This window comes from Caenorhabditis remanei, chromosome IV (genome assembly GCF_010183535.1).
Source record: "Caenorhabditis remanei strain PX506 chromosome IV, whole genome shotgun sequence".
Classification (NCBI taxonomy): Eukaryota; Metazoa; Nematoda; class Chromadorea; order Rhabditida; family Rhabditidae; genus Caenorhabditis; species Caenorhabditis remanei.
In genome coordinates this window covers 1,121,315-1,193,403 of record NC_071331.1, presented here as the reverse complement: position 1 = coordinate 1,193,403, position 72,089 = coordinate 1,121,315, and the positions used below count along the sequence as shown (strand labels likewise).

Sequence of the window (72,089 nt, the reverse complement as noted above, 5' to 3'; positions counted from 1 at the left end):
ATTGTATTGATCATGGATTGCAGTTAGCGCCGTCTCTCTCTCTTGTTGGACATCTTACCACGCAATTAGCACGCGATACAGTCCCCATACGTAATACGGCTTAACAAAAGGCACACAAAATATTGTTGAAGTGAAACTGATAAAATATGACCGACGCTTTCATCTCATGAGATTCTCAAAAATATGAATGTAGTTCTGCTATTAATCGTCAGGAATTGAATATTTTTCGAATCGTTCCACATGTAACACAATGAAACGTTCAGGATCAGAAAACTGTCATTCTACAAGAAATTACAAACATTAGAGAAACAGAGAATTATTTATTTTTTATTCCAATTTATGAATCGTGAAAGAGTGAGAAATACACAAATAGATTATTGTGTCAAATTTACTTATCTTAGTTCTTAGCTTTCCTGTGTTTCAGATGATCAAATTGAGACCTAAACCGTCTTTGGAGTGGGAAATTTGGAAGATGAAATTTTAAAACTGGAGTGGAAGTGCTTGAAAAGATACAATCGGAAACTGCGTTCTGTTAATTGCTGTTATTCAATTTTGATAAAAATCTGAGATAAAATGAGTTTTTGTTGAGCTATACTCCCGCTTTTCCTCAGCTGAAATTAAAACTGAAAAATCTGAGAAGGAAGAATCATTCAATTTAAACGAATAAAGCTTCAAAGAATCTCAAACAGCGAATATATAGATCACAGAATTCAAAATAAATAGTGGGCATGAAAAAACTATCACTTGAAACAGAAAATGTTTAAAAGTTCTACAGTTTCAGTTGTTTCATTTGAATCAGGTCAAGATGATTGATTTACTAGATTTTCACTTTTCCACACTCCAAATCTTTCATTCATGATCAGTTTATGTTGTAAATTATCGGCAACATGAGATCACCTAATCTCAATGATAATTTTGAATTGTTTCAATGTAGAGAACATAGTTCAACGGATCGACATTTTTCGATTCCCGGAATCCGGAATCCGGAACCGGAATGACAAAAAAACCCGGAATTTCGGAATCCGGAATTTGAAATGATTCGATAAATAAGTTTTCGATGATATATAAAGTTTAAAACAACTTTTGAGGATCAAAACCGAAAAAGAATTACTATAGATGTCTTTTAAACTCAAAACAATTTCAAAATTTCAACTTCTGGATTCTGGAAAAAGGAAACTCAAAAAACCGGAATCCGGAATTCGAAACAGGAATGAAAATTTTCATTTTCCGGAATCCGGAACCGGAACTGGAATATCAAAAAAACGCGGAATTCCGGAATTTCGGAATCTGGAATCCGGATTCCGGACAACTGTGGTAGAGAACAAGGGAAACACGTTGACTCTTTTCTTTTAATTTAAAAGTTCATGTTGAATCCGCTGTGGGAATGACACAGTTATGTTGTCAAAATCAATGTCGCAGATGAGGGATCGGTAATATTGAAATTGCCCACTGTGAATTCTCAGATTTGGATCATATTCAATTAACAACAATGACATTTGAATAAAAAATCAAATACAAAAACATTAGTAGTTTAAAACATTTCTTATATTTTTAAGTGCTAAGTGAGTAATCATTTGAAAATTTGACAAAAAATAAAAAGTTTGCACACTGCACGCGATCACATTATGCATAAATCGTGATGACACAAGAAGGAGAAATATTGAAATCGAAAACTTCCAGTTGTATAGATTTTCAGAAACAGAACATTTCGGAAAATATGTATTACATCTATACCGAATACCGAAAAATGTCGCGAACTGTTGCCACAGGATTGTTAGAATCACTGTTTTAATTAATTGTAGTGGATATTACAAGCAATTACTATTTTCCAGTTCAAGACTTAATTGTTACGTCACCAATGTACTTTTTTTCTCATAAAACATTTCCAACAATAGTTGTTATCAGTAAATAATTTCTGTTTCCGCTATTAGACAATTTTCACAACTGCTTCGATTTATAATTGCTTGATTCTTTTATTTTGCGGATTTTACCAATGACGACAGAATTCTACTTTTTTTGTACATTTTGAAAGTTTTGAGTAATGTTTTCAGTTTCATAATTCCCAAAACATTCACATGTTTTTTAACTAATGCTGTTCGAAACGCATCTTGTCTATTTTTCCTAGATGTCATTTACCATAATTACTTCGTAATTTGGCAGAAAACAATCTGTTTAAGATAAAGAATGTATTCTAAGAACCGTCCAGAAAAATAGTCCGATAAGTTCGACAAAATACTGTCACTCTTTCCTTCACCATTTTTAGAAATGATAAGAAATTGGGATGAAATACATAATTTGTGAATGTTTTCTGTTACGGGAAGTTTCTACACTCCAAGAGAACTATTAATAAGCTAATAGCTGTGTAGAGAAAACTATTCCCAAAATGTGTAGAAACTCACAGATTTTGCAGGAAATGGTTAAGAATCGAAAAAAATGAAAAAGATTCATCAAATAGATTACAGACAGACACTAACAACGGGTAGGTATAAGATTCCTAAAACTGTAATTGTTTGAGAAATAACAGTTAAGAAAGGCTCTGTCAATTTGTTTTACTCTTTAATTTTATTAAAGTTTCGTTTCGCAAAACAGACAAAGTTTAACGTTTTTATTCACTGAATATCTTCAATCTCATCTGGAAACGGTGACAATTTGTATGTTTCATGACTCTTTCTTTTTCTTGAAACAGATTCTGACGATAATCCACGAGAGCATAGAAAGGTTGCGGTACTGAAACATGAGGCAGGTTTTGGAAAAAAAAAACTACACAATAAATGTACTGACTGAGAAAAAATCATGAGATATGACAAAACTATATTCATCACCGTTCTTATCACAAAACTGTCTTCCTTGATTTCCTTTGGAAACAGAATATATCAGTCGGTTTACGTCGCCTAACGGCGACTAAACCTCCTTCTCTACACCACCCTTTTCAGTTTTACAGCGCCTGCGGCGCTTCTTAGCCGAGCAGTTCGTTCCGACATAGCACAATTATAAAATCTTTCCTTTTCAGACTCAAATTCTACAAACTTTCTCAATGACTTTTTCTATCCTGATAGAATATGGAATTGAGAATGATCTGTTTTTGAATTTTCGAATTAGAACTTTCTTCCTATGTTTTCCTTATTTCGAAACAGTCTTACAAAAGAACGTGAACTTGATAACTCTTCTCTCTCCCCTCCCCAAAAGGCGAGTGATCATACCGATAGGAGTTTTTATTTTTTGCCTGATCTCCTTCTCGGAATATGGCAGACTAAGACCATATGTTTTTACTAAAGTTCAAGAACTTGAAGACTTTTCTGTACACACCGCTACAATTCTGTCATAATGGATGATTGAGTTCCAACTTTAACGGTGTTTAAAAAATTAAAAACTCAAAAAGTGTTTTTTTTTGAGAATTTTTTGTGAAGCACTTTCAGGTACGAATGAGGAGGATTGGAATCTAAATAGACTGAATAAGGGGGCTTCTTTAACTGTTGAATTTAGAAATATGTAAAATAGGTAGTTTTAGTTTCGAAGTATTCTAGAGAAGAGAAACGGCATTGCCGCCGAACAGTCCAAAGTTTAGGAAGCAGAACTTTTTGGATGGAACCAAACTAAAAAGAAGATTTTCGTGTATATGAAAAAAAATATTGAAAGGTTTTGAGGGAGGGAGGCGGCATCGCCGCCGATAAGTCAAAAACTTTAAAAGAATACTTCAAACGTATCTTTTGAAGATGCGAATAGGAAATTCTCTTTTGGTAAAAGGCAAAAAAAAACACATTTCCTGTATTTAGTACAATTAATTCTGAGACTTGGATGTCTCAACCATTAAATAAACGACTAGGAGTATAGAGAATGAAATAACACTACTCAAGAAGAGATGGTGATTTCTGAATAAGGAACTTTGTCGTAGCTCGGTTACCTTCAAAAAAGAAACAAATTCTAGAAGGATTTTTCTAAACATGGTCTTAGTTTGCCATACTCAGAGGAGGGTGGCGGCATCGCCGCTGATCAATCAAAAGTTGAAACTTTATATTTAGAGGATCACCTGCTTATTGATGAGAGGGAAAATAGAGATAATTTGTCGAAAGCTTATCAGAAAAGTAGGAGTGTTTAAATTGTTCTCTCTGGAACGGGTTGCTCAGCTAATAAAAACTACCAACAATTGAAGAAAAATTATAGGACTAGAAGAAAAAGAGAATCCTGATACCCCGATTGTTTGAACCATGTGAGAAGCGCCGCAGGCGCTGTAACACTTAGAAGGGTGGTGTTGAGAAGGAGGTTCAGTCGCCGTTAGGCGACGTGAACCGACTGGTTTATAGAGAATTCTCAAGGCACACGGAAAGTCAATTCCTTTTTAGAAATTCGGATTTCATATTCCCTTCTTCAAAAAATGCACTTACAGTATTTTTTGAGTTTTTTATTTATTTATTTATTTATTTATTTACGATTTCGTGAATCGTGAAGAGAAGTGGAGTCATATGAAGCTGCGGATAAAACTCTTATTGTAAGCTGCCATCAGCTTCTGACACACATTTCAAAACAAAAAACCAAAAATATTTCCGACCTGGAGGGAACGAACTCACTACCCCGTGGGTGAGGGTCATCTGCGTAGACCGCTACACCAAATACGCGTGGCCGGGGCGCTCTCGAGAATGCAGTCAAGAAACGCCGAGTCAATAGTATTAGGTTGATATTTTGTGCTTTCTACCACCCTGTCGGGACACACCTTTTCTGAACGCTTTCTACTGTTGAAATCGACATCGTCTCCAGAAGACGTCAAATTTTATATTTTTGAGAAACTAAAAGTTCGGGCATCATCTAACAAGGGAACCCCAAGCACTTGCAAGTTTGGAATTCGATGAAACTTTGGTGGAAGGTCAAGGACCACTCCAATAGAGTTCCCACAAAATATTGGAATCCGCCCGACACTCTGCTCCGAGTTATGGGCTCTCAAAGTTCAGCTCAGATTTAACACAGTAAACCTCATTTCCTCACTTCTCAACAGTTTCCAAAAATTCACTTCCCTCCCTTTGCCACGTTTTCGACTGGCCGAGTGGCCGCACAGGTGAACCGCTGGGGAACACATATGGAACCGCGCGATAGCGTATGTGCGGCTAAAAAGAATGAGGGTTGGACCCTATATGTGTCTATGTGGATCACCGCGCGGTCGACCGAAAACGTGGGGCGCATATGGAACGTATATGGATAGCATATCAGCATTAATTATACCAACCGTATTTGGTTGATTATTGTGTATGAAACACTAGAAATGCCTAATTCATTGTTGTGATTGGTATGTAATGCTATTATGTTGTTTCACTTTTCCTTTTTCCAACTTGTTCACTTCCCATTTCTCGGACTTGTATATTTTCTCCTTTTTTCTCGAAGTTCTTTCCTTTTTTAAACAGATAATGGCAATACTTTAAAAAAATTGAAAATCACACACGATTTCCTATAAAAATCTTATGTTAGCTTGGTGGTTATAACACAATCATTGATTCTCAAGCTTTTCTTTGAGCTCTGAAAGAAAATGATACCCGTCGAAGAAATTCGAAATCCGGTATTTTGACTTTACTTAGTTATCTATTTCTATCGGTTAGGACAGAAACAGACTTGCGGATCTGAAAAGAAAAGAAACTTACAACACAAGGACGGTTTATTCGCGTGCTTATCAAAAGCAAAACTTAGAACTGATTAGTTAAGGAGAGTTCAATTTCACATCAGCCTTTTACGTGGCTTGGGTCGTCCAGATTCCACGTGACTTTTCTCCTTTTGTTCCTTCTCTTCCAATGGGTTTCGAGAATGTATAACTTCGGCGAAGCCACTTCCCCCTCCTCTCGGCGATCGGGCATCCTTTTCCGAGGTCTTTCTTCAATCCAGATTGTGGTCTTCTGTCTGCGTTCTTCTCCCACTGACATCTGACTGGATGGCTCGGCAACGCATTGTGCAAGTACTTCTGTAGACCATCCAGCGACTTCCGATGCCATTTCTCCAAGATCAACGGTGTCTTGTGATTTCCGACGGGCATCAACGGATCCACAACTTCCACGTTCGCTGATGTCTTCAGCCATTCTTTCCACTGTTTGGCCACATTGTCGACGTCCCCGAATTCACATTGTAAACTTCTCGGCATCATCCAGACTTTCTCCACTTCCTTCGCCACGGATTTTACGAACTCAACTCTCTTGCTGTTCTCATCCTCCTTATCAGTGTACTCAACAAGCACCACTGCCTCCTTCACTTCTCCCCAATCGAACTTCTGAGTCCACCCCGTTATCGTCTTATTACGATACTCGAGAACACCTGGCCCCCTCGCCTCCAATCTAGGTCCGATGACCGCAACACTCGCCCGAATCTTCACCTTCTTTCTTTCCTTCTCTCCCTCCGACTTGAACACCTCTCCCACGTCACCCGTGCTTGCCCTTCTCCCCCTCTCTCCACGCACGGCAACGCTCTTGCACTGTATCTCTGATACCTCCGTCGGAACCTTCCGACGTTTCTCTCCTGGTCTCTCCAGTTTCTTCTCACCTCCAATGAACTGTCCTTCTGCCGAGTTCTCTTCGGCATTCACCAAACCATATGGATCTTTCCATTTCAGCTCAACGCCAATGCTCTCAAAAGCATTAGTTCCTATCAGTATCTTCTCCACCCAATTCTCAACCAACTGGAAAACTACTCTCACTTTCCGCCCTCTGACCACCATGGGAATTTTGATCTGCCCCCTGACTCTCATCTTAGAGTTTGACGCATTCAAAACTGTGAATGTCGGCTTTCCGAACACTTCAACTTCCTTTTCCCAGTCACGACACCCCGCCTTCAACCTCTCATAAGCACTAGTCGATATCACCGATACGACTGCCCCACTATCAATGACAACCCGTCTCCGTTGTCCCAACATCTCTACCATTTCCACGGTTTCCACCCCAGCATTCTTGACAGTCCCCTCCTGGATCTGCACTTTATCGACTCTTTTCGATACACATTGCCAGGAACCATGTCCAATTCCTCCACAAGTAAAGCATTTCATTTTCGCTCCACTATCTCTTCTCTCCCCTACAGTTTTCCGGTCACCATCGTTACTACCTTCAGGCGACCGACGACCATCACTGTTTCCCTGATCTCTCAATCTCCCCATTCTCTCTTTTTGCTTCCTCAGTTTCTCATTCTCCCTCTGGAGTACAATATCCTTCAACTGGTCATACTGCGCCGCCAGTGGCAACTCCAACCGTTTAGCTACAAGCACCGACTGCAGCATGTCATCATCCTCCGTAGCTCTCATCAACTTTGTCGTTCTCATCTGCGACAACGTCGCTTTCTCGACCTTGGGATACGCTTTTTTCGACCACTTCTCTACCTCCACCAGGTATTCCCAGAACTTCTGTCCCGGAGCCCTCTGAAGGCGATCGAATTCATGCAAGGCCTCAGCCTTCGCATCCCCCTGTCTCTTCCGGAGTTTTCTCTCAAACTCCACAAACAACTCAGCAATCGGCCTCTCCCGCCTATCTCCCAGTGACTTGAACAGTGACTTCGCTGCCCCCTTCAAGTATCTCTCCTCCAATATGGCTACTAGCTCATCATCCTCATCCGTAACCTGATGGTACTTCAGCAAGAACGCTCTCTTGAACTCCTTGAAGTCCCCAGTACCGTCAAACGTTTTTGGCTCTGGCAACGCCGACGCCTTCATCATTCTCCCCATAGATGCCACCATTCCCATCATAACCTCGTTCCCCGCGCTATACCTGGAACTTCTGCCACTCTTCCAATCTTCACCCCAACTTCTTTCACTATCCGAGAATTTTCCACGCCTGCCATGCATCGAGAATTCGTCATCCGAATCCCTTGAGGACCACTTTCTGACCACCTCCAACCTCGAGGGCACCGGAACTTCCTTAGTATCACGGACCTGTCCAGCCTTCTTAGGCTCACTTTCCTGCTTTCTGAGCAGTCCTCTCAACTCGCTACTTGCCTCACGCTCCTCCTTTAGCGTCTTTTTGTACTTCGAGACAGCCTCCTCAGCCAATCTCTTCTCCTCTTTCAGCTTGTTCACTTCTCTAAACAACGTCTCTCTCTCCTTATTCCAAGCATCTTGTAACAATGCCAACTCATCCTGGGCCTTTTTGGCATTCTCCACGATGCCACCTGGCACCATTTCTACACCGTTCTCACAGAGTTCACGCAACTCTTCTACCGTTTCCACTCCATTTTCCCTCATTACTCCAATAATCTCTAGCGGCCATCTCTCTCCGCCAAGCTCTTCAAATCGTTCTCGCAACTCATGACAGTACTTTTTCACCGGCTCTACAAGCACTTCTGACTGTCTCTCATTGTCTTTGCACGCCGCCTTGAGTGCCTCATACATATCACTCTCCATACGACCCGAAGACTCCAAAAAGTCAGTGAATCCCTTCACCAACTTGCGTCTCTCCTTCAGTCTCACCTCGTTCATTTGGACAGCCCATGACTTCTCGGAAGAAGTAACACTCGAGCTTCTCTTTTTAGTTCTCTCCGTACTGAACGACATCACCGTTTCTCACCACCGTCTCACCAATATCACACCAAAGTATCTCACCACGGTCTCACCGTTTTTTATTTGTCCGACTCTTCGATCTTCGATCTCCGAGACAGGAACAGTACGTTCGCTGATATTTAGTCAACGAGAGGAAATAGTTCTAATAGCGAAGGAGCTCGGATCAGGTCTTATCACCTTCACCAGCGTCTGACTTCTACTACTACAACTAATTTGGTTCGGCCCCCAAGTTATCTATTTCTATCGGTTAGGACAGAAACAGACTTGCGGATCTGAAAAGAAAAGAAACTTACAACACAAGGACGGTTTATTCGCGTGCTTATCAAAAGCAAAACTTAGAACTGATTAGTTAAGGAGAGTTCAATTTCACATCAGCCTTTTACGTGGCTTGGGTCGTCCAGATTCCACGTGACTTTTCTCCTTTTGTTCCTTCTCTTCCAATGGGTTTCGAGAATGTATAACTTCGGCGAAGCCACTACTTCGGTATGACAAATACTTACCGTCTTACCTTTAAATCCACCTGAAACATATGATTTCTTATCATACCGAAGTGAAGAAGAATATCAGACCCGAACTTCTCAACAAAAGCTTATAATTCAAGTTTCTTGAGAAAATCACAATTTTTGTTTTGGAAAATAAATTTCCACAAGTTTAAATAGATTTATTTTTATTTTTAAAGTTTGCCATTATCTGTTTTGTGCAAAAAGAATGAAGAAAATCGGTGAAGAACTTCGATAAAAGGAGAAAATGGGCCCGGACTTATAGAAAAAAATGTCGCGTCGATTTACGGTAAACAACACGCCCACGTGTAATTCCGGAGTGTCGTTGCGGCGGCCGGCCGCCACCCTCAAATATGGACCATACATGGAACGTATATGGGAGCCAAATGGGTGCACGCGCGGACAGTACACAGAAAAGACGACCGCACATATACGCCACACGCGCGGTCCACTTTTCATTTAGGGACACATATAGGACGCTATTCTGGCACTTTCACATATAGGATTCCCAGCGGTTCACCTGTGCGAGTGGATGTGCGTTGAGTTACTGCTGGAAGGGGAAAGGGATCGACCCCATGCCAGGAATTTTGGTTTTTTATTTTTTGTCTTTCCTGGATGGACAGTTTCATCTTTTTTTGAATGTTTTGGGTGATTTTTTATATTGCCTTGTACTTATTTTACCATGAAATTTCATTATTTGAAGTTTTGGAAAAAACAATTTTTTTGGATGAAATTTTCAAAGTTCCTTACCCCTTGGGTGCCAATTTTATACAAAAAACATTTTCACCGAAATAACGTTTGGGAATAGTCAACATGAACACATAATCTATTAGAGAGACATTAGAAGTGTATTTTTAATCAGTCTTCGGCAAAAGTTTTGGATAAACTTGCAAACTTGGATCGAAATCACTACAAACCAACTTCAGGACTGGACATTTCATGTCTCTAATAGATTATTATGTGTTCATGGGTACTGTCGTTGACTATTCCCAAACGTTATTTCGATGAACATGTTTTTGGTATAAAATTGGTACCCAAGGGGCAAGGAACTTTGAAAATTTCATCCAAAAAAATAATTTTTCCAAAACTTCAAATAATGAAATTTCATGTTAAAATAAGTACAAGAAAAAAAATCACCCAAAACATTCAAAAAAAAGATGAAACTGTCCATCCAGGAAAGACAAAAAATAAAAAACCAAAATTCCTGGCATGGGGTCGATCCCTTTCCCCTTCCAGCAGTAACTCAACGCACATCCACTCGGCCACTCGGCCAGTCGAAAACGTGGCAAAGGGAGGGAAGTGAATTTTTGGGAACTGTTGAGAAGTGAGGAAATGAGGTTTACTGTGTTAAATCTGAGCTGAACTTTGAGAGCCCATAACTCGGAGCAGAGTGTCGGGCGGATTCCAATATTTTGTGGGAACTCTATTGGAGTGGTCCTTGACCTTCCACCAAAGTTTCATCGAATTCCAAACTTGCAAGTGCTTGGGGTTCCCTTGTAAGCGCAATTTCCTATCTATCTATCTAGGTTTCATAAAAATTGGTCCACTACGGAGGGAGTTATGATCGGCGACAAATAAACGGACACACGGAATCTGTTGAATATTATTAGTAAAGACCAGTCGGTTGACGCAGCCTACGGCTGCTCAACCTCCTTCTCTACACCACCCTTCTCTGTTTTACAGAGCCTACGGCGCTTGATAGGAATTCACTCAATGATTTTTTCTATTCCGTTGGAATATGTCTTTTAGAATGAGTGGTTTTTCTTTTTATAAATCTGAACTTTCCTATGTTTTCCTTATTTAAAAATAACCTTGCCAAAGAACTGGAGCATAATAACTCGTTTTGTTTTTTTTTGTTTTTCCTTATACTCTTTCTTTTTTCCCTACATCGGCGGCGATGCCCCTCCCTCTTCAAGGTAAATAAGTATGGCAAATTAAGACGATGTTCTAACAGATCCTCATCCTAGAATTTATTACTTTTTTGAAGGCAATCGAGCTGCGACAAAGTTCCTTATTCAAAAATAACCATAACTACGTGAGTAGCATTCTTTTATTCATTATACGCATGGTAGGATTAAAGGGAAGTTTTTTACTGATCGGCGGCGATGCCGCCTCCCTCCCTCAAAATCTTTCAAGGTTCAAGCTCAAAATCTTACACACGGAAATCTTTTAGTCCGGTTTGATCCAAAAAGTCCTTTTTCCTCCTTTTTTTGATTGTTCGGCGGCGATGCAGCCTCTCTTCTCTGAGCTACTTCAGAACTACATAGTTTATACATTTCTCGGTTTGAATGTTAAACACAACCGTTATTCAGTCTTTTTTTCATTTCAATCGTTCACGTTTGTATCAGAAACCGTTTCACAAAACTGAAGATTAGAAATCTGGAGACTACCATGTCACATCTACAGAAAATTCACTTAAATTTTTATTAAAAAGTTTTTTACTGATCGGCGGCGATGCCGCCTCCCTCCCCCAAAAAGCAGTATGGCAGACTTAGACCATTCTTTAACAAACCCGCATCCTAGAATTAATTTCTTTTTAGTGTTTAACCGAGCTACGACGAAGTTCCTTATTCACAAATCACCATCTCTTCCTGAGTAGTGTTCTTCCATTTATTTAGTTTCCTAGTTGGCTTCGCTAACAAAAAAAACATATTTCCCCGGTTTCCCTCTCTCCCATTATGTATGTGAGATGGATTCAAAATTCACATCGAACTTTCGAGTCCTCCTCCGAAAAACAATTTCAAATTGATGGCATATCCGCCGACCTTATAATAAAGGTTAATTTTGCAACATCTCCAACGATAAAAAAATTATTGACCAATTTTTCATCATAGTCACTTCTATTCATTCCATTTGAATCCAAAAGTTCCTCAATAAATTACTTTCCTATAGCCAAAAAGGAAAAAAAACATTTACCACGGGGAGGAACGAACTCACAACCCCATGCTTAAGAGTCATTTGCGTAGACCGCTACACAGGTGAACCGCTGGGGAACACATATGGAACCGCGCGGTGGCGTATGTGCGGCTAAAAAGAATGAGGGTTGGACCCTATATGTGTCTACGTGGATCACCGCGCGGTCGGCCGAAAACGTGGGGAGCATATGGAACGCATATGGATAGCATAATCAGCATTAATTCTACCAATCACATTTGGTTGATTATTCTGTATGAAACACTAGAAAGGCCTAATTCATTGTTGTGATTGTTATATAATGCTATCATGTTGTTTCACTTTTCTTTTTTCCAACTTGTTCACTTCCCATTTCTCGGACTTGTATATTTTTTTCCATTTTTCTCGAAGTTCTTTCCTTTTTTGAACAGATAATGGCAATCCTTTAAAAAAATTGAAAATCACACACGATTTCCTATAAAGATCTTATGTTAGCTTGGTGGTTATAACACAATCATTGATTCTCAAGCTTTTCTTTGAACTCTGAAAGAAAATGATACCCGTCGAAGAAATTCGAAGTCCGATATTTTGACTTTACTTCGGTATGACAAATACTTACCTTCTTACCTTTAAATCCACCTGAAAAATATGATTTCTTATCATACCGAAGTGAAGCGGAACATCAGACCCGAACTTCTCAACAAAAACTTAAAATTCTAGTTTCTTGAGAAAATAACAAGTTTTGTATTGAAAAAATAAGTTTCCGCAAGTTTGAATAGATTTCTTTTTATTTTTGAAGTTTGCCATTATCTGTTTTGTGCAAAAAGAATCAAGAAAATAGGTGAAAAACTTCGAGAAACGGAGAAAATGGGCCCGGACTTATAGAAAAAAATGTCGCGTCGATTTACGGTAAACAACACGCCCACGTGTAATTCCGGAGTGTCGTTGCGGCGGCCGGCCGCCACCCTCAAATATGGACCATACATGGAACGTATATGGGAGCATTATGGGTGCACGCGCTGCCAGTACACAGAAAAGACGACCGCACATATGCGGCACACGCGCGATCCACTTTTCATTTATGGACACATATAGGGCGCTATTCTGGCACCTTCACATATAGGATTCCCAGCGGTTCACCTGTGTACACCAAATATGCGCGGCCGGGCGCTCTCGAGAATGCAGTAAAGAAACACCGAGTCAGTAGTGTTAGGCTGTTATTTTGGGATTTCTACCACCCTGTCGGGACACACCTTTTCTCCTTCTCTCAAAGCAATTTATCACTAAAAACGTCATCATCTCCAGAAGACGTCAAATTGGGTGTTTTCGAAAAAAGAAAAGTTCGGGCATCAACTAAGCCTAATTTCCAATCTATCTATCTAGGTTTCATAGAAATCGGCCCACTACGGAAGGAGTTATGATCGGCGACAAACAAACAGACAAACGGAATCTGTTGAATATTATTAGTAAAGATTGTTAATTTTTACAGAACATAACTACTGTTTCAGCAACATGTGAAGTCGAACTCGTTGTTTGATAAATTTAATTCAGGCCTGGAATTTAGGATTAGAAAAAACACGGTGACAATATACATAGGAAATGTTATTGCAGTGAAACTGAAAAAATACGTTCGCTTTCGTGTTATTGCTACCATCACATGAGATCCTCGATAACATGTAAGCTCTCGTATAAAACATTCGGATTTGACTAGACAAGTTATCATTCAACATGAAGCTTCAGTTCTTTTTATTATTGGTTTTTGTGGCGATTGGAGTCTCGTCAGCGGACAATCAAGATTTGCAGGAAGTTAACGGAGTTCAAAATCTTAAAACTGCTATTCAAGAAGAACTTAAAAACATCAGAGGTGTTGTCAATGCTTCGGAAAATGGTAAGTCATTAATTGTTTAATCGAATAAAAAAATATTTTGCAGAGGATCAGATTGAGACCTACACCGGCTTGAGAGTGGGAATACTGGAAGATGAATCGTCAAAACTACGTGAATTAATTAAAAAGTTACAATCGGAAACTGCGCTCTGAAACTTTTTGTTTTTCAATTTTAATAAACGAATTTCAAAAAGTTAATAAATGGTGAACTGAGTATTCATCTCTTAGACTTTCTCACTGTCTTAGTTTATTCACTCCGGAAACAGAATGTATTTGTTAGTTTTTCAGAAATTAGAGCACTAGTTCCCCTGTTTTAGAAACATGTGAAGTGGAACTCCTCGTTTGAGAAATTCAACTCAGTTGTTGAAGTTGAGCGGAATGCAGTTTTTGAAATGATGGAAAGAGAAAAGCGGAACAAAAAATTGTTGATCGGAAGGTAGATGGTAAAAAGCGGAATTTAAAATTGCGAAAAAGCGGAAGGCGGAGGTCGAATTTGACTTTATTATGTTGTAAAACCCCCTAAAATTTGTGTTAAACTTCATTGTTTGGTTAAAATTGATAGCAGTGCTGCAGAAAGACTGAAGGCAGAATTCAGCTTAATCCTGAAATAAAACTACAGTTCTGAAAAAGACCTCGCCACTGGCGATTCGCCAGTGGTTTCAAATCGGAGAATTCGGGAAAAGCCGCACTGTAGAAAGCAATTATCGAATCACTCGTTTAGTTTCGAGAACAGTTCTGAAAATATATAGCTAGTCTAGAGAAGATCGATTGAACAGTTCTAAATATTAAACTGATGTGAAATACTTGAAACAGTATCTGGTAGAAAAGCACGTTTAGAAAAAATATGTCGTTTTTTGAATTTGACAACTGCTTCTATTGAACCCAAAATATCTGTATTAAAAATACAATTTCGATGATTTTCGCAGAGAAACACAACAACACCAGCAAGTGTGACTTATTGGCAATCTGATAGAAATGAAACAGTAAAAGGTGTGTATCTCCGGGGGACTAATATAATGTCATAGGGAATTGCATGCTAGATTTCTCGTGTTTACGTCGTTAAACAATTTTTACATTCGCATTTGTTTAATTGAATATTTATTGTAAAAATGATAGAAGAACGTTCGTATTTTTTAAACGAAATATTTAAAATCGTATGGCAACAGTAATTTTTTTGAAAATATAAGTTGCCCGGATGGATTGATCATAGCTCTCAGAACAAAAATCGGCTCTATTACAGTTTAGATGTCCTTTGAAAACTTGAACGTCCCAAAAAACACTTAGACGTCCCTTAAAACACTTAGACGTCCCTTGAAACACTTAGACGTCCTTTGAAACATTTAAACGTCCTTTCGGATCCCAAATATGTTCAAAAACGTTTAAACGTCCCAAAAAACATTTAGACGTCCCAAAAAACGTTTAGACGTCCCATTAAATATTGAGACGTCCCTTGAAGTCCGAAAATTTGGTTTTAAATACTTAGACGTCCCAAAAAACATTTAGACGTCCCAAAAAACATTTAAACGTCCCAAAAAATGTTTAGACGTCCCTTCAACACTAAAAGCCACTGAAAGTGTTCAAGGGACGTCTAAACATTTTATGGGACGTTTAAATGTTTTTTGGGACGTCTAAACTTTTGAAAGAACGTTTAAAAAAAATTAGAGTTTGAAAGGACGTTTAAGTGTTTCAAGGGACGTCTAAGTGTTTTAAGGGACGTTTAAGTGTTTTAAGGGACATTTTAGTTTTTAAAGGACATCTAAACTGTAATAGAGCCCAAAAATCAAGTCTCCATGGAAGAATTCACTTTTCAAACAGTGAATTTAATTCAGTGACTGGTATCGTTAAATGTAGTCCTATCAATTAAGTAATCACGATCGTAGCTATCATATATTGTCATAACAGTGAAATTGTTCTATGAACACCGGATATTAAAAACTGTTGCATTTCAGAGCAGTAAAACTGATTCACTTTCGAGTTTTATGTGATTATAATTCAATTGAGCCCCATCTATATCTCTTTAACTTTCTCACTGTCTTATTTGATTCCCTCAAGAAACATTACATATTTGTTAGTTTTTACAGAATTTAATGCTTCAATTTTACTGATTCAGCAACATGTGAACTCGAACTCGTCTTTTAAGAAATTCATTGATTGATGTGTTAAGAATTTAAAAATGGTGCCAGTCGCATAATGTAAATATTCACATTACCATTAAAACACAGTTCTGAAATAGACATCGCCACTGGTTTCAAATCGGAGAATTCGGGAAAAGCCGCACTGTAGAAAACAATTATCGAATCACTCGTTTAGTTTCGAGAACAGTTCTGAAAATATATGGCCGCTGTTCGAAAAATAATTGAACAATTTTAAATATGAAAGTGATGTGAAATACTTGAAACAGTATCTGGTAGAAAAGCACATTTAGAAAAAACATGAATTTGACAACTGTTTCTATTGGACCCAAAATATCTGTATTAAAAATACAATTTCGATGATTTTCACATACATAGGAACAACTAAAACTCACCACTGCAAGTGTGGCTCATTGACAATCTGATAGAAATGAAACAGTAAGATGTGAGTATCTCCTGGGGACTAATATAATGTCATAGGGAATTGCATGCTAGATTTTCAGTGTCTCCGACGTTCATAAAATTTCATATTTGCATTTTTTTATTTTACATTTCATCTTAATAATGAAAAAATGAGCGTCCTTATTTGTTTTACGAAAAATTTGAAACCGTATGAAAAAAACTATATTTTTTAATTATAAGTTGCCCTGATGGATTGATTCTAGCTCTTCAGAACAAAAACCAAGTTTCCATGGAAGAATTCACTTTTCAAACAGTAAATTTATTTCAGTGACAGGTAGATTCGTCAAACTTAGTCTTATCAATTTAAAAAATCATGATCGTAGCTATCATATATTGTCAAAGCAGCGATTTTCTTCATTGAACACCGTATATAAAGAACTGTCACATTTCAGTGATTTAGTTTCTCATAAAGATCATTTTCTAGAAAACTCGCTACAGAACAATTTTTCTTCGTACTCTTATCTATATCTTTTGCGTAAAAGCCCAACAATTCTTCATCTAAATAGTAAAAGATAAAGCACACGATTTACTTTTTCGATGAAATAAAATTTTTCCTATTCTTCCTCTTTATGACATCAACAAACATTAAATTACTGGACTTAGTTACTCAACAAAAAATCAAATTCTTGAATCCGTAAAATAATTCAAGAGAAAATCGGAATTGAGATTAGTAATGAATTCCAAGAATTTGGGTGAACGGAAGCATATAAATTCATTGAACCAACTTAAAATGAATTCAGTAATTTTTTGAAAGAAACTTGTATCGGAAGTATAGTTTTCAGTTTTAGAGAAGACTTAAATATTCTTTGTATTGTCACAAGACTATTGTGTTCCCTTTTTTCTTTTCTAACTAGTTTACTTCTCAATTCTTGACTCATAAGTTTTGTTCAATAAAACAATTTTTTGTTATTCAATATGTAGTAACTTTGGGTAACCTCTGACTGCCTAGTTCGAATCTTGTAGGACCATTCAAATTACAAATATCTATGTTCAGATAGTTTCTTCACTCTACCCCGTTTAGATGTTTTACCAATTTTGCACCAAAAACAAGACCAAATGTTTCTCAGATATTACTAAAGAACCTTTCCACGTACACATATGCTGTGTAATGATTAACTGTGGCTTAAAGACATTTTTGCCGAAATGTTTCTTTTTGTGTTTCAAATATCACAACTGGAGCTGACCTTTTTCTTTTCAGACTTGACTTTTTCAGACTAACCAATCCCCCAAAACTACCATTGTCAACCAAATAACACATTTGAAATTCATACAGAAACAAGTACTTGTCGAAATAGAAGTGATTAGCTATGAGATCTTGGAAACGGTAATAGGAAAAGGATCAGTTCACAAGGAAATGGATGAAACCGTCTCGAACATCAATAAGAATAAATAAGCACTGCTCTTGCGCTTTTTGAAACCCCTTTGTATCAGGAATATATGTTTTTGCCAAAATTGAGAAATTTAATAATAAACTTTTATTTTTCTGGAATAAACAAAAGTAATGAAACAGTAATCGTATCTAGTTGTTTCAATTAGTGCTAGCTTATCATGAAAGTCGTAGCTAGAACCGTTTTAGAACATTTTGGGTGCATAGTTCAAGTGCTAATCCAATTTTTCAGTTTTTGTTTTCAGCAGACTCCGCAGCTGCTTATATTCAAGGTAACCCCCTTTAATTGACTAGAATGGCTACTTGTCAGAGTAAAAATGATTTGATATGAATTCCAGGAAAGGAAGGAATGAAAATCAGTTGGAGCGATTGATTTGGTAAATTCACAAAGACGTAATTTTTATATTACTGAAACTGAAAATCTTGAAGTTCATATCGAGTTCCTTGTTGATTGAACTCTTGAGCCTCTTGGATATTCTATGAATGCAGGTGGAAATAAAGGAATCCTGAAATACAAAAAAGGCATTAAAATAAAATTTTCAGGCGTATCTATCAAGTACTTCTTTACATATAATTATGCAGAACATATATGAAATAGAATATTCTGTTTCAAAATGCTCATAACTACACAATTGATGTCTGTTGGTTACTACCTTAGAGTTCCATATAGTTTAAAAACGTAATTGCACCGGAATAATTCAGACATCAATCCCAAGGTTTGTTGCCCAAAAACTTCCTAATCACTAATCACCCCATAATTACCCCTTTCAAATTCCCAGAATTTCAAATGTTTCCAAAATATCACGTACCAGATCAAAGTCTACCCTCTAATCTAAAACTGACCTACTTTTTCCCCCTAATTGAAACCACTTTATTCAATTTGTGCATTTGACGTGTCTCTCTCTCCATGACTCCACCTCTCCAGGAGTATTTCATTATACCTCCGCTATATTTACTAGGAATGGAATGGGGCACCTGATTTATTTCATTCTTTTTTTGATAGCTTGTTTTTTGGTCATGAAGTTGTGCTAATTGTTATTATCCTTGAAAATGAAAATGTTCCCGTTTCCATGTTCTATACCGCGCCCCTTTTCGCATAACACATTTTTCCAGCAAAATCTATGAATGGTGACCGACCTCTACTCCCTTCCTGCTGTCCAAATAATCGGCGACCCTCTCGATGAGACACTGGAGAAAGTTGTGGAGACTATACAGTTCTCTATCTTTTGCTTTACCCTTCCTTTTTATATTTTTGTGATCTACCACCTACTTGACGCTCAGTTACGAGGTGTCGAGGATTTATCAACACCGTTTTTCAAGTTGTGCGTGACAACGGCAATTGTGGATATTTGTGAGTTTTCTACTGTTTTCGCTCATCGATTTCCAATTTACTAAATCTATCTGAAACAGTGTGGATTTTTCCAGGGACCCTTCTGAACAACTACCTGGGCGCCATGTTTCCAAAATGGGGATGGGGAACTCGTATATATTTATTTCTTGATCGATACTATGCACATACGTATTTATATTTTGCGTGGACTTCTGGTGAGTCATTTTGATTGAAAAGGGGCTGAAAATTAGTTTTCTGGAACTGGTTTAGGTCGGGTGTCTCCAAATTATTAGTCCGCTGTAGTTCTGATCTTTAATATGAAAATTTTGAATCTATACCGATTTAAAATTAGACTTTGTGTCTGAAATCACTCTCACGTCAGAAAATACATTCTTGCAAAATCTTGAAATCTATTATCATGTGTCCGTGAAAAGAATCCTTTGTGATCTCTGAGAAACAGTTGTGGTTTGATTATCGCAAAAACAATTGGTCAAACATCTAAATAAGATATAATTAAAGCGAGTAAAGTGTCTGAACACAGAAATCTGTAATTTGAATTTTTCGGGAAAATAATAAAGTTAATAAGGTATCAAAAGTTATCTACCACAATATTACCTCACAAAAATAATAATAAACTTTCTTGTAAAAATTTTTTTAAAAAATGAGGCAAAAAGTAAAATAAGGCAAATGAAACAAACATGCTTGTCATACGGGCAGAGCTGTGACGATGGTTTCTCTAGAAATTTTTTCTGTAGTCCTGCTGGTTTTTTATAAGAATTATTTTCATTAGTTGCAATTTGATATGTCTATCTTTAGAATCGATTTTTATCAAAGAATTTTGTTAACGAAAAACCGTCGGTCCCACTTGACAAGTATGGAACAAACTGAATGAATGAGCAATAGTTAGAGTTGAATAAGTAATAATAGCAAATTTCAAAAAGATTTAAGCTTTCTATGAAACTGAAAATTATTTTTCTGATTTAAAACATAAACAGTTTTGTTATTAGTTTCATCGATGATTTTATTGAATGCGAAAAGTTGGAGTGTAGATTAAATAGAAAAAAGTATGGAAGCCTTACTTCCCTCGATAATTATCACAATATCAGTCGGCTCATGTTGCCTTCAATACCCACTATGTAAATGTTTAGAATGCAGTAGAAACACCATTAATTTTTCTAACATTTAGAAAACCGGAAAAAATTTTATATTTTAGCCAGAGACCGCAACATTTTTTCCTAGATATCGTTAATTTGAAACTGTCTGAATGCCAATAACATTGGAACTGGGTGGTCAACGATTACCCAATGCTACTCCAATTACGAATTGTGTTATTGGATAAAAAATTAGTCAAGAATTGTGATAAAAAAAAGTTGGACACAGCAATGAAAGAACAGTAAGACGAAGAATATTTCAGTTTTGTGTAAAACAGAAAATTATACTTCTGTTTCAAGACTGTCTTAAGACATAATGTAATCTTGCTTTTTGCTTCGCACTCACTTTACACTTGTGAATTGACCATATCAATCACTCCAACTGCTTTCGATTCCTTCGTTTCTTAGAATTCATTACTAATAATTCTTTGACAAGTACCCATTCTAGTCTATTAAAGGGGGTTACCTTGAATATAAGCAGCTGCGGAGTCTGCTGAAAAACAACAGAAAAATTGGATTAGCACTTGAACTATGCACCCAAAATGTTCTAAACGGTTCTAGTTATGACTTTTAAGATGAACTAACACTAATTGAAACAATTAGATAAGGATAATGTTTCAATACTTTAGTTTATTCCAGTAAAATAAAAGTTTATTATTAAATCTTTCAAAATGCGCAAAAGCAGTGTTTATTTATTCTTGTTGATGTTCGGCAACGGTTTCATCCACTTCCTTGTAAATTTAACCCTTTTTTGTTCACCGTTTCCAATATCTCATAACTAATTACTTCTATTTCGACAAGTAATCAATAGCATGAACGACTGAGGCGTCATTTCTGTTAGAATGGGGGTTTTATGGATATTTGTATTTTGAATCTGTCTTATTAACATTGAAACAAGACAGTCATAGCCCCTAGTTACTGCAATATTGAACAAGCAGATAAATTGCCTGCAAAAATGTCTTCAACTCACAGTTAATCACTACACAGCATATGTGTCCGTGGAAAGGTTCTTTAGTGATATCTGAGAAATATTTGTATTTTGTTTTTGTTCAAAATTGGTAAGGCATCTAAACGGGGTAGAGTGAAGAAGCTATCTGAACATGAATCTAATATTGCCAAACTAAATCTTACTAAATATCTTACCCTCAATACCCATACCATCTAATTCTGTGACCCGGTCTAATTTAAATCTCACTCAACTCCTCTTCTGAATGTAACGTGTCAGTGACTTGTTCCTTCGTTTCAAATAAAATATAATAAATATAATAGTCTTGTGACCATATAAATAATATTTAAGTCTTCTCTAAACTGAAATCTATATTTCCGATACAAGTTTGTTTCAAAAAATGACTTGAATTCATTTTCTCTTTGTTCAAGGAATTTCTATGGTTCCGTTCACCCCAATTCATGGAATTCATTACTAATCATTTTTATTTCTAGTAGTCCTTCTAGTCTATGTCAAATGTAAACAACCGCGGAGTCAGATTTTAAAAACAGAAAAATTGGATTAGGGCTAGAACTATGCACACAGAATTTTCTGAAACGGTCTACCTAAAATTATATATTGGATAATGTTTCAACACTTTAGTATATCGCTGTAACATAAAAGTTCTTCAATAAATCTCTCATTCGCGGGTTCTTGACCGTAAAAAAGTTTTATACTACGGTAGTCAAGACCATAGTTGTCCGGAATCCGGATCCCGGAAATTCCGGGTTTTTTTTGACATTCCGGTTCCGGATTCCGGAAAATGAAAATTTTCCTTCCGGTTCCGGATTCCGGATTCCGGTTTTTTGAATTTTTTTCCGGAATCCTGAAGTTTAAATTTAATATTTTTTTTGAGTTTTAAAGACAACTGCATTACTTCTTCTTCGGTTTTGAACCTCAAAAGTAGTTTTAAACTTAATTTATCATTAAAAACACTCAAAAAATTGACTTGGCCTTACAAGTTTATCGAATCATTCCGGAATCCGGATTCCGAGAAATTCCGGAATTCCGAGTTTTTTCGTCATTCCAATTCCGGATTCCGGATTCGGCATTTCGAAAATTTGATTCCGGTTCCGGATTCCGTATTCCGGAAAATCTAAAATCTTATTCCGGTTCCGGATTCCGGGTTCCGGAAATAAAAAAATCTCATTCCGGTTCCGGATTTTGGATTCCGGAAACTGAAAAATCGCATTCCGTACAACTCTGGTCAAGACCCACTCCGCGTCCCCGGGCCGAACTTTTAGCGAGCGGTCGGCCACCGGCGAATGGGTGATATATAACCACAACCAAATTAAATATTTGATAATGTTTTAAAACTTTAGTTTATCACTGTAACATAAAATTTCTTCAATATTTTTTCCATTGTATCCGGTTGTCAGGAATCTGCCAAGCAATGTGCATCTCAGTCCTCGCCACCAATCGCCTCTCCGCTATCATATTCCCAAATCGACATCATCATGTAACCTTCTTTCTCATTTCTCAACTCAAGTTACATATTTCTAGATCTGGAGTACCCAACGTCTCCGAATAGCATACGCGATTCAATTTCTACCGGGAATGATGGCTGGTATGGCAACGCTATTCGATAAAACTCAACTTTATAGAAATTCAAAAAATGGAGTGATTCCGAAGTTTAGGAAGTGAGATTTTTAGACAATAATGAAAATTAAAGAAATGATAATTAATGTTTAAGTGAAGCCCTGGTCACCTACTTCTTCCTAATTGCTGGCGCATTCTTGACTGTAGTTTGTATATATCTGATATTTGCATATTGTTATCTACTGTTTGTTTTAAGAAGAAACACAAAAATGATAGTGAGTTTAAAAAAGCTATTGATTTTACTGGAGCCCTGTTTTTGTTTCAGAAAAACTCGGCATTTCAAAAATCAAGGAATCAAATCAAGAAGAAAGAGATGAAATTATTTATTATGAGTAGTATTACAGGTTAGTTTAAATTTTTCCTACTATTTCAATAGTTCCATATTTGTTGTATAATTCTAAACATCTCGATTATATTTGTTTCCAGTCGCAATCCAAATCGCAGCATTATGCCTATTCGTTTCTTATGCAACTTCGTGTAAAATACGAGCTTGCGCCTGCTCCGTATTCTATATTTCTGTCTGTTTTAGGTACATTTAGTTTAGATTGCAATAATTTATTTCCCGGTATAGCAAGGAGAAGGGCTTGCCACCCTTTTCCCGCACCAGTTGAAGTATAAACTGAATGTCAAAAGGAGAGAAGGGACTCTCGGCCGGCCGGGTGGTTGTTTACGCCCCGCTGAGCCAAGAGCAATACGTAATCTCAGTCGAGAGAGAACCCGAGGAAAAGAGAGTAGAGACAGGTCAGAGACTGGCCTGTGACATCCTCCCCTCTTTGGAAAGAAGGTTTCGTCCTCGAAACTCTATAGAAGAGATCAAGTTAGAGACCACTTTCCGCAGGGTTTCCCTAAGGCTCTCCCCTTCTCTCGAGAACTGCTTCGCCCCGAAGCTTCAACCAACTTGGAATTTGAAAAGTGGTTGAGAACTTTCGGTTATAACAGTTCAAAAGAACCTAAAACAGTGAAACAGACTATAAAACAACATAAAATACACAATAATAAACAATCGTCATCGGGGTCTCAAATACAAAAATCAGATTCTCATAGCGTCTTATTGCCCTAATCTTATCTAATGACCGAAATTTTGTCAAACTGGCGGCGTTAGGAAGTGCGGAGACAAACAACAATAAACTATGATGTTTTGAGGCGAGTATCTACAAGAAGAAAATCAAACATTCTAAGAAACAAAAAATTCTTGAAGCTGTGTTATACAATTGAATTAAAATTTGGGGAACAATCTTCTCAATTAATGGTTCTATTCAAATCAGGCTCATTTTAGCTGTTGACATTTTAGAACTCTCAATTACTTAATAACCATGCGCTTCCGCGCATGTGCTCATCCGCTCATTATCCTACACTCACTCTAGGGAACTTTTGTCACAACTAGGGGTGGGAAATTTTTCAAAAATGGTTTTAAGATAATTTATTATAATATTTACTTTCCTTTCCGGCATGAAGATTCCCATAACAGCTTTTCACATCAGGCCAATCCTTTTCCAGTGATTGAAGCCAAAACAATCCAAATCAAAATCCGCGATCGATTGAAATCGAGAACATCGCAACTGCATTGCACTGAGACTGACGACGATGAATATTAGAGTAATATAATAGAAGTTATAGAATGAATAGTAGAAATGGGTGGGTAGTGGGGGGTTCAAATGGGGGTGGTGGTTCCATGGGTGTAGCGGTGTAGTGGTAGCACTTCAGGACAGATTTGAATCCTGTGGACCAAAGAGTTCGCAGATGATAAAGTTGAATAATAGGCGCCAACTTTATCACCCTACTCGAGGTGGGACTTCCATGTAAAATACGAGCTTGCGCCTGCTCCGTATTCTATATTTCTGTCTGTTTTAGGTACATTTAGTTTAGATTGCAATCATTTATTTCCCGGTATAGCAAGGAGAAGGGCTTGCCACCCTTTTCCCGCACCAGTTGAAGTATAAACTGAATGTCAAAAGGAGAGAAGGGACTCTCGGCCGGCCGGGTGGTTGTTTACGCCCCGCTGAGCCAAGAGCAATACGTAATCTCAGACGAGAGAGAACCCGAGGAAAAGAGGGAAGAGACAGGGCAGAGTTTGGCCTGTGACATTCGATTCTTGTGATTTCACTGGACAAGTTTTATCTTTTGTATAATGCGATCAGGTAAGAAAAATTCTCTAAAAATCGTGGATATCATCAACAGGAACCTAAAACTCTAATCTTTAACAGCATTCCAAAAACTGTAAAAAATATATTTTCAGTGATCTCTACGCTGGCATCAATCCATATCTTCTATGGATATTCTCAGATTCTCTCCGAAAGTATATATTGATTCGAATTGGATTCAGAAAGAAGAAAAAGGGACCAAGTTCTTCTGTTCTCACTGTAGTTGTACATTGAATATTACTGGTTTTTTTGGAAAGAAATAAACGCTTTCAACATTATTTCTTATTACGAAAATGGATTTGGTCTAGTTTTGATATGTTTTTTGAAATCATTCTTATATATAAAACGCATGTGGGGTTTGTCTGTCACAATGTTGGCATTTTATTTTCATTTCCAAAAATACAAATCATCAAAGAGATTTCACGTGAACTTAAGTGTCGTAACCGAGAGGAAACGCGCCGAAGGCGCCTCAGTATGAGCTGGTCTCTTAATAATATTTCCGTTTTGCTCATCTCAAAAAAAGTTGGAGAAACATTTTACAAATATTGAATTAGCATTTTCTAGTTTTCACTATATGTACACAGAACTGGTATGCCTCCCTGACTGTTCTCTATCTTTTGCTTTGTCCTTCCTTTTTATATTTTTGTGATCTACCACCTACTTGACGTTCAGTTACTAGGTGTCGAGGATTTATAGACCCCGTTTTTTAAGCTGTGTGTGACAACGATAGTGGTGGATATTTGTGAGTTTTTCTTTTTTATTGGCAGTTCCTCGCCAATCGTTAGTGATCTGACTTCAACGTGTTTAAAGTTTATCTGAAACAGTGTGGATTTTTCCAGGGACGCTTCTGAACAACTACCTGGGCGCCATGTTTCCAAAATGGGGATGCTGAACTCGCATATATTTATTTCTTGATGGATACTATGCACATACGTATTTATATTTTGCGTGGTCTTCGGGTGATTCACTTTTATCCTGGAACTGCCAATATTTTTCAGCCACATATTTCAGTTTTGTGTAAAACTGAAATATTTATATTTCTCATTCCAAACTGTTTTAAAATACGAAACAGTTTTGTTGTTAGTATAATTTCTAGTATTTGTGCTTTTTAAATTGGCCGAATAAATCACTGCCACTGTTTCTATTTCCCCCGTTTAATGGAATTCATAACTAGTCAATTTTATTTCGACATGTATTATACAAACATTTAACATGACAAGCTGAAGTGTAGATGAAACAGAAAAAATGTATGAAAATCTTGAATCGCTAACTGTAACCATGCTCTATAAATTTAGAATGCTGTAAGAACACTATCAAACGTGAACCCCATTTTTCAATCATTTGGGATACCGGGAAAAGTATTATATTGTAATTAGAGACCGCACCATTTTTTAAACCTTTTTTGCTGAAATTTTCGGTTTTCTGTCCAAACCTAATTATCTGTGATTTTGAATTTGTGTGACTGCCATTAACATTGGAATTAGGTGGTCGATTGAAGATTGCCCCATACCATTCAATCCCGAATTGTGTTAAGGGATAAATAATGAGTCAAGAATTGTGATCAAATAAAGTTGGACTTCACAATGAAAGAACAACGAACTGCTTTTCATTCCTTCCGTTTAATAGAATTTATAAATAATACTTTTTACTTTAACAAGTAGTCATTCCAGTCTATCAGGGAGGGCTACCTTGAATATAAGCAGCTGCGGAGTCTGCTGAAAAATAACAGAAAAATTGGATTAGCCCTTGAACTATGCACCCAAAAAATTCTAAAACCGTTCTAGCATGACTTTCATGATAAGCTAGCACTAATTGAAACAACTAGATACGGATAATGTTTCAATACTTTTGTTTATTTCAGAATAATTAACGTGATTAATCCTAGCCCGTTTGGGACAAAAATACCTTTTTGACACAAAATGGTTTCAAAATGTGCAAAAGTAATGAGACTATAATTCTGGTTATGTTTCGAACCATTCACTTATATTGCTTTTCGTTCACCGTTTCCAAGATAAGTATAACTCTGTCAACGACCTCAAAACTGCAATATTAGCAACATGGGATGCTATCAGTGACACAGAAATGAAGAACTTGGTCGGAAGCATGAAAAATAGGATGATTGAAGTTATTCAGAACAATGGAGGAGAGACCAGTTATTGAATTGTGCCTTGTTTTTTTGTTTTGGAATAATAAATAATGTTTTGGAGCTCTTTCATACACAGTCAAATGCGTGAAAAATCGAAAAAATCGAGGCTGTCTTATCATTTTTGGACGGCCAAAAAAGTGTTTTTTTGAGGTCACGTGCTCAGAAATAGGAGATCTCTCACGGTCTGGAATAATTTCTCGTCTCAATCTCGTGCAGTTATCAGAAATTCGTAACCTCCCGTTTCACATTTCTATATCAAATTTTGAAAATTTATTTTTTTTTAATTGTTTTCGAGAAACAGAAAATGAAAGCAGACGTGGAAATAAAAATGTGACCTCTTGATTTGAAAGCAGACAATGATTTTTGCAAAAACTCCGCTCCACTTTTTTCAAAAAATCCAGAAGCAGGAGGTTTCAAACGTGAATTCGAGAAGCATTTGAGAAAATTTTGAAAATTATTAAATTAGAGAAATTCAAGAAACATTTGAGACGAAAAATTTCCAGATTGTGACCAGACAAGACTCTCATGAGAACGAACACTATACAGAACTATGAAGTGGTCAACGATTATCCTAGAATGTGTCCGAATTGTGTCAGGCCTAATTTATTGGATTTGGGAAAGATCAGTGAAAAAGGGTACAAATTAAATAATGGACTGAGATAACAAAAATATAAACTCTGTGAAGGTGTAAATAAATATTGCTGATACAAAGGGGTTGGGCAACATCAAGATTTTTTTTAAACTTTCAAATTGACTGAATTAATTACTTTCATAGCTACCGTTTTCCCATTTCCTGGAATTCATAACTACCGCATTAAAGGGAACTATTTTTGTCGCACGTAGGCAGGGACGGAAACAGAAAAATTGGGTTGCCAATAAAATTAGGTACACAACTGGCTTTTGAAACTGCAGACTTCAAATATCCAATGAATAATGCAATTGATATTTATGATATTTTTGTTCATACTTTTTCATTTGAATAATTTCAAAACTGATAGTGAGCAATACCTTTTACGACTGTAATACGTGTTATTCAAATAACTGCATTTCTTTATTTCCGTCATTTTTTGCATCAATTTATTTCTTTGAATAAGTTTCATCTTTTCAAAAATGACCTTTTTCAAGATAATAGAATACTGAAACCTGGAATATCTCCCATTTACAACATTTTGCAAACGGTGAAAAAATGTTTTCAGTGATCTCTACGCCGGTCTTAATTTATACGATCCATAGATAATCATAAAAATGAACTGTTTTTAATACCATTGATTAGTGAAAAAATACCAATTTTCTATTATAATAAAAATGCTCACATCGAACTCACTGGAGAATAGAAAAAAACATAAATTCAAGTAAAGTTTGAAACAGAATTTGTTAAAATTTAAGAGATAATCTTTTCTATTTTTCTGTTTCAACCTTATTTTATCAGAAGAATGTGCCAAAATCAACACTTCCATATATCCTTTAACATCAACTTTTCATTTTCACTTTTTCTTTTTCAGCTTTATTATTCAGAGCTTACAACTAATACTTAGCTTCTATGGTGATTTCCTGCTTTACAAGTTTTATAAAAAAAATAATTTTTCAAAACTTGATACGAAGTGTAGTTACTGACTTATTTTCTATTGCTGGCCTTTTTCTGGCTGGAGTTTGTACTATCTGAACCATACTGACGTTATAGAAGTGGTCTGAAATTTTGGTTCCATATACAAACATTGGAGATTCATATTTCTCAAATTTTGACACTTGTTTGAGTATATCTACCTACAGAACTAATTCAGAGATGTTCTCCAGTTAGCAGTCATTGCTGTGAGCTCTCATAGTTATGTATCTGTATTTTTGCTGTATCCGATTCTAAAGTATCGATAGCGAGACAAAAGTGTTGTATCTCTGAAAATAAAATCCTGAAACAGTCTTTCTATAAACTAATTTTTATAGTGGAACCTGCACATCAGGCTTGAACCTTGTGAATTTTGAATTATTATATTTCTAGACGAGTGGAGCCTTCTAAAGGTTTTTTGCAGTTTTATGATTCCGTGTTAACAAAATAATCACACTGGAATCTAATTGAAACTCTTCTTTAGTGTCCAAAAAAATTCATGAGAAAAGGTGTTTAATAAAAACCGAGGGCCCGGCACGGCCCGGTTGGCAGGTATCCAAAAAAATTGTTATTTGACAGTATAGTTTTTTTAAATAGTTTTCCAATGGAAAATTTCCATAAAGCGTTTAAATTGAAAATCTTGTTTCCCGGCAATATTCCAATCGGTTTGTTTTAAGAAACTTTTCTCCGTAACCATAAGTTATATTATCCTTTTTGATAGAGTTATCAATGTCCAATCGTTATTGAACTACAGTACACGTATATTATATTAGTTTTGGCTAATTGGGAAATACCTACAATATTTTCTCATTATCGAAAATGTAATCACCAATGTAATTTTTAGCGTTTCAGTGAAACCTAATGCAATTTTCTCATTTTTGTATTTCGCTGATCCATTCGGTCGCTAATTGTTTATCGTTTTTACTCCCTCCATTCTTAAACAAAAACATTTCTTGTTTTCTACATAATTTAAAAAATGTTCGAAAAAAAGTTTCGACCACGGCAGGATTCGAACCTGCAATCTTCTGCTCCGTAGGCAGACGCGTTATCCATTGCGCCACGCGGCCACACATTATACTGCGAATGAATGGAAAGATACACAATTCTTTTGTTCTGTAGTTTGCGAATTTGAAAATCGCCATCCAATTATCAGTCACGCATTTTCAAACAGAAAAACAGTATTAGAAACAGATTTCATTATAGAACATTCCCTCTAAAAATTGGTAGGAAATATTATGAATTCAGTTTTTCTGTGGTAGAAAAGCTCGCCCCGCCCACCTTCTTAAGCTGAAACTATTTATGTATTTCTTGGTTTTGATTTTTAAAAATAAACAAAGTCAAAGACTAGTCGATAAAAATGAAGATACTACTTCACTGTTAAAAGTGAGAAGAATTTGCAAAATCTATTCACTTTCATTGATGGGATGCTCGGTACTCACAACGAAGCCATATTTAAACACGGATAGTAATTTTTAGGCGCAATAGAAAATGAAATCACGTTTGTATAAAAACTGAAAAAAATATAACTCTTCTGAATTTATATAAGTTTCGAAGAATCTTATTTGGAAGTCAAGTAGAAAATCATATTCAAACTAAAAAGGTCAGAAAAACGAGGTTCTAATGAATTATTATGAAATGGAAAGAAGAAAAGTAGTGATGTTGAAACACTGAAAAGACATTAACATTTTAAATTTAGCTGTGTTCTGAATCTTGGCAAGTTTTACAGTTTCAGTCATTCTTCATAATTATTTTCTATAAATAAATATAGATCACCATTAAATAAACTGTGGAAACTTGTAAACAAATCTAAATTACTTTTTGGATTCGAATTTTACTTTTCTAAAAAAAAAAGCAATCTAATGTTAATAATTGTTAACCGATTCTAAAACATTGAATTTGAAAAAAAAATTCCTTGTAGGCATCCGTTTGAGAAATTAGTTGATCATTTGAATTCAACAACACGCTTATGATCCGCCTGCACGAATGAAAAGGCTTGCTCCTGAAAACAAATCACATCTGATTTTGAAGAACAAACCACCAAGACAAGTAATGTTTCCTTTAGAAATAGTAGACTACAAATAATGCTTCTGCAACAGTTACTTTTGCAGTGGTGAGACATCTTGAAACATAAAATCACCAAATCTACTGTTATAACCGATTTTTTAATGATGATAGTGCGTTTCAATGATAATAGTAATTTGATACACAAATTTAAAATTTGTTCTATCCACTAGTTGAATAAAGTTACTTACTACATCACGATTGTTATGAACATTAAACATTTTTCAAGAAACATTGATTAGGACAATTTTTCAAAAAATCTCTGTGATGCAACTGTTGTCAACTATTTCCCTAAAGACAAAATTGTCGACAACTGAAAGGCTGAATGATGAGCCCCACATGGTTTTCCCCGCAAAACTAGGCTCATCATCGCCTTACTAATCTCTTATTTCAATATTGTTCCAATCTGTTCACTAATTCACAGTATTTATCTCTTTTCAATCACCTGTTATCAGGAATATTCAAATAATTATAATTCAAATTACCGCTCTTAATTCCCTTTTGTCAGCAAACACGCTCCATCGCTCTGCGACTCTCCTCCGCATCAACACTATCTCGTTGCCGGCGGCCGCGACGCGTGTCCGCGTAGCGTTCGACCGCGCATCTCAATTCTCATCTCGTCCGACGAGAGAGGTCGTTCTCCTACTTTTTGGGTAGAAAGCGTGAGAGTGAGAGAGTTTTCCGGCGAAATAGATCCATATAATTTTCCAGGACTATTTTTAGCCATTTTAGCGCGAACTGACGCTAGGAAATTCCTAAAATCTCCACCTTTTTGGGCCCTTTAGGCCAATTTAAGCGATCCGCGGTTGTGACCGCTCATTTGTCTACTAATCGACCCGCGGCACATCCAGCCGGACGCTTCTCTAAATAATTAAATTATCTCTCTTAAAATTATATGAAACTTTCGTAAATAAATGGATCTTTGTCTTAAAACTTGTGTTCTGTTGTCGCATTGCTCATCCTCACACTTATAGCCGTTTATTCTCACATTTTAATCAGTCAGGGAAGATTTTTTCCGGAGCGGGTCTGTCTCCGACCGCATTTAAGGCCCGCCTCCACAGCAACCAGAATAGATTGTTGTATCATTTTAAGGAAAAAATACCAAAAACCTATTGAATTCAAGCAAAACATATTTCAAAAACATCACAATTTTGCAGTTATAGAGGAGTAGGTTGGTGAAACAAACTGATACGATCTGGGTAATCCTAAAGTTTTGGTTATGTAAGAATAATTACATTTAATCGATGTTATGAAAAACATAAATAATGTTTCTGTTTCAGATTTGTCAATTATAAATCACCTAAATTCAATTTCTCATTACGCATGATCTTTAATTTCCGGATTTGCGCAACCGCGGTTTTATTTTGTTTCTCAGCTTTCCATCAACATTTTCAACCGTAATTTCATTTGAAAAAATCTCAATATTCAACAGGACCAAACCAGAAGACAAAAAACACTTTCTGAACCTTTGAACTGAAAACATGTAAAATTGAAATTTTGGTTTAAAATAACTTTATTTTTCTGTTTCTTTCATAAACAATTATCACACGAAACGGTACTTTATTCAGTGCGTTATGGGGGTAATGTATTGAAATGTTTTGATCCATCGTAGTTTTTTTTAGTGTCGAGCTTTAATATCCATTAATTGGATCATTTATGAAATCTAGCAAATTCGATTTTGAAATTTGATTGAATATCATGAAATTATTGTTTCAGGAGCTTCTGTTATAAACCAATTGATAGATAAGATCAATAATGTGTTTTTGAATCCTCGTTTCTTCACATTCAAAAGAAATTACCCAGGGAAAGAGCTCACTCAATGTTGCACACCTGTATCCCAACATTTATGGTATTTGCAAAACTGCAAGAATATATTGTTTCCGTAATGTTTTGTTGCAGAATGTGATAAAGTCCAGGTGGACTTGTACTGCACTTAGAATCTTAATTCACTGTCTCAGGTGAGTAAAAATGTTTGATAAGTAAATTTCATCAATATGAATTTTGGCATAACAGTGATGACCTCAAATAGCTCAAAAACATCTGTATACTACTCACGGCTTATGATATGTATTGTTACAGATGTAATGTTAAACATAGAATGGGTCAATCTACATATACATTATAACAATCCGTTTTCAACTGAAAACATGCAATTGAAACGAGGGAAGTATGAAGTTTAAAACAATTTCTATTTCGTTATTTCTAATTAAAGAAAGCTTCATTCCGATTTTCAATAACACTTCCTGAAGTCCATGAAAAAGCAACAAAAAAACTATTTTTAGGTTTAAAGTTGTGCACATGTTGTGTTTTACCTTCAAAAATGTTTTACCTTTTTTTATACCTTCAAATTTAATTTCTCATTGTCGTATGTTTCTCAAATTCAAGTATGAGAATTTCGTGACCTCTCTTTTCCCCTTTCCATATCAAATTTTTTTATTTTTTGAAAATTTAAAGTGCTTAAGAAATGGGAAGTTCGAGACATATTTGAGACGAGAAATTTCGAGATTGTGACAAAACTGAGACTGTGACAGGATGAAGCGTGACGATACTTTCGTACACTATACAGAACTATGAGGTGGTCAAAGATTATTCTAGAATGTGTCTGACAATTGAGTCAAGCCTAACGTATTGGATTACAGATCTGTGACTGTGGAGATACAAATTAAATAACAACTGAAAAAAAAAACAAAAATTTAAACTCTGTGAAAGTGTAAATAAAAATGATATTACTGATACAATGGGGTATCAAAAAGTAACGCGTATTTATTCAATTACTCCAGAGTAGACTTAATTAATTACTTCTACAGGTTTATTCTCCTCGTTTCCTAGAATTCATAATTTCGTTCATATTTAGACCAGTAGTTGTTTAACGCATTAAAGGGAAATATATGGTGCAAATGAAGGCTGTGCCTGAAACAGAAAAGTTGGTTTAGAAATTGAGTTGGATACACATCCGACTTTTAAAATTATAGATCTGCAAATATCCAGTGAATTATGTACATGTAATTGATTTTTATAATAGTTTTGTCCTGTTTCAGCACGCTTTTTTATTTGAATGGTTTCAAAACTGAGCAGTACTATTCCAAAATTCAGATATAATAGGTGCAATTCCACTAACTAGGGAATGACTTACACAAAGTATGCGTTAGGGCAACACGCGGGTTGGAAAATCGAGTTTTAGCACTAAAATTTACCCAAACTTTGGAGCCAAATTTCTCAAAACTAGGAGGGCCACTGCAAAAACTGAATATAGATTCGGAATCAGGGAAACGTCAGCTTTCCAGCGATATAGGTCATGTTGTGTATCTCCAAACATTGTGTAAGTCATTCCCTAGTAAGTGCATTTATTTTATTGTCGCACCAAAACCAAGTTTCAACTTTTCAAAAATGATTTCCTTCGTGGTATGGAATTCCAAAACCTGAAATCCCACGCATTTACAACATTTCGAGAACTGTATAGTTTAGTGATTTCTATGCCGGTCTCAATTTATACAATCCATAGATAATAACAAAAATGAACTGTTTTTAATAGCTTTGATAAGTGAAAATTATTCATTTTCCATTTTAATAAAAAATGTTCCATTTCCGTTACTCCAATTGTGTAGCAAATAAATTTAATGCTACTTTGAAATAAATAAAAACTGTCGAAACTGTAAAATAAAAAAGACTTAAAATTCTTCTTGGATAGTTTTTTACTTATCGAAAACTGGAAAAAAGTGGAATTGCACTTCTCCACATTAAAAAAAAACTACGGTTTTGTCAGTGCAATTTATTCTAGGGCGTTAAATTATTCTTGCTTCATCTTGATTATTGATTCGTTTGAGAAAATGGTTATTTTTTTGAATTCAAATTGCAAAATTTGATACGGCAGACTTATTTTCTATTGCTGGCTCTTTTTTGACTGCAATTGGTATTTTTTTGAACCATACTGACGTTACGACAGTGATCTTAAAGTGTGGTTCCATATACAAACATTGGAGTTTCATTTCATCAAATCTTGGGAGTTGTTGAAGTATATCAATCACAGCTACTTCAAAAATCTTCTCCAGTTAGGACGCGTTGCAGTGAACTTTTATAGTTATGTATCTGCATTATTTCCTGTTTAGCCATTCGTTCGAAAGTGTTCCTCTTGTTATAAAAACAAATCGGCTACCAACTGTCGTTTGAAACAAAATGCTTTTTGCGCGCACTCATTGAGTTTTCGTATGATTTCTTTCGTCTATCGGCTGTTTGAAACGTAAATTTTCATTTTTCAACAACAGTTGTATGAAGATTCCAAATTTTCTGTATCGATAGCGAGATAAAAATGTTATATCTTTGGAAAAATTAATCTAGAAATAATCAAAACTAATTTTCAAAATGGAACCTGTAGAGCTTATAACATCGTGAATTTTGTATTGAAAATCATTTCTTTAGGAGTGGAGCACCAAAAGATTTTCAGCAGTTTCATGATGCTGCCTTAACAAAATCATCACACTGATACCTAATTGAAATAGGTTAGCTATTTTCATAAAACGTTTAGATTGAGAATCTTGTTTTGCTTACATTTTCCAATCGGTTTTTTTTAATGAACAGCTCTCCGTAACCATAAGTTATGTTAAACCTTTCAATAGAGATATCAGTGTACAATGGTTATTGAACCATAGTACACATATATCTTATTAGTTTTGGATGGTTAATAATTGGGAAATATCTAATCTTTCACATTAGGAAGACTGTAATAATCTATGTAATTTTTAACGTTTCAGTGAATACTAATGCGATTTACTTATTTTTGTATTTTGCTATTCCATTCAGTCTCCTAGTTTTTTTCTCCCCCCACTACAAACCAAAAACATTTCTTGTTTTCTTCAAAAAATTGAAAAGTTCTCGAAAAAAATATTCGACCACGGCAGGATTCGAACCTGCAATCTTCTGCTCCGTAGGCAGACGCGTTATCCATTGCGCCACGCGGCCACACATTCTAATGTCAATAAATGGAAAGATACACAATGTTTTGTTCTGTATTTGCGAATTTGAAAATGGTCAATTATCAGTCATGCATTTTCAAACAGAAAAACAGTATTAGAAACAGATTTTGTTGAATATTTGTTGAATATTTTTGTTGAAAGTTACATCAATTGAAATGAACAAAGTCAATGACTAGTCGATAAAAGTGAGCTGAAGGTACTGTTTCAGTGCTGTAGTTTGGAAGTGATTTCAAATTTTTTTTCATTTTTACTGAGATCGATTCTCATAATGAAGTCATCAGTGAAAAAAAAATTAAAGAATATTATCCCTCTGAATCTATATAAGTAAACTGAAACATTCGAATAATCTTATTTGAAAATATCAAGTACGGAATCATATTGGGAGGTATATAATGAATCATTATGAAATGGGACGAACCAAAGTAGTGATGTTGAAACATGAATAAAAACATTAACATTATAAATTTAGTTTTGTTCTGAAATTTGGCAATTTTTACAAATTTTACATATGTTTCAGTAATTCTTCATATTTTTTGTCTATACGTGAATGTAGTTGAGTAATCAATATCTGAAAACGCGGTAGCAAATAAATTTAATGCTACTTTCAAATAAAGAACTGTCGAAACTGTAAAATAAAAAATATTTAAAATTCTCCTTGGATATTTTTTTTTACTTATCGAAAACTGGAAAAGTCGAATTGCACTTCTCCACATAATTAAAGGTGGACTTTCGTCCGTGCTATTTATTCTAGGGCATTAAGTAATTTCTGTTAAGCTCCGTGGTTTTATTGAATATCGATATGCAATCCAAATTTAATAATTTCGATCCCATAATGAAACTTTCAATTCGAGAGAAAAAGCACGTATCACAATTATTCCTTGTACGCATCCGTTTGAGAAATGTGCTGATTATTTGAGTTCAATAACACGTTTATGATCCGCCTGTATAGTAGTTTCGTCTAGAAATTTCAGTGATGCACACTGATTGACTTTTTCAAATACATAGTTGTACCTTGTTTCAGAAAAAAAATACAAGAAACCTATTCAATTCAAGGAAAATATGTTTCAAATAAATCATAATTTTGCAATCAAAGAGTTCAAGTACTCAATACTCACGTCACAATATGTTTGATGAGAAAAACCGAACTGTTAATTAGTTAATTAGTATATTTGCTTGTTAGAATTAAATGCTGTTTATGAAATGGGAAGATAACGATCAAAAAAACATCTCTGCGGTTAAAAACCGATCAGTTCAGTAAATATTTTGAAACGTGGTATCAACTTTTCAATGTTGTTTGGTTAAACATCTGGATAAGATCTGAGTAACAGTGTTGTCAAGAATTCCGACTTCCGGATAAGAAATTTTACTTCCGACTTCTTACTTCCGACTTCCTGATAAGAAAAATCACTTCCAACTTCCGACTTCCGACTTCAGGATAAGATAATTTTCACTTCCCGACATTTCCGCTGGGTAATCCTAAATTACTGGTTCCAGAAGAATAACTACATTTAATCAATGTTGTGAAACAGAATTTATTGTTCAAATTTGTACTCTGTTTCAGATTTGTCAATTAAACACCTTCAATTTCATTGGGGAATCAAAAATTGCCATCATCAAAAAATTCCAGGATTTGCACACACGATTTTATTTTATTTCTTAGCTTAGCATTGTAGTCTTGACCGTTATTTCAGTTATGAGGGACTGGATATTTAAAAAACCAAACCAGAAGACATTCTAAAACTTTGTCATGAGTTTTCTATGAATACACTAAATTTTCCAGTTTCTTTCATTGACAATTACCATACGAAACGGTACTTTTTTCATTGTTCCATGGGAATATTTATTGAGATTTTCTGTCTCTTATTTCAATCAATCGTGATATTCTCTTTTATCTAAAAATTCGATTTGGAAATTTATTTTAGTAACATGAAATTAGTGTTTCAGGATCATATTTTTTGTAATGAACCGATTGATAGACATTATCTACGCGATTTGAATCCTGTTTCTTAATATTGTACACGTGTTTCTCAAGACCTATGATATTGACGAAACTGCAGGAATATCTTGTTTCTGTTAGGTGTTTTGTTGCAGAATGTAGTAAAGTCCAGATTTACTCTGCACTCAGAATTTCAATTTACTGTTTCAGATTAGTAAAAAAAAGTTTGATAAATAAATTTCATCAATACTGCGCGTTCATTAATTTGCCGCAACAGCTTTAATAACATGGAGTAATGCGTGTAAAAACAAGACGTCTTATGACATTGTAATAACACTAATGTTAAAATTGGATGGGGAAATTCTACACATGCATTATAGCGAACTGAAATACGGAAAATATGAATTTTATAAAAAGACTTTTTCGTTATTTCTATCTAAAGAAAGCTTCACTGTGATTTTCGATCATACTTCCTGAAAAAGTTCATGAAAAACCAGAAAAAACAACGATTTTTAAGTTTAAATTTGTGCACATGTTGTGTTTTTGCGTGATTTTGTCCCAGAAAATTTTAGTTTGGTTGAAAAATATGGACTTGAGAGTTTGAAAAAATAGCCAAACAAACCGGTTGAAAGCACAACCTCGATTAGAGGTGCCCTTGTAATATAGGGACATTTCTAAAAAGGTTTGAAAAATAGAGACGCATTCTCTTATAACACAATTTTTTACGGTGTTTGATCAAAAAAAGTTTTTACACAAAAGTTTTAGAGTTTCGTCGTGTGTTTTGAGCAGTTTCATTCAGTTTTTGTGCAATATGACTGGTCTTTTGAAACTGGTAGTGTACTACATATAAGCGAAACATGAAGGAGAGTTATATTTTGATTCTGAAACAGTGTATTTTGAACAGCATGTAGAAGTTTGCGATTTCAGAAGAACGTCTATCTATCAACCTTTACAGTGCTACTTTTTATTTCATTCCATTAACGCCAACACTTGAAACTGTAGGAACTTTAGATATTCTTTGTACCAATTTAGAAGATAAACGGTTTCAAAATGGCCGGAAAGATTTCTTCATTCTTTATTTCTGAACCTATTTGAGTTAACCAGACTTACTACTAGAGATGCAAATTTGGTCATGGGAATTTTTTAAAACCATCTATTGATCTAATCAATTTCAAATTGTTTCAAAAGAAAAATGTTTTTAGTAGACAAGTAAACATTGAAGTTTGAAAACTTATTGCCGAAACAGTACAGTGTTTTCTAAACAATCGACTGCAAGACTTCTGAATTTTTGTTGTTTTAATGTTCACAATCAAACACTGATTCACAGAATACTATCAGTTTGAGAAACACTAGAACATTAAGATGCTTCATAAAAATTAACAAGACGAAAGGATAAAAAAAATTTCAATTAATTTGAACACTTAAACTTAAACAAACTTCGATCCCGGAAAAAATATTTTCCTATGAAAATGTTTATCGTATCATTTTTCAAAAAGTGTTATACGGTATCAGAAAAAAGTTAAAACAGTGAACAAGTGTGAATCTTTCGTTAGAACTTCGACTATTGTTCCGATGATTTGAAAACTGCATATCAAAACAGTGACTATTGTGTTTCCCGTTAGATTTTGTTTTTCTAGGGTAGTTTCTTTCTTGATAAACTGGTATATGAAAAAAAATTACTTGGCTATTAACTATTGAAAATGGTATGATCAAAAGATATCCGGAAGCGGAAACGGAAAATTTATCAGTCTAGCTGTTTGTTTTCTTCTATTTCCTGCAAATAACCCTGTGAATACATAAATTAATTCTGGTAGAAAAATAGCACGTGAAATGAAAACTGAGAAACCGTAGTTAATTGGTGAATTTTGTCTGAAAACTGACTCTCGGGTGACCGTGGAGTTATGGAACGTGACCTATATAATTGGAAAGCTGAAAATTGCAAAAAAAATTCAAACAAATTTTCGCGTATCAGAAAAGCAATAATTAGTCATTTTTCTGAACTTTTATCGAGTTTTTCTCGAATAACAGGCCTCGAGCGCAAAAATTGAATATATATTTGGAATCAGCATTTTCTCAGCTTTCCAACGATACAAGTCACGTCACATAACTCCACGGTCACCCCGAGACCTTCCCTAAAAAAACAATTTTTGTCATGGCAATCCATCGATTGTTTGGGAATGTTATGTAACTTATATTTATTGTTTTTAACTGTTTCGGTACTGTTTTTATAATAAAGGGGAAGGGGCAAATTTTACTGATTGGTTCAAATGAAATATAATTTAACAACAATCTGATCAAATCCCTTTCTTGAAAGTTTTCTACCAACAGCATTAAGATTCAGATCACGACGACCAATAAACTATTTAAACATTTCTGTTTTTATATATCAATTGCAACAGGCATATTTTTGAAAATGTTGTGAAAGCCTGCCATTTATTTCATGAATCAGTTCTATTATAGTTCATTCATAAAAAATTCAAAAAATTATTTTAAGCTGATATTTCTTTTTCTCATGTTATCACGTAAGTGAGAGAAATTTATAATATCAGAATAAAGAGTGTTCTCTAGCAGATGCCGCTTCAAATAAAAGAACTGCACCTTTGTGTTTCTTTCATTTTCCATTTCAGTTCGAATTTTGTTTTTCAAGCACAACTTCTTTACAAAAAACCGTATGACTCCAGTAAATGTGAATTGGGAAAATCTCACACTAAAAATTTTCTACAGTTTCGTAACTACTGTTAGGTTGAATGGGTATTGTATAATTGTTCTGGATTTTTCAAGATCACATTAAAACACCGTCAGGTATATTTTAATGTTAAATTAACATTGCTAATTAAATGAACACAATAACAATTAAATCTGAAATATTTTTGATTTATGGGAATTCTGATGCAGAACATTCTTTAAGATAGATTCTGCAAGTATGGAAAGGAAACTCTAAACAGTTTTAAATTTGAAAAATTTACTTATCAAAAATTTCTCTGAAGGCAGTATTGAAATCTGTTGAATTTTGTCCACATGTTAACGTTAATTATTGTACGTCGTTTTTTTCAAACATTGGCAATGCGGTATACAAGTATGACATTGAATTTTCGAAAACTGTTTCAAATTGTTTTTTTTTTTCATAGTATTCGTTTAATGATAATGTTAGTTTTTCTCTATATGAAATCGAATTGTATCTGAAAGTAACCGCTTCTTTTTTTGAAATTTTTCTTTTATTCTGTGATTAACAAGACAAAGAAACATCGAATTATCAATACGAAAGTGTGAAAACTTGTTACTGGAACAGTATATTATTTTTAGTCGGTAACGTTTTCGAATATTCCAAATATGATTTAAACAAATTTTCCTGATACATGTTCATGATTTTATGACTCACTTTGATGTTAGCTAATCCACATGTCAACATTTTTATCTGAAACTAGCACAAAATATATGTCCCTCTGTTTGTAATGTATGTGAAATTGCACTTCATTATTAAATTTATCGGACCCTCTTCTCAAGCAATAATTAGAAACGTTTGTTGTTTATATGAATTTGCTCATAAGTTTTATTGATATTCCAAATCCTGCTCAGGAGATAATGAAGAAGATTTTTTAGACAAAGGATGTGGTAAACACAATAAAACAACTTAATCTTACTTCAAATATTTGATTGTCGTGAAATACTAAAAATCCGACGGTGTGCTATAGCGAATTGAAATTTCACTGAAATTTTCAGAATATCAAAAGGGCAAATAGAAGTGTTTAGTTCGAACTGCGATAATTATAATATTATTATACATTGTTGAAAACATGCATTTCCAGGTAACAACCCCCTGAATATCAGCCTATGACTTTTTCATTATACTGTTTCAATGAGGTTTCAATACATTATTAACTAATTTTTTTATGTTCGATATAACCAAAACAATGAAATTTAATAATTGAACACTCAAACATCGAACAATTTTTGTGCCGAAACTCTAGAACCGTTCTGTATTTGAAGTATTTGCTACGACGTTTAAAAAATATAATTTTTTTTTCAAATTATGCAGTTTCAAATGATGAATGAGTTATCTAGCAGCATTTGATATTTCAGTTACATAAGCCATTTCGAACTTAAAAAAGAATTCTGAAAAAATAGTAACAATTTTAAAATTATTATCAAAATGACTGCTTTACATCTATTACAAATAGAGGTTCAACATTTTGATCTGTCAGCCTTTCCCCCTCATTTTCCATTTGTAATTGGTAGTTTAGAGAAGGAGAAGAAAATATGTATGTATGTTATATTGAAAAACAAAAATTTATTCAAGTCAGATGATGTTTTATTGGATTTTTTTCACTAACTCGAAAAAAGTTGATTCTTTAGCCTTTTTCCCTATAAATCCCTTTATTTCTGATATAAATTTTCTCCCAAACTAATGTGAATTGATTTCAGGACTCCTATGACATCATCCTCTCTCCCATCTTCCTTCTGGGACCTCCCCCTCTCCAACAACTCTCTGACTGTAGATGACAAAATTACATTTGCTGTAGAAACCACCCAATTTGTGATATTTTGTATCACAATGACAATTTATCTGCTTATTGTTTGGGCACTAATCGAAGCTCAACAAAGGAGAGTCGAGGAGTTGAGCTCACCGTTTTTCAAGTTGTGTTTATCGACTGCGGGGGTGGATATTTGTGAGTTTTTTTTTTTGAATTGGGTCCAGAAAACCGAAATTAAACACCGAAATTCCGATCAAATGTTTTGGTAATGCCAACGTGAATTGACATTAGTGTGTTTAGTCATCAACTTTAGTATAAGACATAAGTTACGGAGTCGCAACCATTCTTAGTGTCCATTGGCTCTCAATACCATTCAAACTTTGAACATGAAACTGTAACTTTCAAGTTTAGGTGGTTCCATAAAAACTGTATTATAACGAAATGTCGTTGTATTTTTCAACAGCATCTCAAAAAATTTTGGGGTTTTTAAAGCTCTTCATAGTTCACTGAGAAAACTTTTCTAGGCATTCTGTTGGTTAATCTAAATTCTATAATCACGCGGATTCTAATAAGAATCCTAGAAAATACCCCCGGAAAATCGTATTTATGAATTTCGAGCATGGAGGTAGTGCCGTTATAATACAGGTAACTGTCACGAACTTTTATAGAGTATCCCCCACGGATATATTGCCTACCATATATTGTTCAGTTTTTAAGACAAAGTTGAATAACTGTAATTTTCTACAGTTCCACAAAACAATTATCATCTGACAATTTGAGTAAAAATCATTTATGTTTGATATTCCGAAACTAAACGTGAAAAATGAGGCGTTCTCAGTTGAAATTCACGGGAATCGAGAAAAATGACTCAATTTTTATCATATTCACATTAAAAGCATATTGTGGTCTGTTACAAAGTTTGGCCCATGAGAATATTCTAAAAATTTCACATATTTAGGTAAAGAGTATTTTTTCAGTATACTTTTATTTCTAACGTTATTTTTGATAGTTTTAAGTGTCAATATGCTGTATTATATCGAATTTAGTGAAGAATACAACAAAAACGATCGAAAATACCGTCAAAATTCAAAAAATCACCACGACCGATTTAGAATTTTAAGGCTACCGAGCCCATTTTTCTCCGGCTACTTCACTGACTAAACTTTCCGGCGCATCACATACATTGAAAACATCATAACTGACCACAATACACCTTTAAGTGCCAAAATATGTCAAGGTTTCTGATTAACTGGTTTAAAAAAAATTTACCAGAGCCGTTTCACGGTATGATGATAAAAGTATTGTTTTGAAGCTTTAAATGTTTGACGGAATGCAATTTTATCTAGAAAATGAGCCGATTGAGTTACCATCTAGATAGATATTTTATAATTTTAATAAACTATATGAAACGGGAAATGTCAATTGAATTTCCTTTTGATTCCAGGGACCCTTCTAACCAACTATCTCGGTGCAATGTTCCCCAAGTGGGGATGGTTTGTCCCAATATATTTGTTTCTTGGAAACGGATACGGCAGAGTTTATTTATATTTTGCGTGGAGTACTGGTAAGCAAGTCAACCCTTGTATTGTTTCATCATTACCACAAAAAATAATTTCAGGTATCTGCCAAGCAATGAGTGTATCCGTCTTAGCGTCCAACCGATTGTCAGTCATGTTATTCCCCACTAGTTTTCATAAGGTCAGTCTAAAAACTTCAAGAAATTTGAATTTCCCGCCTATCCAGATGTGGATGGGATACCGTCTTTGGGTAGCCATAGCCATCCAGTATCTCACCGGATTGCTCATCGGTCTTGCCACATTTTTCAACGAGGTACAACTATTTCGAAATGGTAAAAACGGGATAGTCCCAAAGTTTTTGAAGTGAGTCATGCAGAAAGTACGGTCTATAGCTAATCTCAGATTTCAGTACCACTTTGACCAACAGATTTTTCGCTATTGGTGGAGTATTTTTACTTGTGAATTGTATTTATTTAGTGAGTACATATTGTTATCTGTTTCTGGTGATACGTAGAAGACAGAAGAAAATGGTGAGATACTAATTCAGTGATACATCAAAAAAAAACATTTTAGCACACCTCCACACCAATGATTATAAAATCCCGGACCAAAGAGCGTGCCAAAATGCGAGAAGCTCATTTATTCACCATGAGCACTATAATTGTGGGTGTCCAGTTGTGTATTCTTATCCTCTTCATCTTCAAAGGTGCCGACATTTTGGCATTCACCAGTGATCAGTTCTATTTGGTGTATAATGCAGTGAGGTGAGTGGGTTGGAGTGAAAAGAAAAAAGATAAAAGATTTCTCCCCGGCCGGGAATTGAACCCGGGTCTCGCATGTGACAGACGCGGATACTCACCACTATACTACCGAGGACACAGAAGAGGAAGGGAATGGAGGGCGTAGAGGAGAGTGAGGAGAATGGAGAGTGCCTTCCCAAGTAGCAATTTTCAACTTCAATTTTCTATAGTTAGATGTAATTTTAGAAACTTGATTTAAATTGCATTTTTGTTCATTTTAACCTGATCTATATAAAAACCCAAGTTTCAAAGACATAGCGTGACTTTGAAAAAAGTTACAGATCCTCAATCCATCATTTATATTTTCAGCGACCTCTACGCAAGTATCAACCCGTATCTTCTTTGGGTATTCTCAGATTCTCTCAGGAAATATATACTTCAACGGCTAGGATTTATCAAGAAGAATAAAAATATCACATCAGTTACACCTATCACTTTTGTGTTATAATTAATTTTTCTGTTTTATAAAATCATTTTATCAATTCATGCAAGGCTGTCATTTTATTGAGGATTACGTTTCTGATAGTGAGTTCGACGGGCAGATCCTATTGATAGTTTAACTATTTAAGATAGGCATACCGGTTTCACTGTAATTTCTTTATCTTTAAAATATTTACAAATTTTACTAAAAGATACCAAGATTTAGGTATAGGTATGACATATTAACTCCCCGACATACATTCACAGATTTTGAATTTTACATTTTCGATCAATGAAAAATAAATTTAACAAACATTATAGACAAGTAACGTATCAAAAAAAAAGTTACCTTTTGAAAAATGTCTGAAACAGGGAGTAAATCAATTAACAATAATAAAAATTGACATTTTCTTTCAAGAATCTAGAATGCTACTTTTATTGATGTTTATTAAATTTAACCGACGGTGGTCATAACTTTGAATCCATCTGAAACAGTGAGATAGGTTTGAAAAAATATAAACTACTGTTCCAGTAGCATCAGATGTTAGTTTCCCATGACGAGTGTTTGCTCACAATATATAAATAGAAACGCAAAATTCCGAAAAAAAAACATTGTTTCAGTTCTTTCAGGTGAAAACCCGACATTAAAATTGCCAACTCTCTTACTATTTTGGAAACTCTGATAAAACAGTATTTTTTCCAGAATTTTATGTTGCATACCGGATTCATTGTATTATATGTTCGGGTTAGTTATTCCATGTTTAGAATGGTTACCATCACTCTATAAACAAGACCTTGGCATCAAAAAAATATTTTTAATTTTCTTAATCCTCTACATCAAACACATATTTTTTATCACAGTCTATTCAAGCTTCATCACATAATAACTCGCCGACAGACATCCATTGATCCTAGATTTTAAAATTGTGATTAATGAAAAATTAATTTGACAAGCTTTTTAAGCAAGTAATGTATCAAAAAAAGAAGGTACCATTTGAAAAGTGTCTGAAACAGGGAAACAACAAAATAACAATAATGAAAATTGATATTTTCCTCTAACAATCTAGAATGTTACTTCTACTGGTCTATTAAATTGAATCGATGTTGTCCATAACTTCGATTTTTTCTGAAACAATGAGACATGTTAAAAAAAAACTACTGTATCAGTAGCATCAGATATTGCTTTTCTATGACGAGTGTTTGCTAGCGGTGCTATCTGAGCTATTTTCCAATATATTAGATGATTTGTTGAAAATCCTCTATTTCAATTATCATTTTGTAATTAACCAGTTATAGAACACTTATTTAACCCTTCACAGATCGTTTTTAAAATCAAATCAGTTCATTGTCTCGTCAAGGAAAAATTACTTCTACGGTGGTGATATGCGGGCATTGGTTCGTTTGCATGTGGATTCCTATCGTGTTGATTTTGAGAGTTTTACTGTGTTATTGAGATCGAACAAAAGATTCAACTGATCTATCAAAACCCCTGAAAATACATAAATCAAGCACCTGAAACATTTTTTTGTGTTTAATTACAAAGATACCGTAAAAGCTGTATTTGAGGTGCATGCAACTCTATTGTTCAAATGGTCCGTCGGAGGGTATCACTAAAATGGGCATTTCAAATTGAGGGGAAACTCCAATACAGTTTTTACGGTAACTCAATTTGACAGTATTCACAGTTAACAACATTAGAACCCATATGTGTGTTCATTTATCAAAGACAGCTCTAGGATCACAATGTATTTCAACCGTTTCCGGTTTCAAAAATGTTATAATACAGTTTAGATTAGGTTTCTGGTACTAATGTCAAGGTTTCAGGTTTAGTACACACTAAATGCGTTTCTGGTTGTCTGCAAAAGAGTTCAAAAATAAAGCTTTGCGGCTATTGTTTAATGTGTTGACCGGAATATTTCTGGAACACCCTTGGCGCAATTCCAATAAATGCTGAAGTGCCCAGTCTAACTATCACAAAAATTAATCACCCTAATAAAATTGTAATTGTTTCCAGAAGTTTCTGTTGCATATCGGATTTATAATTTAGTCGAATTATTTATTAAATGTTAGAGTTCACGTTTGAGACTACATTGACCGAAGTTCTGGAAACACAAACCATCCTACACCTACTTCATTTATTCAAGCTTTATACAAATTAGGGAACTTATAATCCTCCGTCTCCTGAAGCCAATTATCCCCACTCCACTTTGTATTCTTCCTCTCCATTACATGTACCGTATAGGCATGACGTGACTTATCCGAAGTGTTGGCTTCACTCTTATGAACAACCAATCCATGGATCAGAATCAAGGATCCCTTGGAAATTGGGACATGTTGGAATTTGGATTGATCGTAGGTTGGACGGGTACCAATGAATTTTAGGAGTGGGCCACCGGTGGTCTCATGGGTTCGGACGAATCGGTAGTCGGAGGTGGAGGTGTCTGGAATATAATAGTTAGAGGTAATTTCTAGGACCGATTGAATTGATTTCATTAGAAGTACCTTTATGACTTTTTTGAAAGCGTAAAAGCAAAAAAACATTTATACAATGCGTTTTCTCAACACCCCTACTCCTAGTTTCAGTCATGTCCTCGGTAGTATAGTGGTGAGTATCCGCGTCTGTCACATGCGAGACCCGGGTTCAATTCCCGGCCGGGGAGAAATCTTTTTTATTTTCTTACCTTTATGACTTCCCGGAATGAACGAAAGACATCCATTTTCCACACTCGCCTCGTCTATTGCTATCCACACCCCTGTCAGATGATTAATTGGGTCCACTCGAAGAAAAGTAGAATCCACGTGGTCAGTGACTGCTCCTCCAATCTTCGGCTGCTTGAAAATATACATACTTTGAACGACTTCTGGCTCCTGGTATCCGATTTCCTTGAAGATTTTTTGAATCTTGGTGTTGAATGTCATCTTTTTGAATGTTGGGTCAAGGAAATGCAGACCGTGTCCAATTTTGTTAAGAGCCTTGTCTTTTGGGACCGTAAGCTCTCCGTTCTTGTCAACGGCGCCTTCCTCGAAGAAGAATCGAATTTTGTCGGAACTGTTGAGGAAGTAGGAGTCGGCGGCGTGCTGGAAATGATAAAATTGAGTTTTTAATTCGAAAAAATGTTATGTTTCAAAAGTTTCATTTTTGTACGACGATAGAGTTTCTAACGTTGAGTGCCCGAAATGCTAATCTCACCTTATCCTCATCATACGTTGAAAACACGCTCTTTGGGTGCTCCGCCAGATTCATATCATCCACAATTTTGCCAATTGCACCCTTCATTTCCTCGATTTCCTGATCGTTGAACACATTCTCAATCACCACGAAACCATCCCTCTCGAATTTTTGACAAAGGTCGGACATTTTCAAACTGAAAAATTTGTTTGTATCTTAGCGAATACAATCGATCATAAAAACTCATAAAGAAAAGGCAAAACGGTAGAAATTTTTTGCGACGTGACAAAAATCAATTTGAAAAGGAGACGAATGTGGTCAAATGATAATAGTGGTCAGGTCAACACAACTATCTTATCACTCGGTGTCATCAAGATGCTTATCAAATCAAGATGACCGATAATTGTTTTTTTATTACTGTTTGTGATGACGTAAACCAAATAACGCGGGAAGAGAAAATGATGAAAGGACAATGATGGAAGAATTGCAACAATAGTAATTGTTCAAAGAAGTTTCATTGGTGATACAGCAAAATTGATATTTTATAATTTCATTTTTGTAAAAAAAAACTGCTTATCATTAGGTTACACAAACAAATAAAAAACTAGAAACTGAATTAATTTTTTCAGTTCTTTTTGAAATGTTTTACTTTTTGAAATTTACTGTTTTATTAACATTAAAAATACACTTTCGCTTTATCTAACAACGATCTCAAAACCATTAGATGTATCTTTTCTCAAATAATACATAGTACTGAAACTGATGTATCCAAAATATGCTGTTAACCAATATGAACAAAACATATTCTCCCCGGCCGGGAATTGAACCCGGGTCTCGCATGTGACAGACGCGGATACTCACCACTATACTACCGAGGACGTGATAGAAAGTAGTAGTAGTGGTGTTGAGAAATGGCATCGGGTAAATGATTTCTTGTTTTTACGTTTTCAAAAAAGTCACAAAAGCACTTCGAATGAAAATAATGCGGTGAGACGCTGAAAGTGGGAAGCTGAGAAACGTGTTGGGTCGTGAAAACTTGGATTCCTTCATAAAGTTTCCAGTTTTGCTTCACATAACTTTGCCTGTTTCAAAGAAAAAGAATAAAAAAGCAAAAATGAATCAGATGTTTGTAAATATCTAGATTCTGATCAGAGATGTTGGGAAGTGAAAATTTTCTTATCCGGAAGTCGGAAGTCGGAAGTTGGAAGTAAAAAAACACCCGGAAGTCGGAAGTAGGAAGTCGGAAGTAAAATTTCTTATCCGGAAGTCGGAAGTCGGAAGTCGGAAGTAAAAAAACACCCGGAAGTCGGAAGTAGGAAGTAGATTTTTTCGCAAAGATTCAAAAACTCCTAGAAAAAGTTCATAAAAATCGGAAAAATTGGTGAAAAAATTGTTTTTGGCGGAAGAAAATCCCATTTTCTGCCCTTTTAGACCATTTTTCCAAGTATTTCTGTCATATGAACTCTTCGTAAATTCCACAGTTATGAAATGACGTAAGTCGGAAGTAACTTTCCTTATCCGGAAGTCGGAATTCCATGCAACACTGATTCAGTGGTATTAAAAAAACTAAAAGATAGACATGATCTTCCACTAACTACGGGCATAACATCTGATTCATTTTTGCTTTTTTATTCTTTTTCTCTGAAACAGGCAAAGTTATGTGAAGCAAAACTAGAAACTTTGGGAAGAAATCCAAGTTTTCACGACCCAACACGTTTCTCAGCTCTCCATAATTTTTTTTTGTTGATAATGTTGAAGACAAACTGCATAAATGTTTAATTTAATTTATTGACACAAAGAAAAAAATCAGTAGTTAACACTTGAGACCTGATCAAGCCCCTCACGAGGCGAAAGACCAGGTAGGGGTGGGGGAACAATGTATAAATAGAGGATCATAATGGCAAGATAGGGTTGGGGAAAGATAAATTTAAAACCGAATATTGTGGATGTATTGGTGGTGAGAATTTCAAAAAGAATAAATTAATATGACTGACAGTTAAAATGGAATGGGGCGAGTGGGGGGCGATATAACATATTGGAGGTGAAAAAGCTCATAATTATAACCGATTAATGGATTGTTCAAGAAGGGAGATGAATTGTTATGGGACCTACTTTTGTGATTTTACCGGAAATAATAATCCTACCTTATCCTCATCATACGTTGAAAACACACTCTTTGGGTGCTCCGCCAGATTCATGTCATCCACAATTTTGCCAATTGCACCCTTCATTTCCTCGATTTCCTCATCGTTGAACACATTCTCAATCACCACAAAACCATCTCTCTCGAATTTTTGAGAAAGGTCGGACATTTTCAAACTGAAACATGTATTAGGTCCTTAGCGAATACAACGGAAAATTTAAATTTCATAAAGAAAAGGTAAAACGGTGGAAATTTTTTGCGACGTGACAAAAATCAATTTGAGAAGGAGACGAATGTGGTCAAATGATAATAGTGGTCAGGTCAACACAACTATCTTATCACTCGGTCTCATCAAGATGCTTATCACATCAAGATGACCGATAATTGTTTTTTTATTACTGTTTGTGATGACGTAAACCAAATAACTTGAAAAGGAAGCAAATCGAGAAGACAAGCATTGCAACAATAGTAATTGTTCAAAGAAGTTTCATTGGTGATACAGTAAAATTGATATTTTACAGCCTAATTTTTGAGAGAGAACTGGATTATTAGGTACTAATAAGAAGTTGGAAAATGGAAAAATCATGAAGGAAGGGACAACCAGAGGATTGCAACAATAGTAATTGCTCAAAGAAGTTTCATTGGCGATACAGTGAAATTGATATTTTATAATTTTATTTTTGTGAAAAAACTGGATTGTATACTGCTTATCATTAGGTACTAGTAAGAAACTAGAAACTGAGTTAATTTTTTGAGATGGTTGTCATTTCGGTACGTTTTTTTTTTTTTAATTTCTCCTTCTTCAAATTTTCTGTTTTATTAACATGAAAAATAAACTCTCATTTTAAATGCAACATTCCGTTAATAATACCGTAACTGATGTATCTCACTAAATTGAACAAAACATATTCTCCCCGGCCGGGAATTGAACCCGGGTCTCGCATGTGACAGACGCGGATACTCACCACTATACTACCGAGGACGTGATAGAAAGTTGTAGTAGTGGTGTTGAGAAATGGCATCGGGTAAATGATTTCTTGTTTTTACGTTTTCAAAAAAGTCACAAAAGCACTTCGAATGAAAATAATGCGGTGAGACGCTGAAAGTGGGAAGCTGAGAAACGTGTTGGGTCGTGAAAATTTGGATTCCTTCCCAAAGTTTCTAGTTTTGCTTCACATAACTTTGCCTGTTTCAGAGAAAAAGAATAAAAAAGCAAAAATGAATCAGATGTTTGTATCTCGATTCAGATGTTATGTCTGTTGTTAGTGGAATATCATGTCTATCCTTAAGTTGTTTTGATCTTTACCACTGATCTTTGCTTACATACATCTTCAAATTATGTAGGGGCTGAAACAGAAGGTATTTCTGACAAATTTCCAGAACACTACATACAAATTTGAAGGAGGTCAGAAAGTTTTGAACACAGTGTAGTTGTTAAACCAGAAAACTGATGCCGTTATGATTATTTTGCAAACATTTCTGTTCCAGCTAATCGATTTAAAAAAATTTCATTCAGTCATGTACTGATTGTGTGTAGCCAAAAGCTGATAGTTGAGAATGCAGAAGAACTGGTTGTGGTGATCACTATGCATTATCTCTGATTCCTGAAACAGAAGGTAATAATTATACAAATGTTCATTCGATATTTCAAAGACTACAGTAACATGGATTTGTTTCGACCAAGATAGTTATAGGCATTTTCTTCCAATTACATATGTTGTCCTTTATTGGCTTTAGTAGTTTTGGAGCCCGAAAAAAACAATTAATGGGTTTTCTTTTTTCGTGCCACGTCAAGTGATAACATGACAACAAGTGTTACTGACATTATCGATACATTCGGAGGGAGCATTCATGAGATCAGTATTTAAGAAGCTGAATCTTACTGACGTAGTTTTTGTACACCAATTTCCTGCAAAGTTCGATCAATATGAAATGAGTTTGAGATTTTGCTATCATGCATTCAAATTGGTTAATCGGAGCTGAAATTTGTCTATTTTTACTGTTCAAGACATCACTTTCGTTTTATTTTAAACAAAACAGAAATGTTTCAGATGAAACTGAAAAATCATTGGAACTTCAGTAGATTTCAATAATATAGTGTTGCCGCAAAAATATAATCCGGGTCAACGGAGGGATGCAGAAAGTAGTCAGCTGGATTCGTTTTTTCTGGAAATTGAATTACACGTTTCATTATATTGATTAAGGCTTTCGTTCGGTCCAGCCATAATGTTGATACACCACATATACATATTAATGAAATTTTTAAAATTAAAAAATTTCTGTTCTTCGGTGTTTTTAAATGCTGGTTTCAAACTTTGACTCTATTCTTTCTCGTTTTATGCAACTAACACACAAAAAAGAACGCAAGAACTTGGTCACTATTCGTCAAAACTGAAATGTTCAAAATTGAGACGGCAGAACTTGATACTGTTCTGTCTATTTTAAAACGAGAAAAAAAGCAAAGACCATCTTCGCTCGTAACGTTCACTGTTTCCAGTAAAGTATAGTATTTACGACATCAAAATGTTGCACTAATTCTATGATCCTTTTCATTACGAACACGTGTTTTAATTTCATGATTTCATTTTTTCAACTATTGACAAACCCTTTTTCAAGAACAAACCGGTTATTTCCATTTGTCAAATTTTTCTAGCTTTTTCTAGACAGTTCATGAACACTTATCACTCATTGTTTCAATGTTCGTCTATAATATTTACAATTTCAAGTTTGTAGTTTGTACGGTCACTATTTGATCTTGATTAATGACAATCACAATTTTACCCGTTTCATTATTATGACAATAGAAAAAACACAATCATTTTCTTCATTCGAAAAATAATAATCGATGAATGGAAGGTAACTTGATTTGTATAAAATTAATGAATATCACAAAAATTTATCATGTTTCGAATAGTCTTCTGATTCCCTTTCAAATTCTTCCCATACTATGATAAATAATTGAAATTTTTTACAAAGACTTTGGATATTATTTTGAATAAAGTTCTAGTAAACTGATCAATTAAAGGTGTGTATATGTAACTGAACAAAATTCTATGTTGTAAATTGAGATCACACGAAATTCGGGAACACTGTGCATGGACGAAAGCAAAATCGCCGCACAGTCTTCTAACCGAAAATGTTTTTTTTCTGTTTCGGGTCTCGATAATTTTATCAATTTATTCAATTTTAATACTAAACAAAAACGATTACACTAATCATGCAATTGAAACGAGCACAGTTTTGTACGAGAACCTTCTATCGATGATATCCACCGTATTTCCAAAAAGACTGTTTCAATCATTTGGTTTTTGGAACAGTAATAAATAGTGACTTTATTCATTCAGCATTTCCTGTAATCTCTGTGCGCTTGTTGTCTCCGTGTTGCTCGTTCCGATTTGGATAACTTTATCATTTTCCCTTTGTTGACCCCTTGGGGTTGATCGCTGGTTCTAGAACAGTACTAACTAAATCAGAGCCAAAAATTCCAAAAAGTTTTTACGACAGTAGTAAATTTCATAATAATTTACGGTTCCAACAAATTTGGATAAGTGTATAAAGTTCTAACGTCTGTTGATTTTTGATTTCAACAATTAAATTTTTCGGATAAGAATATTAATCACTACACTCTAATGATTGACATCGCCCAAGTTGACAATTGAACCGGATCTAGGTTTTTGTAGTGGATTTTCAAAACTACCAAAAATGGAAATTTTCGCGGTTTTATTTGATAGTTAATGCAAGCTCAGCTATAAAAAAGTAATTCTTTGCAATTTAGAACAGTTTCAGAATTATTTCATTTGTACTCGATATTTTCTGAAATAGTTCGTAACGATGTAAAATCATTTTGTAAATATTATATTTGATTTACGACTGTAGGCAATGAAATCGGAATAATCTTCTTTTCCAATTCGTACTCAAAATACCGTATTAATATCACTGTTTCTTAACAAAGAGATAAGTTGGGCAGAAAAAATATAGTAATTAGTAGTGAATCGGTATGGGCTTCCAACAATTATCTGTTTCATTTCCGCTATTTATGAAACAACAATTTTAAATATCAATACTCCTTTTACTCGTATTGTCAATACTCCTTTTACTCGTATTGTTCAATTCCTCAAGTTTTATGGGTTTCAGCAAACCTATTATCCAAGCAGAAACAGCTGGGTTACTAAAATATGATTTTCACTTTGAGAAAGTGAGAAATATCAGCTCAAACTTTAAAAAAGGTTTCTTCAAGGGATTCGCACTCATGGGAAAATGGATAATACCATAACACCGGTAGCTTCTAAGTAATGCGGGTGATGAAGTGAGATGATAGATTTACGAGCCAAAACTCCCACTTTTTGTGTATTTCGTTGGCACACAGGGTATCATCAGCTTTTTACCTTCAGATTAAAATTCTAAATAAATATATCATATTTTAACATGTTTTTTTGTGTTAGCTTACTAAAAACCATTCCAAATCAGTCTTTGATGTATATCTGATTAGTTCTTTTGACCTCCGTTCTTATAGTTAATTTTATCTCAACTTACCGTTTCTTCTGATTTTTATCACTACAACAAGTCAATTAGAGTAGTTCCAGAAACAAAATTTTATTATTAATTAATTCTTTTGTGCATGAAATTGTATTTTTAACCTCAGGAAACCGTTTTAAGAAAAACATGAAACATTCAATAATGCATAATGTTACTTCTCTAAAGATACGAATATCAATGATTGAGTGAGTCTACTTTGATACCCTCTAAAAACATTGTGTTTACAGTTTCCGAAAAGATATAATTGGAATGATGAACTGATTTGATTGATTATCTCATGTTTTTTTTTCGTGTCATTGTTTATTCTTACAATAAATAGTATTTTATTGTAAGAAAGTGTGTTTTGTCGTCGTATTTTATCAGAAACCCGACAACCTCGTATTCATACGTGGGCTACTAAATGCTCTTTTTTCGAAAATCTTGTTTTTCTACTAATTTATTTGTTTACAGTAGCGAGCATAAGTGAGCACCCCTAGGTACTTTCATGTGTAACTCAGCTGAATCATGTCCGTTTTGCCTAAACTTTTTTTGAAAGGAATCCAAAATATTCAGCAATACGAATATATGTTTTTTGAAAAACTTCCATCACTGATTTTTTCGATAATCGATTTTTCCTGATCTTGATTTGAAAATCCGAAAAAAAAACTTTTTATTTTTCTCTTGGAGTTATTGAGTTTTTGATGTCAAAATGATGGAACATGTTTAAATAAACAAAAAATTATGTTGAATTGGCTTCTCAACTCCTGAGCATCGTGCTAGAACTCCAGAAGTCAAAAGTAATGCATTCGAAAAAATCTTCATAACTCTTCAAAAAAGGCTTCAAATTAGCCGAAACATGCACCAAAAGACGTGTCTTGAGTTTTTCTACAAACAAACATCAAAAAATTACAGTTTAAGAAAAAATAATTTTTCTAATTTTTTCACTAAAATTTTTTTTTAATTCCTATTTTTTCTCAATTTCTGGTATTTTCTGGATGAAAAACAAACATAACTTTCAAATACTGCATGCAAGATGCTTTATCACACATAATAAAACACATTTATGTGTTCCTTGTTCGTGTTGTAGTCACAAAATACCAGAAATTGAGAAAAAATAGGAATTAAAAAAAATTTTAGTGAAAAAATTAGAAAAATTATTTTTTCTTAAACTGTAATTTTTTGATGTTTGTTTGTAGAAAAACTCAAGACACGTCTTTTGGTGCATGTTTCGGCTAATTTGAAGCCTTTTTTGAGGTGTTATGAAGATTTTTTCGAATGCACTACTTTTGACTTCTGGAGCTCTAGCACGATACTCAGGAGTTGAGAAGCCAATTCAACATAATTTTTTGTTTATTTAAACATGTTCCATCATTTTGACATCAAAAACTCAATAACTCCAAGAGAAAAATAAAAAGTTTTTTTTTCGGATTTTCAAATCAAGATCAGGAAAAATCGATTATCGAAAAAATCAGTGATGGAAGTTTTTCAAAAAACATATATTCGTATTGCTGAATATTTTGGCTTCCTTTCAAAAAAAAGTTTAGACAAAACGGACATGATTCAGCTGAGTTACACATGAAAGTACCTAGGGGTGCTCACTTATGCTCGCTACTGTATGTGTCACAATTTGGTGTTGTTTTTTTACATGAATGCCGTATGATTTCTTAACTGAAATTGCAAAGTTTGCATGTACAAAACCCATCCTGTTCTTCTCTGAAAGTTTGGTTCTGTAATATATCGGAGACTTCAAATTTGATTTTAACTCGTTTTATTTTTATCACAAGAAACTTTATGGACTCATTGTTATTAACTAGTTTATTTAATTCCAGTTTACAGTTTGTGTGATGTTCAATTCTTGGCGACTCTAAAAGAAAACCCACTTGATTTTTTCATGGTTATGTATGAAGCTTTCAAAACGAACAATTTTTCACGGGAGTTTAATATAGGGATAAATAATTTAGAAATTAGTTTGTCCTGTTGCTCTAAGCATTACTTTCTCAAAATATATCACTTTTTTATTCCTCCGATGAGTTGTACATGATAGAGTCGTCTCGCGAACATTGCTACTTACCGAGCATGAAAATTTTTGCACCCCTTACAGTCTATTCATTTTTCTCCAAGGGGAAATCAGATTGGATTGTTTTATTTTCTGTTTCCCGTGTTTGTTTGACCTGGTTAACTCAAAAAAGAATCATTAACTAATTATTCTCTGAATCTTTTTTTTTGATCTTGTGAGCAAAAACCAAAGAAGCTTTAACTTTGTTTTTAAAAAAACAACCGTCCATTGAAAATATGGAGTAACACAACTTAATATATCATCTGAGTGAAATGGAGAATAAATCAAAATTCTGTGAGTTTCCTCAAGAACTCAGCACCACGGCCGGAAAAATTCGGATTGTCATCATTCTTATATATAAAAAACAATTTGGCGTTGTCTGAGGCGATGTCCGCAACGGTTTTTGAAAGATAAGAGAAACTGAGTCAGCGGGCAAAACCGAACCAGCGTGCCTTGGACAACGACCGCCGATTCAGGCCTCTCCGCCATGCGGGCACATTTGAAAAGGTGGCCACGTAAATGAGGAGATAGCAGCCGGCTGAACCGTCGAAGGCGGGGCAGATAGGCTGGTCAGTATAAACAAGCTAAAACAGTTGGTAAAGTACCTTCATTTGTATCGAATTTTCATTGTGTCTCCTCGCAAGAATGAGCCTGGAAGTATGCTGACCCCTTTGTGAATAATGTGAATCATGCAAATGTTCTTCATGAAGAATCTGATTGAGACATGATCAAATAAGTTTATTATGAGGCTTTCACGTTATATTCATTCCATGATGTGCGTAGAAACATTCAGATTAATCAGTCGTACCTTTATTGTGCCACTGAAAAGGTGATAGTTTTGTGGTGAGTTTTTACAGTATCCTAAAAATTTTCTACAGTATCCGAAAACAGTCTTCCAACATTTGTTTTTGCCTGAAGAAAAATTCAGTAATATCAAATGACAACCTTTAGCGATTAAAAAGTTCTAAGTTTTCAAATTTGAAAAAGTTTCCTTATCAAAAATAGCTGATTTTTAATACAACTCACCAAGAGTTTTTAAATATTTTGTTTTGTGCTTCCGGTTGATCATTAATTGCTGAATTTCTCAAATAGTTCGTTGACACTAGTTGGTAAACATTCAGTTCTATTTTTGTTGAATGTTCATAAAGAAAAAACATTGAAAAAGTCCGAAATGACATACTTGTCACGGGCCGGGCAGGGCCAAAATCAGAAAAAATCTCGGCCCGGCCCATAGCCCGGCCCGGCCCGGCCCGCTCGGCCCGTTTTGAAACAGTTTTTGAAACATTTTTGAAAATTTGATGTTTTTTTGGAAATTTTGATGTTTTTTTGGAAATTTTTTGAAAAAAAAAGTTTTTGAATAAAACTTCAAAATTCAATAAAAAGGTAAATATGTATGATAATTTAAGCATTTTTACTCTAAACTTTCGAAAAATTTCAGAATTCGGGCCGACGGGCCGGGCCGGGCCGAGAAAAATTTCGGCGATTTTTGACAAGTATGCGAAATGATATTTTCAAGCCTTTTTTCCAACACATCAGAAGATACAAAATTGACTGTTCCGTAGACAATTAAATTTCGGTGGATGAATTGATCAAATAATAGAATTATCCTCTGGTTTAAACAAATTGAAACTGTTTTGTAAAGTAAAAGGACACGTTTTAGCACAAAAAGTATTATACAGATTCGTCAATTGCTCAAAAACGTCGTCAAGGTAATTGATTTCACTTATATTGTCCGAGGTTCCAGCATAATCATACGAAGCAATGTATATATTTTTCGTAAACCCAAAACGTACAAATCGTATACCGAAGTGGTTGATTCACATATAATTAATAACCTTTCTTAGTAATCGATGTCTAATCGATGAAGCGAAATAAAATGTATCAATAAAACCTATTTTAAATAAAAACTAGTAAGAATTCTGATATGAAATTGTCGTATACTTTTTAAAAGTGTTTTTTAGTACCTGGTCATGTTTTATGATAACATTACTATCGCGACCAGGAATTACTCGCGATTACTGATCACCAGAACACGATTACGTCACCGTCATCTCCCACAAAGGAACAAGCTGTGTTTCCCTTTCTATGGCGAATACCTGTGCTTAATTGATCGACAATCTTCAACAATGCCTCTTACCCAATCTACCGAAGCCCTTAACGACCGGCAAAACTGGAATACTGGATAAGCGGAACACTATATAAGAACACCTGCCGCCTCATCTACACCCTCTTCTGGAGAAGGAGAATCACCATCTCCTCTGTCAATCACCTTCACCTGCTGCCCATCGTCTGCTGCCCCCGTCTGCCGTCCCATCTACCGTACCCCCATCTATATTCCCCACTATCTTTACCTGTAACCCCGTTAGCTGTATCTGACTTATATTTCTTATATTTTGCATCTGAATAAATATCTACCACTGAACCGTCTAGCCATACCGATTACTATAATCCACCCGGATTGTAGTCTCTTTATGGTGCATCGACCGAACGGTGCAAATTGTAAGGTAAGTCCTAAACAAGCGAACCTACTAGTGACTTGTCACTTAGTACTGCTTACAAAGCGAACCTACTAGTGACTTGTCACTTAGTACTGCTTACAAAGCGAACCTGCTGGTGATCCGTCACTCAGCACTGCTTACATTTCCAAGACATCTCTAACCAGCTCCAGCAGCTAAATTGAGATTAATAACCAGGAAATTTATTTCCTAGTTATAAAACGTTCACAATGAGTATCACTCATGATGATATTAAAAACTGGGAGGAGATTATATCGACTCACCAGGAAGATTATGAAAAATTTTTGAAAGCATCTCTCCAAGCTTTGAAAGCCGTACCAAACCCAGCCACAGAGCCACAAACCCCAGTTCAAGATTTTCTTGCAGGCTATGCCGTATTCATGGCCTCTGAAGTAGAGACCATTAAGCCAAAGGACGAGCTGTACAAGACACAACTTGCGACAGTCCTAGAAAACATCCACATGACTCCTGTAGGAACTCTCCTAACAGAGACCGCAAAACAAGCTTCGATCAAAATTAACAAAAAGGATCGAGAGATTACAAAATTGGTAAGTGATATTGAAGCTAGAATGGACAAAAGCTCCGTCGACTACGGTAACAACTCCGTCGACTACGGTAACAACTCCGTCGACTACGGTAACAACAACAACAACAACCCTACCGACTACGGTGACAACTCGAAAGCTTACAACCAGAACAACCCCTTCAACTACTCAGAGTACCACAACTGAGACGACCAGTCTGTCCACCACGACACCGTCTCCCACGACAACCGTTTTTCAAACCACAACTACTCCTGCTCCAATTTTGGAAAAAATTGTAGATGGAATTAGACCAAAACCAGAAGGACAGCGAAGATCAGTAACCACTACTGAGCCTCCAACACAACTCACTACGGTCCCTGCAACAAGGCCCACTACTGTCCCTACGACGAAGAAGATCACGACCACAGTGTCTACAACCAGCCCACCAGAAAACTCACTTATGAAAACTCTCCAGGAAATTCACGACAGTAAGTCTCGTTTAGATTGTACGAAATATGGTGTAAATCTAATAGACGAAGAAAACATGACCAACCACTCTAATTCAGTGTGTACCGAAAATTGGTGTGATCACACAGTTTTGACTAAAAAGAAAATTACTGAAGTTTTGATCCCTCCTGAATTTACTTTGCATAAGCATAGAGTAGTTTGGAAAAAATCGATAGGAACCCAGTACATAATTATTGAGAAAACTTGTCCACCAACGGACTATTGCTGGAAAGCATTGAAACATTTCGATTGCATTTTATGCACAAGATTTCTGTTCAACCCTCAGTGTCACCCAAAAACAACCATAAGTATTGTAATCCTTTTAATAGCAATCGTCATGAAAATAATTTCACTCTTTTGGCATAGAAAGAAATTATGGAAACTATTCATACTTATGTGTTGCTGGTGCAATTTTTGTGAAAAAATTAGTAGATTCTTTTCTGCAAAGAAAAGAGACGAGAATCTCGAAATAGAAGAACTAGAAATGGTTCCATTAAGGAAACCAACAGTGACTCAAAGACTAAATAATGTTAGAAATTGGAGACATAAATTTAGAAGAAATGGAAACTATTCCAGATCTGAACCTAGTACTAAGACTATGAAAAGAAGTTATACAACTTCCGCTCAACCAAGAAAGCAACTTTTTGAAATAAGTACTGTTGTAGAAAATGGTGTAGAAGTTTTGAAAATTCAAAAAACCGCATCTAGGACACCGTCCCCCTCTATGTTAGCCATTGCAACTATCTGCCTTTTAATCGCCTCGGCGGCGGCAGACGTGTGTGACGAAACTTTCCCTATCACACACGAGGAAACCACGTGCAATGAACATGGCATTTGTCGTATTGAGAAAACGGAAGATATCTTCTTTACACCGCAAACCAAAACTATCTGTCTACAAGTCGTATCTCAAAAGAACGTTATTTTGAAGTTCAAATTAACAGTCGATCACCACTTTCGGAAATGCCATAAAGGCCCAATTTTGTTTACTAAAAACGTTACCGTACATGCCGATAGCGCTAAAAGGTGCCACGGTATGGGAGAATGCGTAGATAGGAAATGCCTAGATGTAGGACCTAACTCCAAACTCAGTGAATTCCCAGAAGGAAATAAGTATCCAGGGCATACCTACTGTTCTAGCAGTTGTGGAGGCTTATGGTGTAAATGCTTATTACCTACTGAAGGATGTCTTTTTTATAGAACTTATGCAGTCCCTACGACTGACGATAAGTTCCAAATCTATTCTTGTGAAGCTTGGTCAAATGCTATAAATTTTCAAGCAGAACTGACCCTCGACAATCAAAAAATTGAACAAGTCTTTCTAATTCAAGAAGGTGACGACTACCAAATCAATTTTAAGTATGGTCAAAATAAGGACCAAGAGATTGATATCAAATTGAGATTACTGACGATCACAGAAGAAACTGGCTTAAGTATCTTAGGCAAAAAATTCATCCAAAATAAGGAAAAAATTGCTTTAGCTTCGATTTCGAACGAAATTTTTCCTTTGGAATGTTTTGAAACTGGTGCATGTAACTATAGAGAAACTTGTTCATGCAACCTAGGAGAAGCAGAAGCACTTTGTGTTTGCAAAGTCCCTGATCTATACAAAATTTTAGATGACATTGATCATAATCTACCTGTGATAACCGAAAGATATCACCTAGGTACCACCCCTGATAACATTCCTACCCTTAGGACAAAACATAGCAATTTCCATATTCAAGTAATCATGGAACAAAGTTATAATGTTAGCGTGACTGAATCAAAAATTGACTGTAGTATTGAGAAGACTACCCCGTATACAGGCTGTTATAATTGTCTCAAGGGCGCCAGCCAAAACGTCACGTGCAAATCTAAAGAACCGACACACGCTAAAATTAGCTGCGATAACGGAGAATTCGTAGACATTTTGACCTGTGATAAAACCGGAATCGTAAATGAAATTCATAGGAAATTTTCTAAATCTATTCTAACTGGCGTATGCGCAGTTACTTGTGGAACCAAAAATAATTCTTACAAAATAGAAGGAACACTGACATATGTATCCCATACATCATTATTTGAATATCTGAACCAAGTACTTCACTCCGAAAAAAGTTTTTCAGAAATCCATCCGTGGCACATCCCTGAGGTATGGACACTATGGAACAATATCACTAAGGGACTTATCCCTATCGTCCTCGCGATCGCAGGGATGATCATTTCATCAATACTGATATACTTATGCTGCATCCCAGCTGTCACAGCATGCTTAAGTAGCAGAAGACGCCATATCCGGCGTTAAAACCCCAACCAAGATGATGAAAACCCTCGATCTCAAACGAAGCTTTATATCCTTTTTTTCAAATTTTCAAATCCTTGTATATTCCGTACATTTACCCGTCAACACTTACAAAAGTTCCACTTAGCAATACTACGAAAATTCCAGAAATCAACGAACCAACTCATTTGTCCAAAAATGTCAAAACGTCCAGCCCCAACGTTTAACGCCCAGGAAATGGAGGAAATGATGCAAGAAGCCAAACGGATGGCTACAACATATCAGTGCAAAGAAATGCTCGACGCAGCAAGACACCACAAGCAAAAAGAGATGATCCAAGCCAGCAGACCACCTCCAAAATGCGGCATCTGCCGCCAGGATCATTTCGCACGAGAATGCAATCGACCAGTCAAAGAAAAAATCGAAATCCTGAAGCAAAAGAAGATGTGTCTCCTATGCCTCACGAAGGACAAGCACTTGCCTATCCACTGCAAAACCCTTAATTTCACTAAGAATCTATGCAACAACAAAATCTGTGGGAAAAACTATTCTTTCCACCACGCTTCAATTTGCCCATTGGAGAGCGCAGTGTCTCCTAATTTGTCACCACTCGCGGAACCAATGAGACAAGACGAAAGTTTGGATTATAATTAATTCTGTTGTCTCCAGATAATTTCCTATATATATGAAAATATGTTTTTTGTCTAAACAGTATATAAACGAAACTTATTTCTACAACCACCAATTTATTACAAAATGAATACGTTATCAGAAAAACACCAGACTAAATGAGAGAAGAGTGACTCCACTACCAAATGTGATGTGGTAGAACCATCCGTTGCGAGACGTCAGGTGCCTCCACTTGTACTACTTCCAATGGAAATAATTGCTGTGGTCGGCCAAACATGTAGACGCAGCAACTAGCCTCTGGGGGCACTCCAACCCTCCACCGGATTGCGAAATGATCAGCTACGCTCCTCCATTCCTGTCTTGATCTACAGTAGAAGTATAATTGAGATGGCCTAAAAAATAAAACTCATTATAAGAACAAAGCAACACAAAACTCACGGAAGGGGGAGGAACTGTATGATAGAGGTAACCTCATAAGGCCGGTGTGTAAGTGACACACGAATAGGTCCCAATTCATAGAGAATATTATTTAGTAAACGCATATTCCCCCGACGAGACCAGGCCGGAAAAACCTCGCGAAGAAAAGAAAAAATGGAGACCATTGGTCTCGGGGGAGATATACGCCCCATATCCGGGAAAGAGGAGAAGGACTCATCGGAGTCAGAGTCGTGATTAGCCATTACGACGTCGGATAAATGTCGAATCTCTGACCAACTCTTTTATACCAAAAGATGACCTAAAAAAGTGACCCAAAAAATAAAAAACCCGTTTATCAAATGAATGACCTAAATATCCTAATTCCCGTAAAAAATACATCTCAATTCCAAATAGATCAAGCGATAAAAAATCTCGAAACATCCTCCGAGAAAATTACATTTCCCTCTCCGCAAAATATCTCTCAAAATTGAAAAGAGATATATCCGTTTTCTCTACAAAACCACTCTATAGAAAATCCTACAACCACAAACCGTATTACATTCATTCATTTTCAAACCATTAATATTTAGAAAAAATCATATAAAAAATAACCAATAGAATCATAATGGATAACGACAACATAACGATTACCAAAATCTCGAAACCATTCGTCGACTTCTCTGACGAGGGAGTGACTTCCGAAGAACAAGTCGTAAAATTCCCATCGATCTTCTCAACCAACGAAGAGTTATCCATTTGACAATCAGCAGCCACGGTAGGAAAGAATTCCAGTCTTATATAACATGGAATGTCCTTTTCGTCCAATACACAGAAATATGGATCAGGATACCTATAAAAAATCTAATACAAACACGAAAATTCAAAAATTATTAACAAATACTAAAGAAACAAACTGTTAAAAAATGTCTTAACGTACCCTTCCAATATAAGGCAGTATTCACACTCGCCACATTGAGCAAGCAATTTCCATTTAGGAACAACACCGCTCACATTCCCAACAGATAGGAGAATAAAAAATAAGGAAAAATAAGACACCATGAAAAGCAAAGTTGAGAAGAAAACAATACAGAAATAAATAATAGTTTCAGAAGCATTTTTATACCGTCACCTCGCGTGGGCGCCGGAAGATAACGGAGTTGCTCCGTCATTTAGTTAATTCTTCCCCCCCCCCACTTTTTCCTGTATTTCATCCGTCTTATCTTCATCCCTCTCTTGTACCAACAATAGTTGGAATTCAGATTATTCCCCTTGAAACTTTGTTTTCTTTTCTTCCCCCCCCCCTTTTTTCTTCCCCCACCTTTTTCAATTGGCAAATGGACACTGGCCACGGCAGCAACCACACCTGTTCAACAAATGCGTGCTTCAACTACGACTCTCTGCCAACAAATGCTCGGAACCCCGATAACCATGGCAACTCTTGACAACTACCCATTTTGGCGGCCCAATCCAAATTGCGATTCAACTGCGTATCATTCAATCTTCCCGCCGCCGGAGTATCGCGACCAGGAATTACTCGCGATTACTGATCACCAGAACACGATTACGTCACCGTCATCTCCCACAAAGGAACAAGCTGTGTTTCCCTTTCTATGGCGAATACCTGTGCTTAATTGATCGACAATCTTCAACAATGCCTCTTACCCAATCTACCGAAGCCCTTAACGACCGGCAAAACTGGAATACTGGATAAGCGGAACACTATATAAGAACACCTGCCGCCTCATCTACACCCTCTTCTGGAGAAGGAGAATCACCATCTCCTCTGTCAATCACCTTCACCTGCTGCCCATCGTCTGCTGCCCCCGTCTGCCGTCCCATCTACCGTACCCCCATCTATATTCCCCACTATCTTTACCTGTAACCCCGTTAGCTGTATCTGACTTATATTTCTTATATTTTGCATCTGAATAAATATCTACCACTGAACCGTCTAGCCATACCGATTACTATAATCCACCCGGATTGTAGTCTCTTTAATTACTAAAGGTTTGATACTGTCTTATGAACAAATTTTGAAACGGCCTGATGCTTGATTAAATTATTCATACAAACGTAGTCACCACTGATTCAAGTCATATTGTCTGGTTATGGCGGTCGAGTATGGGCCGCAGGTGCATCACCATATGAAAGAATAAAAATTTATAATTTTGTTTTGAAACGTGAATATTTGCAATACAGACTTTTTCGTTTATTTTTCTGTCCTTTTTTTCACGTTTCAATTTGGTCTAATTGAGTAAAAGATGTATTGAACAAAGTTATCATATTTTACCACATGGAGAGAGTGATCTCAGCAAAAACCACAACTCGTAAAAACCTTTTTTTGTTGATTGAAATTTAGATCTTTTGTTTGTGAATTGTTCATAATGTGATCAATTATTGATATCCGTACAATGAAACTGTCAGAATGAATTCCAATTATCAAAAATCGAAAGAAATAACGTTGCTACAAATTATTCTGTTTCATCCCATAATTTCGTAGAACAAAATGATACCAAATTGGTTTTTCTGCTGCGTTAATAATAAAACAAATTCTGTATCAAAATTTCCAGAAAGCTTTCTAACGTTTTTTTAGTAATAATAAATAGGAAAAATTAATAAGGAGTGTAGGCTAATTTGTTTGATACAGGCATCAGTCAAGTGTTTTTATGGTTGGTTACCTTACGTAAGTAGTTCCTTTACACCAGAGTGAGTGTATGTTTTCTACAGTTCCGAAACTGAAATCATATTCAAGCTATCAAGTTTAGTACGCTAACGTAATCTTAAGGAACGGTTGTGAAACATATATTTTCTGCACTTGAACTTTGATCAATGTTTATGTTTCATATCATACCAAAAAGGAATAACCAAACTGCATCAATCACTACCATATCGGTACTTTATTTCAGTATAATATTTTTGTTTTTTCCGAAGTCAATAATACGATCTTTGTTTTTGCAATTTATGCTCCTAAAATTAGCTTATTGATACATAAAAAATTTACAAATACTGATTTTTCTTATTTTTGAGGTAAATCTTTATTGCGGTCTCATAACAGCTATAGTTGTTAGTAGAAAGGTAAGGTGCTGATATAGAACAGAATATTTGTGTTCGCGTTTCAAAACTAACTTTTTGATATGACTATTCTTTTTTTTTTGTGTGTGTATTGCAAACATTTCATGTTTCATGAGTTTTATTTTGACAATGACCAATATTTTCTGTTTTGAATCAACCTCTTATCTGCAAATTTTGAAACGAAAATGTTTCTGGACATCTCGTCAGAATTTCTTCATCGAACATTTTTCTGCTTCTTGTTCGGAGTATTCACGGAGTGTTACTGGCTCAATGTTTCTCTATTTCTTTTAATCGATAGTATATAAAAATCAGGTAATTGAATAAATGCCCATTTTCTCTTTAAAATCTTAGAAAAATCAACTTTTGAAGTTACAATTTTCCTCAAATGTTCAATAAACGAGAATATAAACTTGTCATCACAAATTTTTTGTATCTCTACTAGTTCTGTTTTCATAAAGCTTAAAATTGAGGGAGCATCATATTTATATTGGGTGTGCTGGAGAAAATTCGTGACATATTTTCCAATTTTTATTCTTTATATTACAACACAATCGAGTCTTCCAATGTTTGTTGATCGATCTTCAGAATATCTCATTTTTCTGAAACGGAGAACTGTTTCGCTAACTCGTCAAAAAGTTTTCACATAGCCGATGGAAATTCATTCATTAATCTGATATGCAGTGTGTCCATTGAAATTTCTGTTTCAGAGGGTTGTTAGTTACAAAACCTTTATATGCAGTCTGATTTCTTCTTCTTATGCTTTCATATTATAATGTATGAGTTTCGGTGAGTTCATTTTCATAGTTCAAGAATTTTTTAATTCGGTCCACAACCCGCTGAGAGTGAGCGCCGGAAAGTTTGGTCATTGAGATGGCCAAAGAAAGTTGGGGGCCGTGGCCTAGAAATTCCACTTCGGAAACGTTGAGTTTTTGAACTTTGACGGTATTTTCGATTATTTTTGTTGTATTTCTTCAATAATTTCGATTGAATACGGCAAATATTGAGAGAAAAACACTAAAAACTATCGAAAATAACGCCAGAAATAGCAGAATACTGAAAAAACAACTTTACAGAAGTGAAATTTCTAGAAAATTCTCGCTGACCAAACTTTCCGTTGGTTTTTTCAGTATTCAGCTATTTCTGCCGTTTTTTTCGATAGTTTTCCGTGTTTTTCTATTAAGATTTGTCGTATTCTATCGAATTTATTGAAGAAATACAACAAAAATAATCGAAAATACCGTCAAAATTCAAAAAATCAACGCTTCCGAAGTGGAATTTCTAGGCCACGGCCACCAATTTTCTTCGGCCTTCTCAGTGACCAAACTTTCCGGCGCTCGCTCTCAGCGGGTTGTGGACCGAATTTAAAAATTCTTAAAGTATTAAAAATGAACTCGCCGAAACTCATGTATTATGATATGAAAACATCACAACAGACCACAATACGCCTTTAATATTTCTATAAACTTATGGACTATGAATAAATTATGCCGGATCAGTTGGTATATTTTTGCAAATTATTACAAAGAAGAAGTAAATTATCCTTAACGAACTGGACGGTAATCCTGAATAAAATTTGTGATCTAGATGAACATGAGAGGAAACAGCTGATTCTCAAAACATGAAACATATACAATCGAGATTTCCATAGTTTATAGAATCTTTTCACAACCATTGCGACCACTAGTGTTCTCTAATATAATATCTCTAAAAATTTATTGCGTGATTGTGGAACAGCAATAAATAATATTCTTAGAATACGTAAGTACAAAAATGTTATGGCCCCCCAGTTGTAGCACACACACACACAAAATTTAACAACGATCACAATAATCACAAGGACGATTCCTTAAGTTAGAATGCTGTAAAATTAATCAGCAAGTTAGGAAATGTACTAGTTCAAAGTTATGTGCAAAGGGTAGCGTGTTTCAGTCTCTTTTCAAATTTTAACTGCTAAACTTTGTAATATGATGATTCCATCGATTTTGATTATTTGAAAAAACCGAAAGTTGGACAAATCCATCATTATGAATTTTTTTTTTCGAAACATCTTCTGCTAATTGTTTTTTTCGACTTACAGTTTACCAATATTCGTGCATTTATCGTACATGTGTATCAAAAATGTTGTCTTTGTTTGGCATAGAAACTTATGACGCGTTTGGTTTTGGACTCACCGAATAGAACTAGAAAGAGGTGAGCACTTGAAGAAGTTGATGGGAACTAACAAATTGTACTTATTTCGATCAGTCATGCTAATTGTGAAACAGAGAATTAGTCTTTATAGTATATCTATCGAGAAAATAGAACAAATTATATTTCGTAAGGGAACATTGAAACGGAAAGAATAAGATAAGTTATTTTTATGTTCAATAAATTTTCCACAGTTTTTCAAATCTAGTACAGTGTTGAGAAGATTTCAAAAAACACATTTTTACTGTTCCTTCGTTGTCAAATACTGATGGGGAGGTTCAGGTAGCATTATATACGTGTATAATTTTGCTGTATCCAATTATCTGTCCAAAACTATGTATAAATTGAAAAAAAATTTAAGTGCGATGTGTTTTACTATTTAGAAACTGGAAATCAAAATATAATTGTTCTGAATTATTCCATCAAACCTCGATTTTAAGTATAAACAGTTTTTTATAGAAGAAATATTAGATATATCATTTGTAGTAATTGAGATCATCTCATAAACAATAATCTGATTTCTGTTGGTGGGAATTCAACTTAATGTTTGGAGCTCATCTTGTTTTTGTCCTGTCATCCGTCAATCTTAGTTAATATTAGCCTGAAAATGATGTGCCCTGACTCATTTTGGATTGTTGAGTCGAAAATCGAAACGAATTGTTGTTCCGCTTTTTTTTAATGGATTCTCACGTTTTAAAGACCCGAATAGCATTTAAGTAAATTTTACTTGTTTTATTGATACTTCATATGATACTGGCAGACTCTAAGTTTACTTATACATCCGAGCCCGAAGAAAACCTTTCTAGTGATAAGTAGCTATGCTTCATGAAATAAACAAGTCAATTGATGGGTTCTTATTGACCCACAAGAAACTGAGTAGGTGTTTATCATGTAACAGTGGTTGTGAATAAAAACCATCACCTTCACCTTTTCATGACACTTTCTTCCATTGTGCATGTTCTAGCATTCTGCTACTCTTTTTCCTTCAACTGTGTCATTCGGCTATTGAATAAAAACATGCAATTTTTTTCTGATTCACTATTCCCTTATTTCTTACAAGTTCACGCTAGTGATTAGTTGAATCAATTTACTTTCAATAATATATGAGCCATTAGAAAAAAAAAGAAAAAAAATTGAGATATTTTTCTGATCTGTATTATCACCACCCTAAGATATTTTTTTAAGTTGAGAGTATCTCATGTGATAATGAAACAGTGTAGAACTATAAAATATCAGCTCGCATTCTACTGAATTTTTTTGGTTTACTTTAATACAAAACTTTTTTTGCAGTTTCGGAACACGATAATTTTCGATCGTTGTTTTTAACAAATAGTTGTTCCTGAGCCTACTTTATCTCAGCTTCTTTAATGGAAATCGACATTTAGGTACAAAAAATCCCTGAACTAACAAAAATCAATCATGATTGAAACACTCTTTGAGACAGTGATATCAGAAAAATTGTGATTAAAACTAAAAACGAGACCTCTTCTTGCCAGTTTCAAGTTCTCATGAACGCAAATGGTGCGCAATGATACAACCTATTGTTGTTTTAATAATATTACTCATTGTGTAAAGTCTAAAAATTACAGTATCGATGTTTACAATGTAATAGAATGTTTAAAAAAAATTATAAACTATACAAAAACATGGAAGTAGTTTTTCAATTATTTTCTGAAAAAATACTAATTTTATAAAATTGTTTTTATAAGAATTTCTCATTTTTCTGAAACTGAGAACTGTTTTACTAACTTTTCACACAGAGTCAAATTTTGTCCATATGAATTCAAATAATTTTCCCGCGAAACCGGAAGCACAGTGAAGCGCGTTTGCACACGACTTGGCAGATTGCCAATTGAGTCGCCGATCAGCATAATGCGGCCCGCATGCGGGACTTATAACATGGACACAGTAAGACGAACGATAGGGAGTGAAATTTTTCGAATGAAGCTGACTTTTCTTCCATTTTTCTCGCTATTTTCGAGAAAACTTCGCATAAAAAATATCGAATTCTTCAAAAAAAAAAAGAAAAATTCAAATTTTTAATATACAAAAAAAAAATTTTAAAGATAATTTTTTTTTTGGAGCGCAGTTCCTTCATATGGACATTCTATGACCCTGTGTCTTCGAGAAGTAATTCCATAGTCGATAAAACTTCATTCAAAAAAAAATCTGATAGTGGGTTCACTGAAATTTCTGTTTCATAAGGCTGGTAGTTACGAAACCTTTATCGTCCAACTATTCCCACCAATTGAAATATTTTTTGCAAATAACAAAAAAAAGAGGAAAAATGTTTCAAAAAAAAGTGACTGACCTAATCCTGAATGAAAGTTATGATCTGGATGAATATTAGAAAAAACAGTCGATTCCCAAAAATTTAACGCCTACAATCGAGATTTTCGTAATCAATAGAACCTTTCCAAGCATACTGACAGATTCCAAGGTAATATACTCTAATATATCGGAAAATTTATTCTGTGATTCTGGAACAGCAAAAAACAATAGTTTCAGAATGAAGTGGTGTAAGTTTGATTCAGACATTTCTCACTATTTCAAACATTATGATTTTTGCTTTTTCTCGGCCATCCGTGTTCTCATGGAGTGTTGAGCTAGTGTACTTGTTTCTACACATAATAGTTTTTATTGTTAGCGAAACAACAGTAGGTACATCAGAATAATGCTGATTCAGATCAACATTCTACATATGTATGTCGCAAGTTTGGCAATGAACAATTATAGTTTTTCTTTCAGTTATTTAAAAAAAATATGCGTGAATCCGAACTTTTTTATACAAACCAATGAAAAATGAACTTCAGAAAAACAGATGTAAAAAAAATGGAGAAACAAGTCAGAACGTGGCATTATTGGAGAAGGTGGGTGGAGCCAACCCAACGGTATAGAGGTTGACGGCGTTGGGATGAACGTCAATTGTGAGACAGGTGTCTACGAGAGAGCAAATGCCTTATTTTTCAGAATATTCACCCAGTTGTGGTGTCGAAATATCAGCGTTGCCAAATGTCATGGTTCCCATACGTCTGGTTTCGAAACGTCCCGGAGTCAAGTTTGTTGATATTCAGAAATATATTTTAAATTGTTTAAATTGCAGTTCACATAAGAACTGTGACATCACAACATTTAGAGAATTTTCAGTTTCAAAACATTATTTTCAGAAACCCAATATGTGTTCAGTGATAAAACTGT

The 72,089-nt window shown here is 35.1% G+C and overlaps 5 protein-coding genes across 5 annotated transcripts; 3 read left to right on the top strand and 2 right to left on the bottom strand.

Annotated features, from left to right (window-relative positions):
* Positions 1 to 13,629: 13,629 nt before the first annotated feature.
* Positions 13,630 to 13,939, top strand: GCK72_012192 (uncharacterized protein; the record flags this gene model as incomplete). Its single annotated transcript, XM_003105420.2, has 2 exons — positions 13,630 to 13,789; positions 13,833 to 13,939. The coding sequence occupies 2 exons, from the start codon at positions 13,630 to 13,632 to the stop codon at positions 13,937 to 13,939; spliced, it is 267 nt and encodes an 88-aa protein (XP_003105468.2).
* A 4,953-nt stretch (positions 13,940 to 18,892) lies between these two features.
* GCK72_012191 (uncharacterized protein) lies at positions 18,893 to 25,207 on the top strand (the record flags this gene model as incomplete). The annotated part of the gene is made up of 8 exons (XM_053728907.1): positions 18,893 to 19,118; positions 19,193 to 19,312; positions 22,613 to 22,692; positions 22,737 to 22,873; positions 22,927 to 23,047; positions 23,098 to 23,176; positions 23,259 to 23,361; positions 25,069 to 25,207. 8 exons carry the CDS (start codon positions 18,893 to 18,895, stop codon positions 25,205 to 25,207), a joined length of 1,005 nt encoding a protein of 334 aa, XP_053583679.1.
* A 16,908-nt stretch (positions 25,208 to 42,115) lies between these two features.
* On the top strand, positions 42,116 to 44,923 carry GCK72_012190 (uncharacterized protein; the record flags this gene model as incomplete). Its single annotated transcript, XM_053728906.1, has 7 exons — positions 42,116 to 42,353; positions 43,603 to 43,722; positions 43,777 to 43,856; positions 43,902 to 44,038; positions 44,085 to 44,151; positions 44,249 to 44,439; positions 44,785 to 44,923. 7 exons carry the CDS (start codon positions 42,116 to 42,118, stop codon positions 44,921 to 44,923), a joined length of 972 nt encoding a protein of 323 aa, XP_053583678.1.
* A 2,111-nt stretch (positions 44,924 to 47,034) lies between these two features.
* On the bottom strand, positions 47,035 to 48,253 carry GCK72_012189 (uncharacterized protein; the record flags this gene model as incomplete). The annotated part of the gene is made up of 3 exons (XM_053728905.1): positions 47,035 to 47,336; positions 47,577 to 47,973; positions 48,086 to 48,253. 3 exons carry the CDS (start codon positions 48,251 to 48,253, stop codon positions 47,035 to 47,037), a joined length of 867 nt encoding a protein of 288 aa, XP_053583677.1.
* Positions 48,254 to 49,764: 1,511 nt separating this feature from the next.
* GCK72_012188 (uncharacterized protein) lies at positions 49,765 to 50,376 on the bottom strand (the record flags this gene model as incomplete). Its single annotated transcript, XM_053728904.1, has 2 exons — positions 49,765 to 49,827; positions 50,209 to 50,376. 2 exons carry the CDS (start codon positions 50,374 to 50,376, stop codon positions 49,765 to 49,767), a joined length of 231 nt encoding a protein of 76 aa, XP_053583676.1.
* Between the last annotated feature and the right edge of the window lie 21,713 nt (positions 50,377 to 72,089).